General features: G+C 37.4%; 3 protein-coding genes, 2 long non-coding RNA genes and 1 pseudogene across 5 annotated transcripts; 2 read left to right on the plus strand and 4 right to left on the minus strand.

Annotated features, from left to right (window-relative positions):
- The first annotated feature begins 2,283 nt into the window (after nt 1–2,283).
- Nucleotides 2,284–5,437, plus strand: LOC113274974 (nudix hydrolase 14, chloroplastic-like). The gene is made up of 8 exons (XM_026524399.1): nt 2,284–2,547; nt 2,633–2,738; nt 2,916–2,993; nt 3,918–4,010; nt 4,109–4,201; nt 4,320–4,418; nt 4,560–5,037; nt 5,292–5,437. Exons 1-7 carry the CDS (start codon nt 2,429–2,431, stop codon nt 4,788–4,790), a joined length of 819 nt encoding a protein of 272 aa, XP_026380184.1. The 5' UTR covers nt 2,284–2,428; the 3' UTR covers nt 4,791–5,037; nt 5,292–5,437.
- On the minus strand, nt 5,031–6,198 carry LOC113274976. Its single transcript, XM_026524400.1, has 2 exons — nt 5,851–6,198; nt 5,031–5,594 (listed from the first exon to the last, which is right to left on the minus strand). Exons 1-2 carry the CDS (start codon nt 5,960–5,962, stop codon nt 5,296–5,298), a joined length of 411 nt encoding a protein of 136 aa, XP_026380185.1. The 5' UTR covers nt 5,963–6,198; the 3' UTR covers nt 5,031–5,295.
- Nucleotides 6,199–6,246: 48 nt separating this feature from the next.
- On the minus strand, nt 6,247–8,303 carry LOC113274973 (alpha-L-fucosidase 1-like). The gene is made up of 3 exons (XM_026524398.1): nt 7,527–8,303; nt 7,166–7,405; nt 6,247–7,045 (listed from the first exon to the last, which is right to left on the minus strand). The coding sequence occupies exons 1-3, from the start codon at nt 8,087–8,089 to the stop codon at nt 6,355–6,357; spliced, it is 1,494 nt and encodes a 497-aa protein (XP_026380183.1). The 5' UTR covers nt 8,090–8,303; the 3' UTR covers nt 6,247–6,354.
- Nucleotides 8,304–8,827: 524 nt separating this feature from the next.
- Nucleotides 8,828–9,470, plus strand: LOC113273625. The gene is made up of 2 exons (XR_003322521.1): nt 8,828–8,939; nt 9,212–9,470. It is a non-coding gene; the product is annotated as an uncharacterized LOC113273625 (long non-coding RNA).
- An 8,555-nt stretch (nt 9,471–18,025) lies between these two features.
- On the minus strand, nt 18,026–34,642 carry LOC113272198 (annotated as a pseudogene).
- Nucleotides 34,643–63,436: 28,794 nt separating this feature from the next.
- LOC113274977 lies at nt 63,437–64,932 on the minus strand. Its single transcript, XR_003323349.1, has 2 exons — nt 64,030–64,932; nt 63,437–63,938 (listed from the first exon to the last, which is right to left on the minus strand). It is a non-coding gene; the product is annotated as an uncharacterized LOC113274977 (long non-coding RNA).
- Between the last annotated feature and the right edge of the window lie 7,157 nt (nt 64,933–72,089).

The following is a 72,089-nucleotide window of genomic DNA, read 5'->3' on the forward strand; positions in this document are numbered from 1 at the left end:
TTCCATTCTTCCTCTTCTTTCTTCTTCTCTTCCCCTCTCTCCTCTTTAGTTAGTTTACTAAGACGTTCATCTTCCTCCTTTTCACGTTTAGTGCCTTTCTTTGCCTTTGGCTTTTGGATATGATTCCTACAATTCTTTCTAAGATTGCATTGTATATGCCAAGTGAAAAGAAAATTTTGTGCATTGGGAGAAACTATCCTCACGACGTTCATTATTGCTTGCTCATTTTCGGTCACTACAATCCCAGGAGTCTCGTCTTCGTGGTAGAGAAGCTTCAAAGTTTCCAATGCCCAAATATAGTTATCATCCTTCTCACGATACATAAAACACCATGCCACCGTGAACGATTGCTTATCCGAGGTTTGTCCAACAATGTTCAACAAAGGCATGTTGTACCTATTCGTCTTATAAGTACAATCCATGAACAAAACTTGGTAAAAGAAACGCGCCAAGTGAATCATATCGGGATGCGCAATAAAAATACGATCCACCTTCCCCTCCGATGACTCATGGTGTCTCACAGTGTAGTTGTATTTGTGCTCCAACCATTGTGATTCTTCCATTACCTTTCTTCCATCCCATTCAATTATTTTGATAGTTGCCTTGGCCGCATAAATTGTAGACAATGAAGAGAGGTTATTCTTGTCATCCCTCTTGAAGTTACTAAGGAGCTTGCTTGGTTTAATTCCCCAACTTGGTCTTACTTGTTCGAACTCGTGCGGTTTCAACTTGGAAACTTGGGAGTGCCCAAAAAGACTTTCCGGATCTTCATGGTTATGCCAACCAACATCAACTCTATTCATTCTCCACATGTTATCTGTTTCTTTGTTCCTCCAAAAAATAATCTTGAATGGGCATTCACACTTATTTGACTTCGTCTTGTACACCCTAGTTGTCTTCTTATCATACACATAACCCTTTCTATTGTGACTTGCTTCAGGCGACCCACTACACTCGCATACCATTTCAAACCGCGTAGATTTTTGTTGGGTGTTTTTCACTAGAACGCACATCTTCTCTTTTGCTTTCTCAACAATCCAATTTACCGTGTCGTCTTTTTTCTTCCATTCCAAATCATTAGCATAATGTGCGGAAGTATCAGGACCCCTAACATTGTGAGCTTGAGGCTGATCCGTCATCGGTACCAATGCAATCTACAAAACTACACAAGTTAGTTGATATGTACTACAAAAGTCGACAGAGTCGATATATAAAACAACGCCGGCTAAAGAACAACCGGCATGGTCGAAAAATAAAACAGTGTCGACCAAACTATAGTCGGCAGGGTCCGTATCCTCTACAATGCCGGCTTAAGCATGTTTCAAATTCGTTTCCTGTGCTACAAAAAATCTTGTAGTCGGCAGGGTCGATATATAAAACAACACCGGATAAATAACAGCCAGCTTGGTCGAAAAATAAAACAGTGCCGACCAAACTATAGTCGGCAGGGTCAACGTACCACTACAATGCCGTCTTAAGCATGTTTCAATCACGTCTTCTGTGTTGCAAAAAAAAACTTGTAGTCGGCAGGGTTCATATTTTCGACCTTGCCGACTAAAATACTGCTCATGAAAAGTCGGAGCATTGGGTAATATATACCACGCCGACGTTTACAGTCGACATGATCGACAATCGTTGATCTTGCCGACACTCGGCAGCAAAAGTGAAAAAAAATAGCAAAACCGATCATTTGCATGGAAAAATCACAATCTTCACCACGTAAGTTGTCTATCTGATTACTTGCAGCTCCATTCTCTTCTTCTTGGTCATTGGATTCTACGTTTGGCTCAAGACATTCATCACTTCCATACCCATCTTGAGTTTGAGGAAAATAAAAGTGAGGATCATGCATATAATCCATTTGATCATGATTTGGTAGATCATCATACAAGTACTCATCTTTTTTTTTCTTCGAAACATAAGTACTCATCTGTAGGAGGAAAGTTAGAAGACTCCCCCACTTCAAAATCAGGATTTAAATCACTCATCTCACTCATATCACAAATTTCTCAAAAACCCTTACTTCCCCCCCCCCCCCCCCCCCCCCCCCCTACTACTTCATTCTCTTTCTTACTCTCAATTATTTCCAAATCCACTCATATAAATCAACTAACTAATCTAATCATTTCAATTAAATTAATGTTAATCATTGCAGGAGCAATTTTGCCATTTAGAAAATACAAGGTTAAGGGGTGGCTTATTTTACTTCAAAATGACCTAATTTTTGTCTTATTAGCTATATCCCAATTAATTTGGGTAATACCCCAATCAAGCTAGGATTAAGTACGACGAAACTAACGATGCTTCTTAACGCCCCTTCATTACTAAGAATTCCTCTCCCTCACCACCAAAATCCTCTCCTCAGATTTTCGAAAAGAATTTTCCTTTATCATCTTCCAAACTCCTTCACAGCAGATTCTGCTCTAAAATGACTACACCAACAGCAACATCTCTCATACAAACTATTCATTTAAATGTCAAAGGAGGAGAAAAAGGAACTCCTGTTGAGATTATAGCAGCTCCTGGTTTATCTCATCATGACTTCAGGTAACTCATTTCCTTCAGTTTTTATTATTAGGGTTTTTTTTTTTGTAAAGAAATAATTTGATTTGAATTGAAATTTATGTTATAGGATGGCAATTGAATCGTCTTTGTTTAAGAAATGGTTGGAGAATATGCAATGTGAAACTGGGATTTTGACTTATGGAGATATGTCTTTGAAAAGAGTTCTGGTTCAGGTAACATTACTTGTAGTTTGATATCCATTAGCTGATTTAGGGTTTGGGTTTTTTGTAGTTTGATATAAATTGTCAAAGATTGAGGGGGGGTTAGAGTAAATTGTACTCCCAAGTTTTATTTACTTCTGTATTGGTAAATGTTTGACATTGATCTCTAGGTTTTCTGTTTGGTAACAGGGTGTGGATATGTTTGGGAAACGCACTGGTTTTGTCAAGTTCAAAGCGGATGTTATACACGATGAAACCGGAAATCAGGTATTTTCATAAATCCACCATGTTCTTCTTAATTGATTTTTGTTTTTCGGCCAAAGATGATTGTGTCCAAGTTTTGTGGTGTTGATCAGTTCATGAGTATCCAATAACAATGCTTCAGATCGTTGTTTGTCAGATGTTAAAACCAAAAATTTGTTATATCCTGCATTTGGATACATTGTGTGCTAGTTTAGTTTCAAAACATTAGCGACTCAGCTGGTTGTGCAGTTTATTCTGTTTCTGTTTTTCGAATTAACCTTATCTGAGTTGTGCGACTGACGCAATCGCTTCATTGCCAGTTATGTAAAATGCACAAGTGGATTCGGTAACTTATTTGGTATTATTGCTGGAGTTATCGACATATCCAACTTACATGCCAGCTTAGACCATCCACAATTTTGGCAGAATATGGCATGTATACTATAATTTTGCTCCCAATGGTCCTTGCTAAAGCTAAATTATTACATATATATTATACTAGAATGCCATATTGCTATTTATAACCGGACTCCTTCTCAGAAAAGGTCTGGGCACCGGGCTAGATTGAGATTGAGCCTGGCATGGGGCTCAGATCCAGATTCAGCCTCACCATAATAAAGGGTTTAGGCTTGCTCTCAGACATGGCCTATTGGTTAGGCTTTCTCTCATATATGGCCTATTGATGAGACTCATTCTCAGAACTAGCCTAAACTCCATCTGATACTGAGTCCGTAAAGTAAAAAAATAAAAAAATCCCACTGTGGGTGTTGGCTTGCTAAAGCTAAAATCTATAGCCAAATTTGGCTTTTAACTTTAACTTTTACCTTGCGCCATTGTGTATGGTCTTACACATCAATGGACCTTTATTTTTTTATTACATTTTAAAAGTATCTACTATATTTTTTTAATTCGTTGATGCTTCATGTGTATGAATTAATCGAAGTTTAAGTTCCAGGTATTGTATTCTCAAGGGGTGCAGCTGTTGCCGTGCTGATCCTCTTAGACTCTGGAAATGAGACTTATGTCGTACTTACAGAGCAGGTATGTATGTGGATTTTAAAATCATTCCACTTGACGTGCTTGATGAGCTGTACATCTCATGTGGTTTGAAATCAAGTAAACGTTTCTGCGCCTTTTAGGTTAGAGTTCCTGTTGGGAGGCTTATATTAGAGCTACCAGCTGGAATGTTGGACGATGACAATGGTGATGTGATAGGCACAGCAGTTCGTGAGGTTATGTTTCTCCCTCTTTGATGCATAGACAGATATACTCATCCACACCTAACATTGCCTATCTTGTGTCACACATTTGACCCAAGTTCTAGCAACTTCTTTGCGTGATATATCACAGGTTGAAGAGGAGACTGGTATAAAACTTAAAATGTCAGACATGGTTAATCTCACAGCCTTCCTCGAACCAGCAACAGGTGGCAAAGTATTTCCATCACCAGTAAGTGTACACTATACATATCTTTCCCAGACAGTGTACATACATACTCATCTGTTTGTAGTCAATGATGTAGATTTACAGAAACGGTTTCTTATGCTGATTTTTACCTGTAGATTCTCATTTTGGTCTGTGAATGTGTAGGGTGGATGTGACGAGGAACTGAGTCTATTCATGTACAAAGGTGAAGTGGATAAGGAAGTTATTGACGCACTACAGGGTAAAGAAACAGGTCTTCGAGATCACGGGGAACTGATTAAGGTACGCGTTGTTCCCTATGATAAATTGTGGCGCGTCACCGCCGATATGAAGGTTCTGTCAGCAGTCGCCCTTTATGAAATGTCCAAGAGAGATGGGCTTCTGCCTTCGAAATAGAGCTTGGTTATAGGGTTTTTCTTTGCTAAAAAACACTTCTGAGTAGGAAAAGTGGTTTCATCAGCCACTGAAAAAGCAGAATATGTGATTTTGTTTCAGACCCTCAATTGTTTAACAACTATCTCTTGAAGAATGACTTTTCTTTCTCTGTTTTGCCTTTGATTTCACATTTGCATTTTCATATCAAGTGGTCCATCAGAAAAATTAGAGACACCGGTCTAAGAAGATGAATCTAGTAAAAGTACAGGTATGCAGTTGTCAGACTCCCTTTGTGTTAGTTGATTTTTTCAGAATCAGATTTCAATTATTGAAGGATATGTTGTTTCTTTTGTAAGAAAAAAGTAGTCTGAAACATAGTCTGCTCAAAATTCCACTAGGGATACGGAGGTAGGTAGGACATAAAGATTATTGGATGATCTAGTCTTGGTGTGAGATAGATAAGTAATGATAGCATGCAGGCTTTCCCCAACTCAACTGTTGTTTAAAACGACTTTGTTGCAGAGCACTAGTATGTTAGAAGCAAGTAAGTTGTCGAATCTGCTAAGAAGATTAAAGGAAATTGCTTTGAAATTAAGGAGTACTGGTGACTGGTCACCAAACATGGTGCTATTAGTGAATCTTCTTCTTTTTTCCCTGCGTACATTCCAATTAGGAGCTGAAGAATCTGTTCCAAATCACTTTTGAATTCCACATTGTAGCCACTCAGCTCAATAGCGCATTGTAAAGCCATTTCGGCACCATTTAGTTCAAGTTGCTCTTTAGAGGACCATCCAGAAGATTCTCCCCTTGCTTCTTGACAGTATCCTGCACCATCAATAAGAGTAAGACCTACTACGGAGTCGCATATATTAGGAAGCATTGAAAGAGCAATGTTAATTCTGAGATTCATATTTTTAGGCAGGTTCCAGTTGTCAATGTCTTCATCCTGCAATGGATCAAATTAAAGGCTTTGAGCCAGACTGCAATTAGTATTTTGAACGTTGACGAGACTCATGAGAGTCACAATTGTTGCAGTTGGCGTCCAATTATTGAAGGAATCAAGGAAATGTAAACTTCATACCCTTTGAAGTTTGAAGGATATAGGCCCAATTGTGCAGGAGTCCAGTAACATGGGTGAAAAACATACTTTTCTGAATGTTTTTTGTGTTTTGTTTTGTTTGAAAATTTGTCATTTCGCTGGCGTATGCTAGTTTGCAAGTTCTTAACCCGGATTACAGCTGGTGAACACGCTATTGGCAAGAGATGGTTTCTAAATTTGCACATTTTGGCCTATGTGCTTGAGTGCATCAAATCCTCCAGTAACCAAATTGGAGGATGTGACCATCCTTTCATTGTTTCCCCCACACTAGTAAAGCAACTGATACCGAACCCTATATGATGAAAACATGAAAGGTATTGAATGTGGTCACATGGGGGACCTTTGTTGCATACCAAAAGGTTAAGAATAATCCAAAAGTAACGCAAATAATGGAACCAGCTTTTATCTTTGAATGAAATTTGGAAGATAAAAGTGTACATGTACTGAGATGAGAGTCTGAGATAGTAACAACAATTGAAGCTATCTTTATAAGGCTGTGGTTTTGTTTGAACTAATTGGGTTCCAAAATGGATCAAAATGAAGACCAATGGATGATATCACCGGCAATCCTCTTGATTCCTTGATTAAGATTTTGACTCTCTTGGCATGAACAACTCCCACTTCAAGCCTATGAAGCCTCTTGTAACCAATTGTTGTTCCATTAGCAACCAGTTTTCCATCTACGTGAATCTCATGCTTTTTAACTCTCTGCCCTAGGCCGATTGCCTCTTGAATTCTCACAACATTGAATTTTATTCCTCCCTTGTTATCCCCTAATATTTCAATCCAGTGATTGCCTTTTGAGTTATCTTTCGGCGTCCAATATGACCATAAATGATCGCCATCAAGTACGTTTTCCGGGCGGAAACTTTCTCCTTTCTGGCTGCTGGCTTTTATGACATTTCCTTCAGCCAAATTGACAGTAAAAACTGTATCGATTGCTTTTCGAAATTCTCCGAGATGTTGAATATCGGTTTCTGATACAAGGCCTGTTGTATTAGGAGGTACATTTAATAAGAGCACACAATTTCTTCCCACTGAGTTGTAGTATATATCGAGCAGTAGACTTAACGGCTTGGGCTCCTCCGATTTGTGCCAAAACCAACCTGGTCTTATCGATACGTCACACTCAGCAGGCAACCAGTCTGTTCCTTTTGGATCACCAATATTAAGATAGCTGCAAACGATCAAACATACTGATATTTTCAGTGCAGTTCGGTCTGAAAATGATGCCCTCTCCAATTTTACCTGGCAATGGGATAGGAAAATCTTATCCCAAGGGAAGAACGAATATTACCTGACATCGACGCCCTCTCCAATTTTCAGTGCAGTTCGATTGATTGGCGACCAACATGTACTCCCAGCATATCCTTTTTCATCTCCAACCCATCTAACATCAGGACCAGCATCAGAGAATATGTTGATAGAATCTTGCAGTTCTTTAACAATGGAAAACCAATCTTGGAAGTAGTATGACATATTTGGCGCATTTGCTCCTTTCGCTCCATCAAACCAGATCTCTTGAACCTTTCCATATCTATCGAATAATCAGATAAGAAAGCAACAGAAATGGATAGAAGTTAGTAATGGCAATAAAAATTTATTCATAAAAATATTCTGATCTGTTAACAACTTGACACTTTTCATTTCAGGTTCACCTTGTAAGCAATTCCTGCAATTGAGCCAAGTAGTACTCGTTATACTCTCGTTCATGTCCATATCTTTTATCATGCATATCCCATGGAGACAGATACAATCCGATATCGATTCCTCGAATCTTTGCAGCGGTGACAAATTCTTGAACCACATCTCCCTTACCATCTTTCCAGGGACTACTTATAACAGAATGATCAGTGTACTGTGAAGGCCACAAACAAAACCCATCATGGTGTTTTGCAGTAAGAATTACTAATGAAACTCCAGCATTAGCTGCAACATCCATCCACTGACTCGCATTCAGACCAGTCGGGTTGAAAATGGATGGATTTTCTTTACCAGTTCCCCACTCTGAATTAGTAAAAGTATTAACTCCAAAATGAAAGAACATTATAACTTCTCTCTGTTGCCATTTCAATTGAGTTGCAGAAGGCAACGGAAGGATTGGCAACGGCGGAGTTGGCGAATTCGTCGCGGCTGCGGTTGAAACCCATATTGACATGAAAAATGCTACTAGTTGAAGATACAAAATCATGAATCTTGTGAAGAAATCATGATGACCCATCTGTCTCTCTTATCTCTACCGCGCTGTTCTTCCTATCCTTCTTATGTTGTTTTTTTTATCTCTACCACACTGTTCTTCCTACCCTTCTTCTGTTTTTTATATTTGTGGGTGGAGTGTAGGTTCACATGAATGTTCTGCTAAAAAGTGTAGGAGTAAAGAATCTTTCAAATGAAGCCAAGACAAGAAAAGAGTGGTACACGGGGTCTTTTGTAGCTTTGGGACTATGGCTGAATCTATTAAATATTATTGCAGTCATGAGTATTGTTTGTGGCTGTTATTTTTGATCATGGATGAATGGACGAGTCTCAGGTAGAGCGCCCGACCGCCTAATAATGGCAACTATGTATACAGATTTTACAATTAATTAGTTGTCAAAATTCAATCAAATCATAATTGGAGAGATTTTGTCAAATATGAAACCAAATCTTAATTGCAGAGATTTTATAGCAATTAATAGTCAAATATTCAGTCAAACCTTAAAAAAGGAAGGCCAAAATAACTATTCAATCAAAGAATATCCTTGACATACTGTTCAGAATTAAGAGTTATTTAGCATTTGGGTCGTGAATTTTGGTATAGTTTAGTGTTTGAGTCCTAAATTTGTCCAAATTTAAGTTTGGGTCGTTGACCCGTTAGTCAACTATGGAATCAGGTCAAACCGTTAAGTTGGAGTCAGGTCAAACGGTTAAGATATTATCGATGGAAAGCAAAGGTGTAGAACACATAAAAAGTTGGAAAGAAGAAGAGACAGTAGCAGCAACCGGCGGCAAAAAGAAGATAATTATGTATTGATCGCACTCATTGAATAAGTTGTTATTGTTGGTGAAAAAGAAGATGTTGTCCTCAATCGGTATGTATCCCTTATCCGAATTTCAATCTCTATTATCCAAATCTCGATCACTAATTAACTTTTTTGATTTGATTTTATTTTATTCAGTTCCAAAGTGATTTCATTTTTGATTGGTTATTTTGCATAGTTATTGTACAAAGGTGAAACTGGACAGATTTGATAATCATTTTTGGTTTTTGTTTCTCCCTTTTTTTGAGTTGATTTTGGATGTTTGTTTTTGAAGCATGGACTGTGAGATTTGATTCAGGGTTTTTGTTATTTTGAATATGTAGTGCTACTAACAATTTCGATTCAAGATCGAAGAATATGCATGAATGAGAATCATTTGTGGATTGAAAGAAGAGTTGTTATGTATTTGTTTGCATCCATTGAAGAGTAAATAATTGCTTGAGATTTTTTCATTCGATGAAGTCCGTTGATATTGTAATTTGTTGTGCATCTCAGTGGAGTTGTAGTTGAAAATCATTTAATTAGCTCATTGTGAGATTCAACTGTAATTGAAATGGGTTTATGTTATTCGGATTATTCAGATCACCGAACTATTTTGGGATACATTTTGGAGTTAAAATTTGCTAACCAACGTTAAATTCCTTTAACGATTTGACCTGATTACATAGTTGACTAACGGGTCAACGACCCAAACTCAAAATTGGAAAAACTTAAGAGTCAAACACTAAACTATACCAAAACTCACGACCCAAACGCTAAATAACTCCAGAATTAATGAAAATTAATATTTGCTGGAATTCTCGTGTTAATAATTATTAAAGGAAAGTCAGTGAAGGAAATAAAGTTGACAATACAAGTCAATACTGTCCTAATTCGTCGATCTAAAAATTAAACCCATGTTCATCCTCTTCCGCATCCTCTTGGTCTTGGTCTTTCTTTTTCTCCTCAATGAATGTCTTTGAAGTTGTTCCTGCAGATGTGTTGTGTGATTTGCAACCTCTGCCAGCTTTTGTTTATGATGATTTCTCAAAACTTAATCTGGACTTCGTAATAGGCGGGTGCGTCTAAGAGAGAAAGGGAGCTTATCGCCTTACTCCTAATACAACAACATAGCTATGGGTACTATTTTTTTTTAATCAGATTATCTTCCTCTCCTCCATTGCTCTGCAAATCGGAAGAAACTGGGTCAACTCAGTTTGCAAAACTCGTTTGAATCTTTCACCATGATTTCTCTTATACAGTCTTAAAATCAATTTCTCGATTTAAATCAGTTCATACGCAGTTTAATCGGTTTGAATGTCATAACTCTTAACTCTTTTGATTACTGTTTTTTAATTTCTTCTAATCATTTTAATTTCCTAGCAATCTTATTCATGTATAACTAATATCCTGTGTGTTCCAAGATTTGTTTGCAGTTTGTGTCTATCATAATGCTACTTTTATCGTTGTGTTCATGGCGTTTGCTGAGCTTGTTATACTCAATTGTTTGATTTCCTTGTTCATATGTTATGGTGTCAATGGTTATTGGTGGAAGAAGTTTCTAACCCGTTTCAACTCAGTAATCTCACCTAGGTGCAAAGCCCGCCTTTCGTGTGTTTCAAAAAAATTCAAAATTCACAGTTACTGTGTCGATCGGAAAATATGGAATTTCCTTATTCTTAGCCTCCTCATTTACAACTGCTCTTTCCTTAGTTATACCAAGTCTAAATATAATACCATCATTACGTATAATCAGGAAAAAGGAAACAATCTTTTGATACCAGTTGGTCAAAACCCTAGAGACTGTCTATCCATTAAACATAAGTTTCATCTTGATAGAGATAGTTTTGGAAAACCTAATTCAATCAGGATTTTCGTAGTGGAGGGGGAAAACTCAACTCAAGTTGGTGATTTGGTTAACAAGTTCAAACAAGCTACTATAGATTTTGGAGACACTAATGATGTTGTCATCTTTCAGCAAGACAACACTAATGATAAGGAAGCAGAATGTAGCGCCCCCAAGCTAGCAGCTGACTAACCAAAGATATTAACTAAATAAAGAGGCACTAAGAATCTAAATCATATACTTAAACATTCAATTAAGAAGTCTGCTATAAAAACTTAACCCAAAACTAGCCGCACTCAGAAATATATATACAAGAACTCCTCTCAAATGATACATATACAATAGTCATTTGGTTTACAAATAGAATATACAACATAATAAACATAATAAACATATCGGAATATAACCAACTATAGAAGTCAACTTCTCGGAGCTTTCGCTGCGCAACTCTGGTCTGTCTCTGAAACTGAAAGTGGGAATGAGTAAGCACATCATCCCTAAAAGGGGTGCCCAGTAGGAATAACATTTAAATTTCAAGTAATTATTAAAATGATATGGAAAACAATTCATGTTTTCCCAACACTAAAGCATAACGAATTCACAGAGTTAAACAATCATGTATATGGAACTAACTCCTTCGTCAAACAATATACTATATTGAGTGTCGACCAATTCCTTACACACCCTATCAGTTTATACTAGTGTCGACCAATTCCTTGCACACCTAATACGCATAAAAGCTCGAATTCATGTAGATATAAATGAAGGAGCAGTATCCTATATACCACGCATGGAAACTCTTATTTTCCAATCATTCAAATGGAAATTCTTATTTCCCAAACAATTCATAAAGACAAACAAAGCATTACAATTCCTTTCCAAGCAATGGAAAGATTAAAAGAAATAAAAGAATTTTCGGAACTTAAAATAATCTATGCATGGAATACACAATCAGATAAAGCATGAGCTTGTTAAACATAAACTTTGGTAAAAGAAAACAACAATAACCATAAAAGAGTTAAAAGTATTCTCACCTCTTTTGATGACAAGCCACGCCTACCTCGAGATCCACGATCCACCTTTTCATCCTTTGAATCGATCGTTGTTAATACAGACTAACTGTTAATCACACAAGAACTCTAAGAATCTAGCCAAAATGGCTCACACAAGAATCATACAAATCTATTTATTGGTGCTAAGTCCATTTATCACTTTACACCTTTTTATTTTCTATCTTTAGCATAGCTAGGGTTTACTAATTGAATTGGATTAGTTCTATAGTCCATTAGATAAGACTTATGAGTATCTACAACTCAGTAGAAGGGACCAAAAGCTAATTCGGACCACAAGTGGTCCAATTCAACAAATAGGAACTCTATCCCTAAGCCCAAGTCCACTAAACTGGCCCCTTAATCTAAGGCTCAGTCCATCTGAGTCAACTAACAGTCACTAACGGTAAAAGTGACGATCAACGTCTAAAGTCAGGCCAATAGTCAAAGTCTAATTGTTAAGATCAGGTCAACTGGTCAACTTAGTCAAAGGATTCAACTCAGTCAAGATTCACTGAGTCAGGTTTGGTCAGGTCTGGTCGCTGAGCTAACTCGGTCAGATACACTAAGTCAGCTGAGCTGACTGGGATGACTAGCAGGCCATTGCATAGGCCAAAAACTCAAATACAGCTTCATAATCTTAACCATCCTGATTTTATTCATTTGAATTAAACACAAACTTTCATTCTATAGAATTCTGTAATTTCAATATACAATTATAATTTAAGCTTTACCTGCAATTGCAGTACTAAGCCATATCTCCACAACAACAACTATCATCAATCTTCTTACTAAACTATTACCAGATTAACAACAACTCAATTTAACTCTTTCCAACTCCATTATCACAACAATAAACTCATATCTAATACAATCCTCATCTGTACCCACTACAGTTCACCTCCATAGAAACTCTTAACTCAATTTGCACTAATACAGCTCACTAAGAACTCAACTCCGAACACCTGTAGCCACAGATACACTAATAACATCACCATAACTGCAACTGCAGCTCCATGAACTTCAACTGCAGCTCCATGAACTTCAACTTCATTACATAATCATCAACATCCATAGCACTACTTCAATTTCTCCACTAACAGTTCTCTGCCATTCTTATTAACTCCACCAACACAAGCTGAATCTGCAGTTCCACCAGAATCACAACTTACACCACCAAATTTACAATTATAGCTCCCCTGACACTTCCACCAGATCTGAACTACAACCACCATAATTCAGTACATTTATTACCAACATCATTCACATACACATCTTCACCACCAGACCTCAGTCAACACCAAATACCCAACCAGTGCACCGACAACACTTCTACAATTCAATTTCACAACAAACCCTGTAACTCATCACAGTTCTTAGTAACCCAATACAAACTGCATTATAACTTCAACTTCATTTTATTCCGTTAGTACCAGCAAATAAAACTAATATCCTCAACTCAAACAACTCATCTATATCAGTTCACTAACACCAAGTTCAACTCATATAACATTTTTCAGCTTCAACCACCACCAGCACATCTTCAAAACATCTAAAATCAGTTCACCTGTACCACCACTACCACTGAATACTTTCGTTACCATACCACTGATTCTACAGTAATATCACTAAACTCTTCTTTAACAACACCATTAACACCACAAGATGATTATAACTTTCATTCAATTCCACACAGAACACAAAATTCTACATCTCAAGCATATAATCCCCATATGTAATTCAATACATAAACTTAATCTACAATGTGCAATTCCATTACATATTCACATAACCATTTCAATCCTTAGCTTCATCAACAATCATAAAAACCAGTAAAAGAGAACGAACTCTACAAGTTCAATTTAAGAAGAACAATTACCTTAAGTCTGAGCTACTCAGGCAATTGGATTCACTTGACTCAGTCCAGCAACTTGTCTCAATATTAACAACAACCCCTCAATCCCATCATCATCCTTGATTTACAGAGGAAACCCAATTCTGCAATTTCTTAATCAATCTTCAGAACAACCCCACACTTCTATCAAACACCAATTAAGAATAAATCCATCTCCTAACTTCATCTTGTTCATCCTTAATCGAATTCTCAGAACCAAATTCTGAAACCCTAATTACTAGATTCATCTCCAAAGCAACTTCAGAACTGCTATTAAACCACAACCCTCGTTTCTTCATCTATTAACAACTCTATTCTTCGTCTTCCAGGTCTTCAATCCATATTAATCCAAACTTCAAAAACTTATTTCCTCTCTGAATTGACTACTCCCATGAAACATAATTAACTACTTGAATCAACACCAGCACCATCACTGATCCCTTTCCCATACCCTTCTTCGCATGATCTCAAAACTTCCATTTGATCTCTCAAATATGCCGGAGAAGAAAAACAGGAGAAGAAATAAAATAGAAGAAGAAGAAGAAGAACGAGAAAGAAGGAGAAAGAAGGAGGATGAATGAGCTAATCTGCTCGACTAGATATGATAAAGCCAAATACAAATGATAAACGCACCCAAAAACATGATATGGGCAGCCCAGGTCGGCTAAGCTATTTGCTCTTCGACTATTCCGATCTTCTTCTTCTGATATCCGAATGACACGTTCGAGTAATCGCATAGCTCTTCGAGTCATATCCAGTGGTACTAGTTTCGTATCTATATCGTTGTTAGATTAATTTCTACTAATTAACATTCGTGTTAAACTAATCGAGTTATTATCGGCTAATTCATCACTTGACTATCGCTAGACAAACTCTTTACCGGTCTAATAATGTTGACGAGCTTGAGGGTCCTTACACAGAAGAACCTAAATGGGAGTCAAGTGCAGTTGGAAAGGTTATCACTGAGGGCAGAATGAACTGCGATCTTGTTCAGAAATACATTCAATTCACCTGGCCTTTTATGACTGAAGAAGATCTAAGAATTGTTGCAATTGATCCAAATATTTTCATATTCAAGTTTAACAACTGGAGCCTGCTCAACAAAGTTATTGATGAACGTCCTTGGAGTATCAACAAAAATCTTTTGGTGGTTCATGACTATATTCCAGAGCTGATTTACATGGAGAAACAATGGGGTTTTCAACAATTTTGGATTCAACTGAAATTTCTCTTACCATAACACATGAATGCTGCATATGTTACAAATATTGAAGAAATCATGGGAGAGGTAGTGGCTATTGAACCTAAAGATGTTATACCAGTTGGAAGTGTTCATGTTAAAGTTTGTGTCAACATCGACCTAACTAATCCACTGAGAAGAGGTGTCAAAGCCATCACTAATGCTGGTTTGTCTCGCTGGATCAAAATTTTCTATCAGCACCAACCAAGTGGTATATGTACTAAGTGCTATATTATTAAACATTGCAAAGCTGCCTGCAATGATGCTGCCATTTTTTCTGCCAAAGCTTATGAAAAACTTTATTTTTCAGGTAAGGTTAGCAACTTAAGGAAAACAATTTCTTCAAACACCAGTACTGCTGTCCCAGTTTCTAGGAAGAGCTAAAAGAATTTTACCAAAAACACTGTGTTTGTACCTCCCAAGGATGGTGTTCCTATCAACATGGATTTCCTTCTCAAACATAATGATGCTAGCAATAAAGAAGATATTATGCTAGAAAACGTCTTATGACTTCCAGTGATCCCACTCTTAATATCCCTGAGGCTGAAACTTCTGCTTCCAATGTCTTCTCTAACAACAACATAGATGCACAAATAGCTCAAAGGTGCACAACGAATGGGACACAAACTGATAACACATCTTTGGAAAGTTAGGTACTTCTTACACCTTTAATTCTTTCTGGTCTTAACAACACATTTATTATTTTCAATCATTCTCTTTGCAATAAGTGTTTCATTAATTTTCAGCTGGTACTTTCATATTCAACGCAAATAGCTTTTTTTTTTTTGTATACAGTTTTTACGTCCGTTACTATAACAAGAAACCTAAAAGTTAGTTTTATCATTTTACTTTTGCTAAGTCGTGATATTCACAGTCCTCCAACTATGAAAATTATTTTCTGGAATGTCCAAGGTCTTAATACCTCTTCCACTAGAAACCACCTTAGTGATTTGATTAGGTCTCAAAACCCATACATTATCTTTATTTGTGAGACCAAAATACCTCAAGACAAAAATAGGCCTCTTTTGAGCCATCTTCACTATCCAAATCAAGCTTACATAGATCCAACATGCCTATCAGGAGGCTAAGTTTTGATATGGAAAAATGGATTCTCTTGTGACCTTCTAGATGCCAGTCATAATATGCTCAACCTAGGTGTCCAGTCTGATCCCAGCAAGCCAGAATTTCTCCTTACTTGCATGTATGGTTTTACTGATTATTCTAGGGGAAAAAAACAATGGGAATTCATGGAAAAAACTAGTGAGACTCTAAGAGGTCCTTGGATACTTTTAGGTGATCTAAACTTTCATCTTATTGGAGATTCTCAAAGTGCCTCTTCTTCTTCAGATGGTCTTGTACTGTTAACACCTGTGGACTTGAGGATCTAGGTTTCATAGGCAAGGACTGTACTTTGACTAGTAACAACCTAAGAACTGGTACTAGAAGTTCCAGAATTTACATGGCACTAGGGAATTGTGAATGGAACTATTATTTTCCTCATTCCCAGTTAAAGCATCTCACTCAGGTTGGTAGTGACCGCAGTCTCATTATGCTTGTTTCTGACTCATCAATACCTACAAGTTGGAAACCTTTCAATTCTTTTCTAACCTGGTTAAATGATGAAAGTTGTGTTTTAGTGATTGAGAATGCTTGGAAGATTGATGTTGCTGGTTCACCTGGCAATCAGCTAGTAAAGAGATTTTAGTACACTAGACGAGAGCTATCTTTATGGAATAAAACTCATTTTGGGAATGTCAATCAAAAAGTTGATGAGATGCAAAAGGAACTTGATGTGTTACAAGCTCAACCTCCTTCTGATGATAACCACAACAAGATTTTAAGTATCAACAAAGACTTTTCCAAATGGCACAAAAAAAAACTGAACTTTATCAGCAAAAATACATAGATTATTTCATCAAGGACATGAACAACAATAGTAAGTATTTTCACAACAGGACCAACAGAAGAAGAACCAGAAACAATATTGATTCTCTACAAGACCACAATAATAACTGGCTACACTCCACGGAGGAAATTTTTCAGCATTTTACTTCTCACATTAAAGATATAAGTACTTCTATTGAGACCAATTTGGATGACAGTTTATTCATGCTTCTTCCTTCTATTATTACTGAGTCAGGAAATCTAATGCTTACAAGAGTTCCTTCTCATCAAGAAATACATGACACTGTAAAGAGTGTGAAAAATTGGAGTGCACCAGGTCCTGAAGGTTTCCAAGCTGGTTTTTACAAGAGTCAATGGAGGATCATTGGTGAGGATATTTTCCAGATGGTCACTAGATTCTTTGAGACAAACCACATTTTGAAACAGCCTAATAAAACTTACATCTCTCTTACCCAAAAAGCAGAAATCTGTAAGTGCAGCTGATTTTAGACCAATTGGCTTATGTAATACATCTTACAAGATAATATCCAAAATTATTGTAAACAGATTAAAGCCTTTAATGGAGAAAATTATATCTCCATATCAAGCTGCATATGTTTCAGGGAGACTCATTAGTGACAATACTGTCATAGCTCAAGAAATACTTTATTCTATGAAGAAGAAAATGGACCAAATAGGTTGGATGACTTTAAAACTAGACATGTCAAAGGCTTTTGACAGACTAGAGTGGAAGTTCTTAATCAAAGTTCTTAAGCACTTTGGGTTTAATGAGGATTTTTGTGATCTAATACATCTATGCATAAGTATTACTTCTCTTTCTGTCATGCTCAATGGCTCTCTTTGTGAAGAATTTCATCCCACAAGAGGCATAAGACAAGGTGATCCACTATCACCTTATCTCTTTATGCTGGCCATGGAATTTCTTTCAAGACATTTAGTTTCTGCTCGACATGATAACACCATTAAGGACATTAAAGTGGCTGCTAACACTCCATCCATTAATCATTTTCTCTTTGCAGATGACTGCTTGATTTTCTGTTGTTGATAACAAATTACGCTTTTGTAACTGTGTATTATATGATCGAGAATTTTTTTAACCATATATAAAGGCCCTATGAGTAATTTCGCACATGGCCCTTCAAGATTCAGGATCGGCTCTGTGTACATGTACAGGGAGTCTGAGATGGTAACAATAATTCAAGCTAAAGCATTTAGCTATCTATATTAAGCCGTGGGTTTGTTTGAACTAACTGCTCTACTTAGGTGCCAAAATGGATCAAAATGAAGACCAATTGATGAGATCAATGAAAATCCTCTTGATTCTTTGATTAAGATTTTTACTCTTTTGGCATGAACAACTCCCACTTCAAGCCTATGAAGCTTCTTATAACCAATTGTTGTTCCATTGGCAACATGTTTCCCGTCTACGTAAATCTCGTGCTTTTTAACTCCCTGCCCTATGCCGACAGCCTCTTGAATTCTCACAACATTGAATTTTATTCCTCCCTTGTTATCCCCTAATATTTCAATCAAGTGATTGCCTTTTGAGTTATCTTTCGGCGTCCAATATGACCATAAGTGATCGCCATTAAGTACGTTTTCTGGTCGGAAAATTTCGCCTTTCTGGCTGCTGGCTTTTATGACATTTCCTTCAACCAAATTTACACTAAAAAGTGTATCAATTCCTTTTCGGAATTCTCCTAGACGTTGAATATCTGTTTCTGATACAAATCCAGTTTTATTAGGAGGAACATTTAACAAGAGCATACAATTTCTTCCAACTGAATTGTACTATATATCGAGCAGTAGACTTAACGGCTTGGGCTTCTCCGATCTGTGCCAAAACCAACCTGATCTGATCGATACGTCATACTCACCAGACAACCAGTCTGTTCCTTTTGGATCACCAGTATTAAGATAACTACAAAAGATCAAACATACAGATATTTTGAGTGCATTTCGGTTTGAAAATGGTGCCCTCTCCAATTTTTCCTGACAATGGGATAGCAAATCTTATCCAAAGGGAAGAACGGATATTACCTGACAATGCTGTCCTCTGATGAGTGTCTAAAATACATATTTTGAATGTCAGATTCTTATATTTTTCTTTACTATTTTTCTTTTATTTTTGTATATTACATTTTTTTTTGCATTTTATAGATATTTTGGAGTCATGGGGTGCAAAAATAGATAAAACGCAGCTTAATTTTGGCGATATTGGAATTGACGGATTCAAAATCGGGGAAGAATACAAGGCTATATTACAAGAAGCTGGAATTTCTGAAGTCAATAGAAAACTGTGCTAAATACAGACATGTCTCAGATATGGGCCACTTCCCCCCTTATAAAGCTAGCTGATGAACCTTGGGTTTAGTAAAGCCATTCTTACAGTTCACGTTCCAGCTTATGCACGCTCGACCAGAGCCACTGCCAAAGAGTCCCAACACTGGCAAGACTAGGCTCGATGGATGAGTACCAAGGTAGAGAAGATTTCGAACTCAGGACAAGAGAAGGGCGGTTGGTACGAGTATGGTTTTGGGTTTTAGTTCAACTGAGAATACACAGAAGGAACCCGATATGCTTCCATTGATCTCTGGAGCGATTGAAGAAGATTAAAAGCATTCATTGAGTTCTATAAGAATTCGAAGATGGGTTTGAAAAGGAATCCGATTATAAGACTGATACATAAGAGATTTTGGCCAGAAAACAACATGAAGAAACTCAAGTTGTTGCCATTGATAGTGGGCAGTAAATGGTGAAGATTAATGTTGTTTTAGAGTTTTTGAATGAATGGGTTGTATTGTGCAGGGACGGAGATAAATGGGTTTAAGAATCAACAAACAAGCTCAAATCTGTATCATCAGTAGAATGCAAAGAAGATGTTTGAGGAAATGCTTGAATGACAAGTCCTTCCCAAATTCAAGTTCAGTTGCCATGAGTTTCGATACCAGCTGTTGCCAAGGAGTGCCATGGGTCTTGTGATTGTTTCCAGGGAAGAGGTCATGAGTTGAAACAGACCAGTAGTGGTTGAGTTTATGGAGAGTAGGCCGTTAGGCTTTGAGTTGTATTTCAGCCGGAAGGTCAGTAAACGAAGGAGCTAGGTAGCTGGTTTGCCATGAGCTTGTTGGCTGTTTATAAGAGTTGTTGGCAACGACTATGACTCATATTTAGAAGCCAGCAGGAAAAGAAGATTTGGTACCAATCTATTTCAATTTTTGGATAGATTTTGAGCCGAGAGAACAGCTAACATGTGCTGTCTTTACCGTCAGTTTTGGAGTAGTGTATGGCGGAGATTTGAAGCTTATAGAACAAGGATTGTTGGGTCGGTTTTAGGTTACGAAATTGCAGGGGTTTGGAAGAACGAATTGAGAGTTATAAAAGGACCTAAACCTACAGAAAAGAGGATCATCTCATACCCCCCTTACCACTGCCGTTCACAGCAAAAAGAGAGGAGCTTTTGTTCTTCTCCAAACCCTTCCAGCATCACCAGCATGCCACCAAGTTCTCAACCATCACCACCTGCATATCCCATCCATCTTCATATCACCTGCATCGCATTCCACCGCCTGCATCTCCATTAGTTCGCATCTACACCACCTGCATATCATCTACAGCATCAACAACAGCAGCTGCAGTCCATCTATCCACCAGTCCACCTACACCAGCACCAACATAATCCATCGCCAGCTCATTCACGCCGAAACAGACTACCGGGCATCCATATCAACAACAAGTGAACCCTACCAGTCGCAACTCCATCCACAATTCTCACATTCAGGCCATCACCACTACATCACTTCACGAGATGGACACTGTGTGTCATTGGTTTGAACTGTCTTTTAGTTTTGTTTGCAGTTTGCTGTTTTGCTTGTTATTCACCATGAACTCCAGTAGCTAAGCATCTTGATTAGGGACAATTTTAACGTCCGAACATGATTCATAATTGATATTTAAAAAACCTGTTTTCTTGCAATTGTCTTGTTATTGTTCATTCTCTACGGTACCAATAATGTTTATGAGTTGTTTCTCAATTGTTTAAGTTGCAAATTGAATGGTTGTTTGATGATTCTATTGCTAATTCGAGACTTCTTCGACCCGCAATTGTCTAGATGTTCCGAGTACAAGTAGCGATATATAGGTATTGACGATGGGATTTTGTTAAGTACCCGTATGTATCGTATGACATTAGTAGGTAATTCAAGCTTTTGATTTTATCACTAGGAATAACCTTATCTCATAAAACTTAAGGCATTTGTTTAAGTCACACCTAGAGAGCGTACTTCTAGGAAACTTGACAAGTAGAATCCGGTAATCGAGCGCTTCCGTATCCGGTGAACTTAGGAGATAATTGCAGAGTATTTGAGCGTACCAAATATTCAAGGGTTATTAGTAATGAGTGATTGCAGAAACATAGCTATATTGATAAGATACATGTTTTGTGACCGAGAAAGAGTCCTTGATTATTTTCATCCTCACATTTGCATTATTCTTATTCAGAAATTGAATTGACAACTTAGACTCAACTCCCCCTTAGGAACGAACCTGCTTGTCCGTATACTACTAGTTAGTTTAAAGAGAATTAAAGAATTTATTTGCGAGTTCGACACCTCGTCACCCTCTCCAATTTTCAGTGTTGTTTGATTGATTGTAGACCAACATGTACTCCCAGCATATCCATTTTCATCTCCAACCCATTTAAAATTAGGACCAACATCAGAGAATATATTGATAGTGTTAGGAAATAAGTTGATTTCCTGTTTTGGACCTCTTCCATATTGAGATGGTTTTCCTATTAGGAAAGAGTTTAGTTTTCTAATATGTGATTAATACTTGGTGGCCAAGTTTTTGTTCTCTATATATAAGACTAGAATTGTAGGTTTTTAGATTATCCAACCTAGAAGAGTGGTAAATCCTTGTGCTTAGGATTTTGGTCTCTTTGTTAGGGAGGATCGTGTGCTACCATGAAGGTCAATATCGGTGTGACGGAAAAAAATTTATAGAGAGGATTTTGGTGTTCTAGTGTTTAGGGTTTGGGTATTTGTCCTAATCCTAGTTTTTAGTGTTTCCATGTTTCTCCTCTATTACTAGCATCTGTGAAGAAGGTGTAAAAGAGAAAACATGAGGATGGTTCGAGGAATGGTTAGAGAATTGGTTTCTGTGGTTTCTTCAATGGTGTTCTCTGGTATGTCTTGCTAACTCTTTGGGTCTTGTCTTGGGTTGCGGAAAGAGCATGTAATAGTCTTTGATTTAATGGAAGTTTTTCTGGTGGTGTTGACCGTGGATGTAGCATGTAAAGGTGAACCACGTATATCTTGTGTTGTGGTTGTGATTATGCTTGCTTATTTATCTTATGTCTTTCTTATTATTTCTCTCATGTTTCACACAAATCACCAATTGCCCTTTGTGATCCTGATTTTCACTGCGCTCGGGGTGCCAATTTCCGCAATAATTTGGTATCAGAGCAAGGACGGGATGGCATGATTGAACCCGGAACTGAACGAGGAGAAATATGTTTTTTAAATAATGTTTCAACCGGTGTTTACACAAAGATGGGTTAGTGATGTGATTTACAAATCAAAGGTTCAACTTGGTAGAAGTGTATGTTCTTCGTTTAGTTTTATGATGTAGTATGGGATGCAGAATAATGCCGAATGAGGTGAAATACATATATACTTCTTGAAGAGTGTTAATAACCATACACCATAAATAATAGGTTACAAAGTTTGAAGAAAGGATGGGGTTATGGGGTCTCATGTAGAAGCAGGACCACCAACGCTTCGTAGTTATGCACGAGATTTTATAGATTTATGTTCTTAAGTCTATGTTAAAGAATTCTTGATGGCTTGCATGTAATATCAAGAACAGGCCCAATCTCGAAAGCATGTACCACACTAATATGGGCATTCACACGGTATATATTCTGAGCGAGTATGTTGGGTATGATGGTGGTAAAAAGTATGTCAGATTGGTGATGGCTTGAGAATCGCTCAACGGATTAAGCTGTTAATCACAATTGAGATATCTGATGGTTTGTTTCAGATATAAGGTAATCATGACATGTGCTGGAGTATGATACTGGATTTAACTCTTCCTTTATGGGTTGGAATTCAATATGTTGTTATCTTACTGGTTATGTGAAGCTAGCGATGATTCTTCTGGATGGTTTTCTTGGTGATCAATGGTACATCTGTACAAGGATTCGTTGATAGTGATTAAATATTTTCATGGTGTTTGTGAAACATGATCAATTTCACAAGTGTTCTTCATGAAGAAGATGGTTTGAAGAATTTTATCAACAACATGCTGTTTTGGTCGAAGAGATGGTTCTATGAAGATGGAGGTGATTTCCTGTGAGCTTCAAAGGCAATGGATATACAGAGATGGTGAACAACTCTGGAAGTAGAGGGAGGTGATTTCCTGTGATCGTATCTTGCTTGAAAGCATGATCCGAGGTGGATATTGTTGGTAAAGAAGCTGATTTCCTGTTTTGGACCTCTTCCATGTTGAGATGAGTTTCCTATTAGGAAATATATTAGTAAAGAGTTTAGTTTCCTAATAGGAGATTAATACTTGGTGGCAAAATTTGTGTTCTTTATATATAAGACTAGAATTGTATTTTTGTAGATTATCCAACCTAGATGAGTGGTAAATCCTTGTGCTTAGGATTTTGGTCTCTTTGTTAGAAAGGATCGTGTGCTACCGTGAAGGTCAATATCGGTGTGAGGGAAAAATTTGTAGAGAAAGGATTTTGGTGTTCTAGTGTTTAGGTTTTGGGGCTTTGTCCTAAACATAGTTTCCAGTGTTTCCATGTTTCTCCTCTATTACTAGCAGCTGTGAAGAAGGTATAAAAGAGAAGACATGAGGCTGGTTCGAGGAATGGTAAGAGAATTAGTTTCCATGGTTTCTTCGATGGTGTTCTCGGGTATGTCTTGTTAACTCTTTGGGTCTTGTCTTGGGTTACGGAAAGAGCATGTAATGATCTTTGATTTAATGGAAGTTTTTTAGTGGTGTTGATCGTGGATGTAGCCTGTAAAGGTGAACTACGTATATCTTGTGTTGTGGTTATGGTTGTGAATATATATTCTGCGGAGCACGTGTCACGATCTCAGTGGTTACATGCAAGATAACTGTGTATCCCTCGCTATATAGAGGAATCCAAGTGATAGAGGATACCTTCGTATATCTACTTTATGTCGTCCCAATAAAGGATGCCTCGATGGCTAAGATGAAAAAAGTAAAAGCCTAGTCTATGGGGAGGAAGATGGCGAAGGGACAAAGGTAGATGACATATCTAATCAGCATTAAATGCACAAATCTCTTATCTACACGCATAATCAAAGAACGCGGAGAGAGATGATGTGGCGGAACCAGATTAGCAGAGGCTGGCAGTGAACGAAGGTACAATCTGTACTGAGGTTGGGAAGTTCCCGAATGAACGTTTGTTAGCTGAGGTGGCAGCGTTCGACTGGAGAAAGCACGTGGAGAACGAATGTAAGGAAAAAGCGGGGGTCTAACAACACCACCCAATATTTTGGATTAGCAATCTGTATGGACTAACTCCGAAATACTTTCTAGAGAATCAACTAGACAGTCAGACTCGATCTAGGTAAAAGTATATCAAGGAGTTAATATCTCTCTCTTGTTTTGATTTACTCAAGCTAATAGAAATCAGCGAGTCCTAATCAAATACAAGGAATAACTCGGATGGTACTAAAGACCAATATCCGAGGATCAATCAATGACAATCAACAACCAAAGGTTGGATTACTCTAATTGATGATCTAACATACAACTTGTATTATTTCAATTATAAAGATAAAACAATATAATGCGGAAACTGAAATAAAACATACACCAGAAATTTTGTTAACGAGGAAACCGCAAATGCAGAAAAACCCCGGGACCTAGTCCAGATTGAAAACACACTGTATTAAGCCGCTACAGACATTATCCTACTCCAAGCTAACTTCGGACTGGACTGTAGTTGAACCCCAATCAGTCTCCCACTGATCCAAGGTACAATTTTACACTCTACGCCTCTGATCCCAGCAGGATACTACGCACTTGATTCCCTTAGCTGATCTCACCCACAACTAAAAATTTCTACGACCCAAAGTCGAAGACTTGATGACAAACAAATTTGTCTCACACAGACAAGTCTATCGAAGGATTAATCTGTCTCCCACAGATAAACCCTAAAAGGTTTTGTTCCGTCTTTTGATAGTAATCAAGGTGAATAGGAACCAATTGATAATCCGGTCTTATATTCCCGAAAAACATCCTAGAGTTATCAATCACCTCACAACAATCTTAATTATATGGTAGCGAAACAAGATGTTGCGGAATCACAAAAGATGAGACTAAGATGTTTGTGATTACTTTTTATATCTTGCCTATCAGAGATATCAATCTCAAGCCAATTAATATGATTGTACTCGTACGATAGAAGATGCAAGATCAAATCACACAACTACGATAAAGTAGTATCGGTCTGGCTTCACAATCCCAATGAAGTCTTTAAGTTGTTAACCTGGTTTTAGAAAAAGAAAACCAAAGGTTAAAGGAGAACCGACTCTAGCACCCAAATAGTATCACACGTAAGGTGTGGGGATTAGTTTTTCATTGATGTTAGATGTCCCCTTATATAGTCTTTCAAATCAGGGTTTGCCATTAAGTTACCTTGGTAACAAAGCAATCAATATCCACCCTTAGATGAAAACCTGATTTAGATTCAAGCTAATATTTCTCAACCGTTAGATCGAAAACTTATCTTGTTACACACAATTGAAATGCACGCTTCTATGTTTGTTAACCGTAACCAAACGTGTGCACTTGTTGGTTCAATAATAGTTAACCAAAAGGTTAGCCATATGAGCATTTCATATCAACAATGTTCTTCTTCACCATAACTAGTTCACATGACTCAAATGAACTAGTTAGAGAGTTGTTCAATTGTAACAAATTCTTTTGTAACTATACAAGACACAATTGAAGCAAAGATGATTTGATTCACTCGAATCGGTTCATGAACTTTTATATCCAGAGTTTGCAAACTGCATTCCTTAGTCTTTTTAAGTTTAAGTTCAGAAATCATCTTCAGATATATAACCTTCTTAAGTTCGCAGACTTGGTTCTGGGACTTAAGTTACCGTGCAGAGTTTACAAACTCCAGCAGAAATTCTCGGGATGAGAACTTCACCGGTTTGCGGACTGGGTTCGCGTACTTAGCTTCACGCACTAGTTTGTCAACTCCAGCAGAAATTCTCGGGTTTGAGAACTTCGAAAGTTCGCTGACTGAGTTTGCGGACTTGGCTCACACCATTCTTCCGGTTCTCTTGATCAACAAAGTTCGCAAACTTTGGTTCAAGGAATAGGACTTATACATAAATGTGTTTCTACAACAATGCTTATGTCCACCATTGGTTATGTAATCTAAACTCTCATTCCAATCATTGAAACATTCTTCGTCAAAGCAATTTTCAACGTGATTGAAACATATCATGACTTTCGTCACTAGATAAAGATAAACTTGGTCGAAGCGAAAAGCTTACCAACACATATTTCGAGATATAGATAGGTGAGGTATACTCGTCTCGAAATACCAGTTGTGTATAATCAAAGTCTATATGTAGCATACGACTTTTTGTCTCAAGAAGTAGGAGATAGAATATATATGCTTTTGAGTGATAGATAAGTTCAAGTCTTCACATACCTTTTCGTCGAGAAGTTCCACCGGTTCCTTGAGTAGTTCTTCTTCTTGTATGATGAATCTCCATGAAGTCCTTGAGCTCAACTCCACTTTCTATCCTAGTCTAAGACTTAGCTATAGTAGACTAGAAATCAAGACTTATAGTTTTGATCACTAACATTGAAAAACATGCTTGAGATAGAAACGCATGCGAGTTCGACCGAGCAATGCTCTAACAATCTCCCCCTTTGTCAATTTTAGTGAAAAAACTATCAATACATATGGAATACAAAAAGATAATGAAAACTTTAGTAGCTCCTATTCCACATGTCTAATCTTCAACGTTCCTCGAAATCTTAGTCATTTCCAAGTACTCCAATGATCCCAAAGATTGTAAGTTTAGCATCACCGTTGTTGAAGATCCGTAGCTATAACAATGAGAAAACATAATTCTCGATCATTGTTATGCAGTGTCATAGTATTATTACACAGTGTCAAAGTTCAATTCTATCATAACTTCAACAATAATACTTTGGTGATATGTATTACTCCCCCTTATTTAATACTCCATCTCACATGGAAACCACTCCCCCTTACACAATGATCCGAAACCCATATGTATTTGTAGTGTTAACTACATGTTAATTCTCCCCCTTTTTGTCAATAAAATTGGCAAAGGTACAAGAACGGGATCATAATGAAATTTCTGTAAGAGACATTTCATGACTAAAAGAAAAAAAATACATACCAACTAATTTAGATGCAATCATAAAGCCGAAGCTAAATGCATTCATCAAGGAGTTTAAAGATACAAGATAACCCCTCTAAAATTCCACAGCCGCACACCCCTCAAGATTTGACCATTAAGCACAAGTTCAAAAGAACTCTCCCCCATTTGATGTCATTCCCGAGAGACCAACAACGAGCGACCTTAATTTCAAAAGAAAAGATGGATTTTTATTGGACACTAAAACCATAAGAATGATTTTTATATCCAAAAACTCAATCAAATTAATCACAAGTAAACCCATGATTAATTTAATCGGAATACGCAACCAAATTAGACACAAAAACTGATCAATTTAATTGATTATGCTCAACATAAGTAAACTTACGGAGCTACGACTAAGTTTAACCATAAGGAATGATTAGCTTAACCGTTCATATACTCAACACAATAAAAATTATGGAGTAATAACTAAATAACCAAACAAGATGATTAATTTAGTTCATAATGCTCGACATATAGTACCTTACGGAGCAACAACAAAGCCAATCAAAAATAATCAACTTGGTTGTTTAGTGCTCAACATAAGACACATTACGGAGACTCACAGTATTACATAAAATATGGATCAGTAAAGATCAACACTGTGGAATACACAAGGATTTATTCTATCTTCCATCACTATTCGCATAACGACATTCAATAGACATAATCCTTGCAAACAAAAGATTTTAACCTATCTTCCATCAAAGATTGACAATATAGGCTTAAGTTTTGTAATTGTCAAAATTTCATTCATTCTTTAACCAATACATGAATATCGATCATAAACGACTTTACTTTTGACAAAGTATGGGACAAACATATTTCACGGACGTAAACACCAATATCCCATAACAAGTTGCAATATAACAAATCATAAAGATTAAATACTGTAAAAATATCATCCTCCAAATATTTTTAGAATTTTTTAAACCAAATAAAAACTAAAAAAGAACAAGAAGATGAAAAATAATAGCTATGTGTAGTCACAATCATTGCTATTCAAAGCACTAGTTATTCTTCCAACTAAACCAAAAAGAAGACATACTAGGCATTGTAGATCTTTCTCAGAGCATCTACAGAAAACTCCTTCTCATTATTAAAAAACCCATTGATTATGGGATCGTTCAATTCCTCTAGATCTTCAGAAATATCAGTTAACTCACTGAGTTCTCTTTTTAGATTATGCAGGGTATTCATGGTTAGAGACAATATTTGTTCATAGTGAGTTATCTCTTTCAAAGAGGAAATGATTTGAGATTTTAAACCATTTCGCTTGTTGATGAAAACTTTCACCATGTCTCTAAAATGATTATCATCACGAAAAACAGAAGGAGACAATTAGAGGAAGAACCTTCTCAATATTTTTCGTTTGTAGTGAAGATTCAACATTCCTCAAGGAGGCTTTAAGACGAAGGTTATCTTGAAGAATCTCTTTATTCAGGAGATCAACTAACTCAGTGTCAAATTCAAGTTCCGAATCGAAGTTTGAAGTTGAACGAGAATCTGAAGTAAGGGAAGTAAATCCATTGCACCAGTTAGACTCGTCTGAGTTACTTTGAGAAGTATTGTCTTCTATTGAATTACTTACAACACACATAGAAGATGAAAAGCCTGCAAATATATTCTTCCTTTTTATTAGGTTCTTGATCTCTTCGATTATTAGTGAATGATCATATTCATCAGCCCAGGATAGCTGAGAAGAAGACATCTAAATTTTGTTCACAGCGTTGAGTGCGAGCATTCTTCCCGTCTCTTGATCAAGAACTATTAACTTCCCAATTAGAGATGTCTTGGAAAGTGTATCAAGGTTATTTCCTTCAATGATGGCATGCTTCTTAGAATCGTATATTGACGGCAGCGATCTGAGGGTTTTCATCACAATTTCCTTTTCAGGAATGGTCTTACCCAATGCAAATGATGCATTAACAATTTCAGACACTTTGTGGTAAAAATCATCAATCGATTCATTATCTGCCATCCGAATATTTTCCCATTTGGAATTTAGATTTTGAAGTTTGGCTTCCTATTCACTGGTATTTCCTTCGAATACGGTTTCTAAGATATCTCAAGCATCTTTAGACCTAGTGTAATTAGACACATGGTGCTGAAGATTTGGGGTAATGGCATGTATGATCGCATTCAAACCATCGGAATTTTTCTTTGCAGCAACTATCTCGGCAGGACTGTATTCACCAATATTCTTGGGAACGTTTACATATCCAACTGCCATAATAGGAGCATCATAGCCATTAACAACATATACCCATGATTGAAAATCACGTGCTTGAAGAAAAGCTCGCATAGCAATTTTCCACCAGAAGTAATTAGAGCCATCGAAGACTTGTGGTATGTTAATAGAGATACCACCTCTGTCCATAGATTCAGATGATCGCTACAAACACAGACTTGTAAGGTCATAAACGTGTTCGCCTTCTCTGATACCATTTGAAAAAGCGGGGGTCTAACAACACCACCCAATATTTCGCTTAGCAATATGTATGGACTAACTCCGAAATACTTTCTAGAGAATCAACTAGACAGTCAAACTCAGTCTAGGTAAAAGTATCTCAAGGAGTTAATATCTCTCTCTTGTTTTGATTTACTGAAGCTAATAGAAATCAGGGAGTCCTAATCAAATGCAAGGAATAACTCATATGGTACCAAAGACCAATATCCGAGGATCAATCAATGACAATCAAAAACCAAAGGTTGGATTACTCTAATTGATGATCTAACGCACAACCTGTATTATTTCAATTATAAAGATAAAACAATATAATGCGGAAACTGAAATAACACAAACACCAGAAATTTTGTTAACGAGGAAACTGCAAATGCAGAAAAACCCCAGGACCTAGTCCAGATTGAACACACACTGTATTAAGTCGCTACAGACACTAGCCTACTCCAATCTAACTTCGGACTGGACTTTAGTTGAACCCCAATCAGTCTCCCGCTGATCCAAGGTATAGTTGTACTCCCTACGCCTCTGATCCCAGCAGGATACTGCTTCCTTGATTCCCTTAGCTGATCTCCCCCACAACTAAGAGTTGCTACGACCCAAAGTCGAAGACTTGATGACAAACAAATCTGTCTCACACAGACAAGTCTATCGAAGGATTAATCTGTCTCCCACAGATAAACCCTAAAAGGTTTTCTTCCGTCTTTTGATAGTAATCAAGGTGAACAGGAACCAATTGATAATCCGGTCTTATATTCCCGAAGAACAGCCTAGAGCTATCAATCACCTCACAAAAATCTTAATCGTATGGTAGCGAAACAAGATGTTGCGGAATCATAAACGATGAGACGAAGATGTTTGTGATTAATTTTTATATCTTGCCTATCGGAGATATCAATCTCAAGCTAATCAATATGATTGTACTCGTACGATAGAAGATGCAAGATCAGATCACACAACTACGATAAAGTAGTATCGGTCTGGCTTCACAATCCCAATGAAGTCTTTAAGTCGTTAACCTGGTTTTAGAAGAAGAAAACCAAAGGTTAAAGGAGAACCGACTCTAGCACGCAAACTAGTATCACACGAAAGGTGTGGGTATTAGATTTGCATTGATGCTAGATGTCCCCTTATATAGTCTTTCAAATCAGGGTTTGCCATTAAGTTACCTTGGTAACAAAGCAATCAATATCCACCGTTAGATGAAAACCTGATTTAGATTCAAGCTAATATTTCTCAACCGTTAGATCGAAAACTTAGCTTGTTACACACAATTGAAATGCACGCTTCTAGGTTTGTTAACCGTACCCAAACGTATGCACTTGTTGGTTCAATAATAGTTAACCAAAAGGTTAGCCATATGAGCATTTCATATCAACCATGTTCTTCTTCACCATAACTAGTTCACATGACTCAAATGAACTAGTTAGAGAGTTGTTCAATTGTAAGGAATTCTTATGTAACTACACAAGACACAATTGAAGCAAAGATGATTTGATTCACTCGAATCGGTTCATGAAATTTTAGAGCCACGGTTTGAAAACTGCATTCCTTAGTCTTTTTAAGTTTAAGTTCATAAATCATCTTCAGATATATAACCTTCTTAAGTTCGCAGACTTGGTTCGCTGACTTAATTTACCGGGCAAAGTTTACAAACTCCAGCAGAAATTCTCGGGATAAGAACTTCGCCGGTTCGCGGACTGAGTTCGCGGACTTAGCTTCACGCACTAGTTTGTCAACTCCAGCAGAAATTCTCGGGTTTGAGAACTTCGGCAGTTCGCGGACTTGGGTCACGCCATTCTTCCGGTTCTCTTGATCAACAAAGTTCGCAAACTTTGGTTCAAGGAATAGGACTTACACATAAATGTGTTTCCACAACAATGCTTATGTCCACCATTGGTTATGTAATCTAAACTCGCATTCCAATCATTGAAACATTCTTCGTCAAAGCAATTCTCAACGTGATTGAAACATATCATGACTTTCGTCACTAGGTAAAGATAAACTTGGTCGAAGCGAAAAGCTTAACAACACATATTTCAAGATATAGATAGGAGAGGTATACTCGGCTCGAAATACCAACTGTGTATAATCAAAGTCTATATATAGCATATGACTTTTTGTCTCAAGAAGTAGGAGATAGAATATATATATACTTTTGAGTGATAGATAAGTTCAAGTCTTCACATACCTTTTTTTCGAGAAGTTCCACCGGTTCCTTGAGTAGTTCTTCTTCTTGTATGATGAATCGCCATGAAGTCCTTGAGCTCAACTACACTTTCTATCCTAGTCCGAGACTTAGCTATAGTAGACTAGAAATCAAGACTTATAGTTTTGATCATTAACATTGACAAACATGCTTGAGATAACAACACATGCGAGTTCGACCCAGCAATGCTCTAACAATCTCCCCCTTTTTCAAGTTTAGTGACAAAACTATCAATACATATGGAATACAAAAAGATAATGAAAACTTTAGTGCTCATATTCAACATGTCTAATCTTCAACGTTCCTCGAAATCTTAGTCATTTCCAAGTTATCCAATTATCCCAAAGGTTGTAAGTTTAGCATCACCGATGTTGAAGATCCGTAGCTATAACAATGAGAAAACATAATTCTCGATCATTGTTATACAGTGTCATAGTATTATTACACAGTGTCAAAGTTCAATTGTATGACAACTTCAACAATAATACTTTGGTGATATGTATTACTCCCCCTTAGTCAATACTCCATCTCACATGGAAACCACTCCCCCTTACACATTGATCCGAAAACCATATGTATTTGTAGTGTTAACTACATATTAATTCTCCTCCTTTTTGTCAATAAAATTGGCAAAGGTACAAGAACGGGATCATAATGAAATTTCCGTAAGAGACATTTCATGACTAAAAGAAAAAAATACATACCAACTAATTTAGATGCAATCATAAAGTCGAAGCTAAATGCATTCATCAATGAGTTTAAAGATACAAGATAACCCCTCTAAAATTCCACAGCCGCACACCCCTCAAGATATGACCATTAAGCACAAGTTCAAAAGAACTCTCCCCTATTTGATGTCATTCCCGAGAGATCAACAACGAGCGACCTTAATTTCAAAAGAAAAGAAGGATTTTTATTGGACACTAAAACCATAAGAATGATTTTTATATCCAAAAACTCAATCAAATTAATCACAAGTAAACCCATGATTAATTTAATCGGAATACGCGACCAAATTAAACACAAAAAGTTATCAATTTAATTGATTATGCTCAACATAAGTAAACTTACGGAGCTACGACTAAGTTTAACCATAAGGAATGATTAGCTTAACCGTTCATATACTCAACACAAGAAAAACTTATGGATTAATAACTAAATAACCAAACAAGATGATTATTTTAGTTCATAATGCTCGACATATAGTTCCTTACGGAGCAACAACAAAGCCAATAAAAAATAATCAACTTGGTTGTTTAGTGCTCAACATAAGACACATTACGGAGCCTCACAGTATTACATAAAATATGGATCAGTAAAGATCAACACTGTGGAATACACAAGAACTCATTCTATCTTCCATCACTATTCGCATAACGACATTCAATAGACATAATCCTTGCAAACAAAAGATTTTAACCTATCTTCCATCAAAGATTGGCAATATAGGCTTAACTTTTGTAATTGTCAAAATTCCATTCATTCTTTAACCAATACATGAATATCGATCATAAACGACTTTACTTTTGACAAAGTATGGGACAAACATAGTTCACGGACGTAAACACCAATATCCCATAACAGGTTGCAATATAACAAATCATAAAGATTAAATACTGCAAAAACATCATCCTCCAAATATTTTTAGAATTTTTTAAACCAAAAAAAAAACTAAAAAAGAACAAGAAGATAAAAAATAATAGCTATGTGTAGTCACAATCATTGCTATTCAAAGAACTAGTTATTCTTCCAACTAAACCAAAAAGAAGACATACTAGGCATTGTAGATCTTTCTCAGAGCATCTACAGAAAACTCCTTCTCATTATTGAAAAACCCATTGTTTATGGGATCATTCAATTCCTCTAGATCTTCAGAAATATCAGTTAACTCAATGAGTTCTCTTTTTAGATTACGCAGGGTATTCTTGGTTAGAGACAACCTTTGTTCATAGTGAGTTATCTCTTTCAAAGAGGAAATGATTTGAGATTTTAATCATTTAGCTTGTTGATGAAAACTTTCACCATGTCTCTAAAATGATTATCAGCACGACAAACAAAAAGGAGACAGTTAGAGGAAGAACCTTCTCCATTGGTTGTTGAATTCTTCTTTATCATTCTTGAGGAAGTGGATTTCTTTGTACAGATATATATTGAAATCATCTACTGCAACTCTTTTGGAAGTACCTCTAGTTACAGGATCCATGAGAACGTAAAAGAAATAAGGAGAAAACAACCAATACAAGGAGATTTATAAGTGTCAAACCCTAGACGATTTTGACATGGTCTTTCATGAGAAAAGAATTACCTACAAAAATATATGGAAAATCACGACCATTGACTAGAGTCACTTCTCAGACACTTCTTATCTTTCCCAAGTTAAAGATGAGAAGGCAAACGTCACCATTTAGTTGGTGATCGGACGGACAAATGCCCACTTCCCTTGTTTTTTCATGGCTTGTCACTGCTGGTTTGGATAACAGATTTCTTACTTCTTCTGGAATATTTACCTTGCTTATCTTTATCCAGACTCATTCTTTCAATGTTCTTCTGAAGTTTGGTGAATCTTTTGCTTTTCTTGAATCTCCAACAGGTATCTTTAACATGCCTTGAATGTCCACAGAAAGAGCAGACCAATGTGGATTTTCGTCTCCATGTAATTTTTTCTGTTTAACACAACATCCAACCATTGTTTCCTGATTTGCAGAATCCATTACTTTTGTTGTTTTGCTTTTGAATCCTAAACCATGATAGTTTCCAAAGGATCTCTGACCAAACAAAATTGCTGCAATTTTGTCACAGCTTCTAGACAGCCTTTGAAGTTCATCTCTGAGAGAGTTAATCTCTTTTTCCTTCAGAGACATGGTTTTGACGAATTTAATATTAAGATGCTCCATATCAATATTTTTCATTTGGAGTGAAGATTCAACATTCCTCAAGGATGCTTTAAGACGAAGGTTCTCCTGAAGAATCTCTTTATTCAGGAGATCAACTAACTCAGTGTCAAATTCAAGTTCTGAATCAGAGTTTGAAGTTGAACGAGAATCTGAAGTAAGGGCAGTAAATCCATTGCACCAGTTAGACTCGTCTGAGTTACTTTGAGAAGTATTGTCTTCTGTTGAATTACTTACAACACACAGAGAAGATGAAAATCCTGCAAATATATTCTTCCTTTTTATTAGGTTCTTGATCTCTTCGAATATTAGTGATTGATCACATTGATCAGCCCAAGATAGGTGATAAGAAGACATCTCAATTTTGTTCACAGCGTTGAGTGTGAGCATTCTTCCTGTCTCTTGATCAAGAATTCTTAACTTTCCAATTAGAGATGTCTTGGAAAGTGTATCAAGGTTATTTCCCTCAATGATGGCATGCTTCTTAGAATCGTATCTTGACGACAACGATCTGAGGATTTTCATCACAATGTCCTTTTCAGGAATGGTCTTACCCAATGCTAATGATGCATTAACAATTTCAGACACTTTGTGGTAAAAATCATCAATCGATTCATTATCTGCCAACCGAAGATTTTCCCATTTGGAATTTAGATTTTGAAGTCTGGCTTCCTTTTCACTGGTATTTCCTTCGAATACGGTTTCTAAGATATCTCAAGCATCTTTAGACCTAGTGCAATTAGACACATGGTGCTGAAGATTTGGGGTAATGGCATGTATGATCGCATTCAAACCGTCGGAATTTTGCTTTGCAGCAACTATCTCGGCAGGACTGTATTCACCAATATTCTTGGGAACGTTTACATCTACAACTGCCATAATGGGAGCATCATAGCCATTAACAACATATACCCATGATTGAAAATCACGTGCTTGAAGAAAAGCTCGCATAACAATTTTCCACCATAAGTAATTAGAGCCATCGAAGACTGGTGGTACGTTAATAGAGATACCACCTCTGTCCATAGAGTCAGATCGCTACAAACACAGACTTGTAAGGTCATAAACGTGTTCGCCTGCTCTGATACCATTTGAAAAAGCGGGGGTCTAACAACACCACCCAATAATTCGCTTAGCAATGTGAATGGACTAAATCCGAAATACTTTCTATAGAATCAACCAAACAGTCAGACTCAATCTAGGTAAAAGTATTTCAAGGAGTTAATATCTCTCTCTTGTTTTGATTTACTCAAGCTAATAGAAATCAGCGAGTCCTAATCAAATACAAGGAATAACTCGGATGGTACCAAAGACCAATATCCGAGGATCAATCAATGACAATCAACAACCAAAGGTTGGATTACTCTAATTCATGATCTAACGCACAACCTGTATTATTTCAATTATAAAGATAAAACAATATAATGCGGAAACTGAAATAACATAGACACCAGAAATTTTGTTAACGAGGAAACCGAAAATGCAGAATAACCCCGGGACCTAGTCCAGATTGAACACACACTGTATTAAGCTAGTACAAACACTAGCCTACTCCAAGCTAACTTCAGACTGGACTGTAGTTGAACCCCAATCACTCTCCCACTGATCCAAGGTACAATTGTACTCCCCACGCCTCTGATCCCAGCAGGATACTGCGCATTTGATTCCCTTAGATGATCTCACCAACAACTAAGAGTTGCTACGACCCAAAGTCGAAGACTTGATGACAAACAAATCTGTCTCACACAGAAAAGTCTATCGAAGGACTAATCTGTCTCCCACAGTTAAACCCTAAAAGGTTTTGTTTCGTCTTTTGATAGTAATCAAGGTGAACAGGAACCAATTGATAATCCGGTCTTATATTCCCGAAGAACATCCTAGAGTTATCAATCACCTCACAACAATATTAATAGTATGGTAGCGAAACAAGATGTTGCGGAATCACAAATGATGAGACGAAGATGTTTGTGATTACTTTTTATATCTTGCCTATCGGAGATATCAATCTCAAGCCAATCAATATGATTGTACTCGTACGATAGAAGATCCAAGATCAGAACAGACAACTACGATAAAGTAGTATCGGTCTGGCTTCACAATCCCAATGAAGTCTTTAAGTCGTTAACCTGGTTTTAGAAGAAGAAAACCAAAGGTTAAAGGAGAACCGACTCCAGCACGCAAACTAGTATCACACGTAAGGTGTGGGGATTAGTTTTGCATTGATGCTAGATGTCCCCTTATATAGTCTTTCAAATCAGGGTTTTCCATTAAGTAACCTTGGTAACAAAGCAATCAATATCCACCGTTAGATGAAAACCTTATTTAGATTCAAGCTAATATTTCTCAACCGTTAGATCGAAAACTTAACTTGTTACACACAATTGAAATGCACGCTTCTAGGTTTGTTAACCGTACCCAAACATATGCACTTGTTGGTTCAATAATAGTTAACCAAAAGGTTACCCATATGAGCATTTCATATCAACCATGTTCTTCTTCACCATAACTAGTTCACATGACTCAAATGAACTAGTTAGAGAGTTTTTCAATTGTAACGAATTCTTATGTAACTACACAAGATACAATTGAAGCAAATATGATTTGATTCACTCGAATCGGTTCATGAACTTTTATAGCCACGGTTTGCAAACTGCATTCCTTAGTCTTTTTAAGTTTAAGTTCATAAATAATCTTCAGATATATAACCTTCTTAAGTTCGCAGACTTGGTTCGCGAATTTAAGTTACCGGGCAGAGTTTACAAACTCCAGCAAAAATTCTTGGGATGAGAACTTCGCCGGTTCACGGACTGGGTTCGCGGACTGAGATTCACGTACTAGTTTGTCAACTTCAGCAGAAATTCTCGGGGTTTGAGAACTTCGGCAGTTCATGGACTGAGTTCGCGGACTTGGCTCACTCCATTCTTCCGGTTCTCTTGATCAACAAAGTTCACAAACTTTGGTTCAAGGAATAGGACTTATACATAAATGTGTTTCCACAACAATGCTTATGTCCACCATTGGTTATGTAATCTAAACTCGCATTCCAATCATTGAAACATTCTTCGTCAAAGCAATTTTCAACGTGATTGAAACATATCATGACTTTCGTCACTAGGTAAAGATAAACTTGGTCGAAGCGAAAGGCTTACCAATACATATTTCGAGATATAGATAGGCGAGGTATACTCGGCTCGAAATACCAACTGTGTATAATCAAAGTCTATATATAGCATACGACTTTTTGTCTCAAGAAGTAGGAGATAGAATATATATACTTTTGAGTGATAGATAAGTTCAAGTCTTCACATACCTTTTTGTCGAGAAGTTCCACCGGTTCCTTGAGTAGTTCTTCTTCTTGTATGATGAATCGCCATGAAGTCCTTGAGCTCAACTACACTTTCTATCCTAGTCCGAGAAGTTTGATAGAAAGAATGGACTTGGCACTTTCACCAGGAATGGTAGAAAGTGTGAAACCTTTCTCGGCAAGATATTTTTGGACGTCTCTTAAATTTTCTCATGTCTATGGCCACTTGGAGGCATATTTGAATATAGAGTATGGGAATGAATAAAAAGTAAGAAGATTGCAGAGGGAAGAATTACAGTCGCAGAACTTGCAGAAGAACAACAGAGTTGCAGAGATGAGAGAATAAAAAGAGAAGAGAAAGTAGAAAGAAGAGTAAGAAAAGTATATAAAGGAGATTTTTTACTCGAAGAAATAAACACCATTAAGATGAAAAGACGTGAGCGGTTGAAAAGCAGCGGTTACATAAGACGTGTCAAGAAACAGATGGAAGAAAGAATACGTGTGATAAATGCGGAATATGAAGAGATGAACAATTGCGGCATTTCTCACATCATTCTCTACTTTGCAGAGAAGATATGAGAAGAAGCAAGATGTAGGATCAGAATCTCGCAGCAATAATGCCTCAGCGAAATTATCAACAACACAACACAACAGCGTCGCAGAACAATTCCACAAATGACATAATAAATGACGTCAGCTAAAATCATGAGAAAAATGTGATGATTCTGCGAAAATAAGGGAGTTTGCGAGATTAACATTCGTAAGGTTGCGAGAATGTCGCAAGCCATATCCGAAAATAAAGGACAGATTAGTTGTCATCCACTATGTATTTCCCTATAAATAGTCGTTCAGTTGTAAAGGAAAGGGGGGATCTTTTTCTGAGTGAGAAGTAAGTAAGCAGGAGAGAGAAAATCTAGAGCAGTGGTTATTCTTGATTCCTTTATCTTTTCTTGTAAGATTTTTCAAAGATTCATCAATAAAATTAAGATTGTTGATCTAAAATGAGTTGAATGTTAATAAAATCTTGTGAGGGGTGTAGTGTAGGATTTCCTGCAACTACATAATGGCGCTAGAAACAGGGACGGATTGAAGATTGTTCTAGAAAAAATTGAATATTAATATTGAGATTTGTGAAGATTTGGAGTGATTGATTAAGAATTTTACATAATCTCTTGCAATTCATTAATATTGAAGAAATGGCTAGAAGAAGAAATACATCAGAACAACTAACTACTGTTAGAAGAAGCAAGAGAATTGCTGGAAGGGAAAGAAGTGAAATGGGAGAATCAACTAGAATGAGAAATAATGGAGAAAATCGAATTCAACCACCAGTTAAACAAACACTAATACAAGGAAGGAATACAGATTATGATAGGGTGAGTATACACACTTGGCAATCAAATTCAGCAGAAGAATTAGAAGAAGAGCAGCAAACCAGAAACCATAGACAGGTAGAGATAAATCAAGAAGCAGATGAAGTAATAATTCATGGAGATGAAGAAATTGGAGCGTTAGAAACATTGAGACGAAGAATACACGAAGAAAAAAGAGATGAGGCAGAAGAACGTGCGAATTTAACAAGATAAAATCACGAATTGAGGATGGAAAATATGAGACTACAGAGTAGAAGATCGAGAAGTGTTTCAAAATCATATTCAAGATCGACTAGAGGAGGAATGAGGCGAAATTCACCCACAATTAATGCTGGAAACAATATTCAAGAAGAAATATCAAATCCTAATGAAGAATATCGCGAAAATGGAGAAAGAACTGATGATCGTTACGTTCCACAAAATGAAACTTTTGATGATAGGCAAAATGGTAGGAAATGACCAAGATGGAGAAGGAAATCGAGAGGAAGGAAAGAAAATTTTACATGAAAGAGAAACTCAAATAAATCAACAGATGATTGAAGAACAAATTGAAAGACATTATGCTGAACAAGCACGTTTAATTTGCGAACGTGAAAGATTGAGAGAGGAAATGAAAGAACAAGAGCTTCAGGAGACAATCGAGAAAGAAGGCGTACACAAAACCGGAATAACGGTAATATCAATGAAGAGTATGATAGAATACAGAGAATGGTTGATAGACAACGAATGGAATTAATAAGAAATGAACAAAATCATGAAGGGGAAAATGAGAGACATAATCATATGCGAATTCAAGATAGAGATGAAGAAGAGACTCGCAGAAGAAGACGAGATGAGGATAATGAAGAAGAAATGCAAAATTTCGCGAGAGAAGAAAGACATGAACGCAGAAGAAGGGAGGCGAAATTAAAAATACCAGTGGATCAAAATTCAGGTGTAAATAAACAAATCTTGAAAGAGTTAGAAGAAATGAGAGGAATGCTAAATAATAGAGGAGAAGTAGGCAGAAGACAATTGGATGAAGCTACAGAAGAAGCTGCGAAAACTCCCTTTACAAGAGAAGTACAACTAGGAGGAATACCTCCGAAATGCAATTTGCCCGCATTAACCAACATTTTTGATGGAACAACTTGTGAAATTCAACACATTAAAGCCTATGTGAGGTGTATTCTGCAATGGAAAAATCATGATGCCGTATTATGCAAGTATTTCGCATCCAGCTTAACAGGGGAGGCGTTAAAATGGTTCGAAGGTCTACCAAAGAATACAATAACATCCTTTAATCATTTTCAGACTACATTTCTGGGGGCATATATAAGTAATAATTCTTCGCGACCTAGTATTGAAGACGCGTTTGGATTAAAAAAAGGATTGGCGAAAGTTTGAAGCACCTAACTAAAAGATGGAGGACTATGTGTAGAGAAATGGCTGTCCGTGTAGATGAGAGATATCTTATCTTATCATTCATCAATGCTATGTTTGCAACCAACCTATTGTATATCCAAATTTCCAGAATCAAGAATACGATCACAATGACTGAATTGCGAGAACTTCAAGAAGAATATATTGCTCTAGAGGAAAGGCAAAATGAAATGGAATCATACCCAGTTGCGAACACCAGTTCACAAACAGCGAATGCAAGCTTATTACCCAAGCTAATAAACACAGTGGCGAATACTTCGCAAGTACAACAAGAGAAGGTGACGGGTAACAATCAACAGAAACTGGTGGCTATGGGAAGCCGAGATCAAGAGGAGTATGAAGAGAAAGAAATTTCTACAATCGTGGTGGAAATAACAAGATTCAAAGACTCGATCACCACAAGAAACTTATGGAGGTCAAAGACAAAACTATAATAGAGGACAAGGAGGTCACAAGGTAGTATGGGAAGAAATCAAGATGCCACCTCTAAATGCAAGTGTGGAGAAAATATGGGAAGCTATAATTTTGATGGAGAATATACCAACACCATGGAACATGGGAACGGAACCACCTCCAAACCACAGAAGTCATGAGTTTTGTTCTTATCATCATTTTCATGGACATACTACAAATGATTGCAGAAATGTAAAAAGAATTATTCTGAGAATGATAGATCAAGGAAAACTAAACCACTTTTTGGTAGGGCACCCACAATCTCAACCATTGCCACCACCACCAGAGCATCACAAAGTAAACACGATGAAAAAGAAGGAAACATTCTTCATAGAAGTTGGTGCAAAAGCAAAGAATCTATTCTGTCACTCTATCGTACATTCATACAAGACAATTGAAGATTTTCATGACAATGTTTTGAGTAGAGTGTTCGCAAGAGATAACGATGGAAGAAAATTATGAATATTGCGAAAATCTCGCCACTAGAGGAATGGCAGAAACATATTTTTCTTTTACCGCAGAAGAAATCCCGAAGGTGAAGAGGTACATGATAATCCATTGGTAGTAAAATTAGAAATTAATCCAAAACCGAAAGAGGATGATGAAGCTGAAGATTCATGGGCAATTAATAGGATTCTGATCGATACGGAAGCTCTGTGAACATCTTATTTTATCATACTTATAAAACTATGGGAGGAAGAGATGATGATCTTATACCATCAACATATAAGATATATGGTTTTAATGGTACTGCCAACAAGCCTAAAGGGGGGGTTACTATGCGAATTCCATTAAAGGGAATAACTTCTGAAATCCTATTATGTGTCGTTGATGTAGAATCACCCTACAATGCATTAATTGATCGACTTTGGCTACATGGGATTCTAGGTGTAGCTTCAACTTTCCACCACTGCATCAAATTCCCTCACCCCAGCGGTGTAGGAATCATAAAGGGAGATTGGGTTGAAGGAAAGAGGTGTTACGAAACTGAGATAAAATCTTATGAAGGAAGAGCAAACAAGAAGGAAAATTGGCGACACAAAATCAAAGAGATACAAAGAAGTGAGAGGTTGATGGTGGATGCAATCAAAGAAAAGAAGAAGAGATGTTTCGAAACTAATGCTAGCTCAGAATAAAAAATGGTAAACATACCACTACCAAGTAAACATTAGCAGAAAATAACAAAGAAGCAGAGGATAGCAAAGGTAATGTATGAATGATTGATTTGTTGCGACACTCTCGCAATAAATAAAATTCTCAAAAATACATTTTATTGAATGACAAAATTGAGATTGCGAAATGCAAATACAATATGATGATGTGCAAGAATCTCGCAGAGATAATGAATTCTACAAAAGACAATCAGAGAACAATGACAAAAGAGAAAGGGGCGAACCTTTATGGCGTACACCCTAGTTCACGAATACAATTTCGCAAGAGGCAAATGTAAGACCTAAAGTATGTCATATAAGGGGGTACCTGTTGCATGGCTCAGGGAAAGGCTACACCGCCACCGCCACCTGAGTCATGGAGATTTGGGGTCAATAAATCCCATCCGGGAGAGGCACCTTGGATTCTCAACTTAAACATATGATTTAGGTTGGGCGACTAAGGTAATAAGGACTCTCCCAAGGAGTGCAGAATCTGATCAAGGCGCCGAGGTACACGGTTGAGTCAAGAGTGCCAGGGGCGTTTGAAGCGTACCTTGACATTCTTGACAAGTCTTGCCTTATACTGCACTCGGCCCAAAGAAAACCCCACTTAGGGTGCAGTCTCGTAACCATAAGCCCTATAGGTAAAAGGGATAAGAGGCTGCGAAAACAACTGGTTGTTGTTAAGACTGGATGGGAGGAGCTAACCTTGTATGGTAGAAGTACGCCTCCTTGAAGGGGCAACCAGGGGAAGATAAGGGCGTCACCCTCCATTAGGGAGCTGATAAGTGTCTTAAGACGCAAATGTCATGAGGCTTTTTACTCGCAAGGGTATTAAGGCTTGTCATATTTGTGCAACAATCCTGAAGAGGCAATAATACAAAAGAAAAAGATAAGACAAGATCAATGGGTTTTCGCATGAAAGTGCGAAGACGTCCTGCGATTTCGTCGCAAGACGACAATGTCATGGGGCTTTATTTTCGCAAGAATATTTAGGCCTATCATATTGTCGCAACATTCCTGAAGAGGCTATAATACAAAAGAAAAAGTTAAGGCAAGATCAATGGGTTTTTGCATGAAAGTTTAAGAACGTCTTGCGATTTTGTCGCAATGGCAAGAGGTGGCATAATAAAACCTTTAATTAAGAAGGCAAAATAAGACTACACATGAATGGGATTTTGAAAAGAATCGAAATTCACTTCGCATAAGATTGCGAAATTATAAATAAACAACTGCGAAAATGAGGCACAAAACAAGAAAGATCTACAAAGTCTCTCATTTGGATACAAATAACAGAGGCAAGTATGGGAATGAATGAAATTAGAAAATGTTATTTTTCTCCACTTGATAGATTTACGCAAAAATTAAAAAATTAATGATTATATTGATTAACCATATTGCAAGGAAGAATTGTTTTAATGAATGCAGGTCAAAACGAAAGAAACTCATATATTAAAGAATATGGAAAACCAAAAGAATTTGCAAATATACAGAAAGGAGGAATAAATGTACAAGGAGGAATAAATGTACAAGTACAAGTATTATATCATCTTTATCAGACTTGTTCCCTTCTTCGTATGCATCAGAATTTTCATCTCCATCAGAACCTTCATCACCATCAGAACCTTCATCACTATCAGATTCTTCATCATCAACTTCTCTATCAGAAATAATCAGACTGGGAATGTTCTGTGGGATCTCCTCCAAGATACAAGGATAATCAGAATGAGGAATACTATGGTCATCACAAACCATTTGAATAGTTTGATTGCGAAAATGTATAACATCATTCTTAAAGTTCGCAACAGTGATCTTGATTTGATTCTTTAATCTAGAATACTTGTCGTTGAGAGAAGAAAGATTCTTTGCGAGTTCCACTTTTTCAGCTTCAAGTTCCTCAATCCTTTTGCGATATCTACTTTCAAAATCTGCGAGCAAAAGGAAATCAATTAATAACTTGATGAAAATTCATAAAAAACAAAAGATTAGTATTGGAGAACAGTTAATAACCTTCTCTGTCAGAAATCATATCTCTAATCAAGGCTGTATGCTCAACTTGGAGACTAACATTTACACCTAAATCTTTTCTGGCATCATCTAAGATTTTCGCAGCCCAAGCGAATTCATCCTCATTACTTATAAAAAGGCGAGAATGAATTTGGTTTTCTCTGTCACAGAGCTTAGTATTCTTTCGGTTAGCTTCATCTCGTTCAAGTTGAACTTCAAGAAGGGTCTCTTAGAATTTCGCCAAAGCCTTAGCACCTTGATCAGAGATGAGATCCTTATCATCTATGCGACTGCTAATTTTGGTTCTCAACTCATTGATTTTCTCTTTAGAATTAAGAAAGAGACGCTTAAATCGGTTAGCTAAACCTAAACTAGATCTATGGTCAATTTCTAAGAGGCGAAATTTGGATCTTAGTTCATTCAGGGAAAGAGATGAAATTTTATCATTTGAGAAACTATTTAAAGATTTATTAAGACGCTCAAGAAGGGTATCATTATCCAAGGCATTAGGAAATGAACGAAGAATGGTAGCTTCATCAGAAATACCATAAATGTCTGCAAAAAGGATCAGTTAAGTAAGATAAAACAACAGGATGAATGAATGAAAGGAAAGGAGAAAAGTAACATACCATAGAGCTGATTATTAGCTTGCTGAAGACTAGAGATTTTGTTCTTATACGAAGAAGAATCAATTTCTAGTTGTCTGTTTTTCTCGCGAAGACATTTTCCTTCATCCTCCAATTCTTCATTCTTTGTGCGAAATTGAAGATTCTTCTTTCTAAGATTTTCGCATCTCCCCTCTAGATCTGAAGCAACAACGAAAGAATCTTTTCTAGCCCGCGAGAAAATATAAAAAGTATTAAAAAAGAGAGAGATTTTGAATTACAACAATGAAGAAATAAAAAGATGAAAGCATACCAGACTATTAAGAGAATGCAGGAAATTGGGAGTCACTGATCTAGAAACTCCGCGAAGAGAATTATCACCATCAGCAAAGGAACATCGCAAATCGTAGCGAAAGCTTTACAGTTGTTAGAAAATTGACTATCTCCTATTCCTTGCAAAGAATCAGAAAAGAGGCCAGAGAGCTTAGCCATAGAAGATTCAGATGGAGAATCTTCATTTGCAGCAGGGTCATCATTATCTTCATCATCCTCATCATTCTCGGAATTTTCATGAGAAGGAATATTTGAAGGAGAGGAAGAACAGACTTTTCTTTTCTTTGAAGGAGGAGCAGTTGGTCTTTGCCTGCGAAGATCACCTTTGCCACCAATCTTCGCAACATTGGCAGACTCTTCTATTTCAGCAATAATCTTCACACAAAAGATAGAAATAAGATATAGAGGAAACAATATATTTTTCAAAATCATAAGAGAATATTTCTTACCTCATCTGTGTATGAGCGAAGATCTAACAGGGTACTAGCTTTCCCAGTCCTGTTATAACTATCTTTCAGTTTTTGGATCTGTAGAATGTCGCAAGAGTCAGCGAACAAAAGAATAAAGACAAATAAAGAAATATAAAGTGAGCGAAGCTGGAAGAAACATACCTCTTTCTCCTTCTCGAGTCAAGAAAATACCTAAGGTTGATAGGTAGCGAGATTCTCAGGAAGAACATTTGACCCAGCAATGTAAGGTCCTTTTAGCATCAGAGAAAAAACACACCATTTATCATCTTTGGATTGGCGAGGAGTCGTGTTCTTACCAGAATGCCAATCAATATCTTTCATGAGTATTTTAGCTTCATCAATGTTATCTTTCCTTTTCAAACGAATACCCCAGCGAGTATTCTCTTTCTTCATGGAGATCAATTCATAATTCTCAAAGAAACTAGCTACTGTGTATTTCTCAGCAATTATCTCCAGGTCTGCGAATTTAGGATCCCTAAGTTCTTTGGAGTACAGAGATCCTTTACCAACACCATGGTTAGCAAACTCTAGCATCAGACAGATACAATCCCCACTTAGTTGGAAGATAGCTCGCGAAAATCCCGAGTGAGCGAGAATTTCATAAAACAGAGGAATATCTGGGTCATAAAGAGGAATGGGGAGACCTGCGAGAATCTGACCTAGCGAAATTATGATTGATTGATCATCACAATATTGATCAGAGAAAAGTTTGATAGAAAGAATTGACTTGGCACTTTCACCAGGAATGGTAGAAAGTGTGAAACCTTTCTCGGCAAGATCTTTTTGGACGCCTCTTAAATTTTTCTCATGTATATGGACACTTGGAAGAATATTTGAATATAGAGTATGGGAATGAATAAAAAGTAAGAAGATTGAAGAGGTAAGAATTACAGTAGCAGAACTTGCAGAAGAACAACAGAGTTGCAGAGATGAGAGAATAAAAAGAGAAGAGAAAGTAGAAAAAAAGTGGAAAGAAGAGTAAGAAGAATATATACAGGAGATTTTTTACTCGAAGAAATAAACACCATTAAGACGAAAAGACGTGAGCGGTTGAAAAGCAGCGGTTACAGAAGACGTGTCAAGAAACAGATGGAAGAAAGAATACGTGTGATAAATGCGGAATATGAAGAGATGGACAGTTGCGGCATTTCTCACATCATTCTCTACTTTGCAGAGAATTATGAGAAGAGGCAAGATGTAGGATCAGAATCTCGCAGCAATAATGCCTCAGCGAAATTATCAACAACACAACAGCGTCGCAGAACAATTCCAGAAATGACATAATAAATGACGTCAGCTAAAATCATGAGAAAAATTTGATGATTCTGCGAAAATAAGAGAGTTTGTGAGATTAACATTCGTAAGGTTGCGAGAATGTCGCAAACCATATCCGAAAATAAAGGACAGATTAGCTGTCATCCACTATGTATTTTCCTATAAATAGTCGTTCAGTTGTAAAGGAAAGGGGGGGATCTTTTTCTGAGTGAGAAATAAGTAAAGAGGAGAGAGAAAATCTAGAGCAGTGGTTATTCTTGATTTGTTTATCTTTTCTTGTAAGATTTTTTAAAGATTCATCAATAAAATTAAGATTGTTGATCTAAAATGAGTTGAATGTTAATAAAATCTTGTGAGGGGTGTAGTGTAGGATTTCCTGCAACTAAAATCATTTCAACTGAGGCATCAATACTACTTAGTATCTGATTCTTCGAGCTGTATACATTACGTAGACTACGGGAAAACGAGTAGTCAATGTTTAGCGCTAGAAGGTTTTGTTCACCAGCTTGAGTTTTTATATTCCGTCATTTATTTTACTTACGCATCTTCTTTAACGAAGAGATATGAGTTCAACAACGATGGATCTCACTTTCTAGTGATTTGTTCGTCCATTGTTTTCGCAAGTTCTTTGATTTCATAGCCTCTAACGACTAGCAATCTCACATATCTACAAAACTTTTCACAAAAACGCATTCACAAACCGTTAAAACTTTTGTTTTGTACTAAAACACCTTTTCCGACAAAGTATTCTTCCGATCTGAGTATCTCTGAGCACTGAGGAATCTCAGCGAGAATTTAAGGAAGCAAAAATATTTTCAAGCATTTAATACCCCATTTTTCGAAAAGATCTGGTACCCTTTTTAATTATTTTCAATATTTAAGGTTGTTTTCTTCAAGGGTACCATAAAAAAGTCAGTACCTGTCTCTCCAAGACGTCTCTGAAAAAGATGCTTAGTCGTCTTCTGTGTCAGAGCATTAATTGCTACTTTTGACGAAGGCACCCAAGTAGCAGATTTTTGTCGTTTTTCTGTGACCGCAGGATAACAAAAGCCGAAGGCATGCAGAAACCAAGTTATGTACCAACAAGTTCGCGACCAGCAGTCACGAGAGGAAGATCTCAAAATCCATCTCAAGCAAACCAAAGAACCGAAGCAGAGGACAGACAAAGCTAAATAGCAAGAAGAACAGTTGCTACCAAGCCACTTATTCCTTCTGAAGGGATGGGGAAAACATAGGGAGCACAACCACTTTACGACATGCCATTACCGGAGCATCCCAATGTCACGCAGCCACCTGCGGCTAACGTAGGGTTACTCATAACCCTAGTTCCTATGGGACGAGGGTTAGGAAACCTAACTCTGATCCAGACGCACCGGTCATAGAAGAAGGAGTGGATAACTCTGAGGATCCGGACGACAACACTCCTCAAGGTGGTGGAATCCACAACGAAGAACAAATGGTAGCACAAGTAGCAATTTTGCTACTACGAAACAAGGAACACAAGGATGACATGCACATGATGGCCCAGGAGAACCAGAACCTAAAAGATATGCTGGATGTGCGGATCGAAGGTTCCCAAACTCACCCTCCGTTAAAGAGGCGTGAGAACGGAGCCATCTCAGGAAGACGAAGGACGAATCTTAACCCACCAAAGGCTAACCCACCTAAGGGGCCCAGAAGAACGAACCACGATCTAGACAAGACGGACTCAACCTACAAGCCCTCTCAATACTACTATGATGAGGCATTTTCCAGAAATGCTCACAATGTAAACATGGTTATGGAGCAAATGGAGAAGATGCGGAAAAAAATACAAGGGCCGAAAACTGTCCATGCAGGCGCAAGGCTAGAAGAACTGCTTCATAAAACGGCAACATCTTTGTTGTCTTTTCGCATCTTGAGGGAGCCTATCCCTGTGAAATTCCCAGGCGCAATGGTACCTCTGATCCCGCAGCCCACCTACGATACTACACTCGTGTTCTTTCCCATTGGAAAAGAGATGAGGTAGTACTTTGTAGGTATTTTCCTGCAAGCTTGACAAGATCAGCATTGGCGTGGTATGACAATTTACCAGCAAACTCAATTGACTCCTTTGAGCAATTGTCTACGGTATTCTTGGAGACATACATGTACAACAAATCAACAAAGGCAGGGTTAGATAGACTATTTTCTCTAGCTATCAGACTATGGGAAACATTAATGCAGTACACAGACAGGTGGAAGAAGACGTGCCAAGCAATTGGAAAAGTCAATCCAGAAATTAACATTAATTGTTATAAGTACGGATTGATAGAACCTCAGCTATATTCGTGGAGCTTCACAACAGAGCCCTTGATTCCGAAGGAGAGCTCAGGGTTGTCCAAGACCACTACATCAGACTCGAAGAAATCCATAAGGACAACCCCAGGGCACAAGCAAAGACAACAAGTCCGCAACGAACCAACTCTCTGGAACCAATTACGGAGATATCTAAGAGGCAAAACGAGACCGGGGGCAGAACCATCTCTCAAGACAAAAGATAAAAATATGAAGATGGCAAAGGTAGAGGAAAAGGAAGAGACGAGTTCGTAGATAAGATCTACACAAATCTAAATACCACATTATCCCACATCCTAAGCAAGGAAGGAGCGAAGCCGAGATTTCCTTACCCTAACACTAGGGGAAAGAAACCAGAGAAAATGAAGGAGTCTAAGGAGTACTGCGAGTACCATCAGTACTATGGCCATACAACTGATACATGATATCATCTAAGGAACAATATTCAGAGATTCATAGACGAAGGAAAATTCATGGAGTACGTACAGATACATCCAGCGGAAACTGAGGTGGCCACGAAGAAAAGGGTAGAACTACCTCAGGACGAAAAATACATCAACATGATCACCTTCTCCAGCGGAGGTCAAGAAGAGCAGCTCGAAGACATCCTCGAGTTAGATCGAAACAGAAGAAAGCTAGAAACCCACAAGGTGTTCAAGCTAAGGGACCACCTAGTAGCACTTGGGAAGAATGGATGGTCACGCCATTAACATTCTCAACAAAAGACGTCAATCAGGAGGTCGAGATGCACAACGATCCACTTGTGATCACTCTTCTAATACACGGATGGAACGTTACGAAGGTCCTCATTGACGGGGGAAGCTCGTTAAATATATTATTTTACGAACCCTACCTATGCATGGGTTTGATAGCGGAGCAGATGGGTTCTTCCACTTGCACAATATAAGGTTTCAATGGAGCAGTCTCTAGACCAAAAGGATAAATGGTCTTGCAGGTACGTGCAGGACCCTTAGTACGTAACCAATACAAGGTTCTGTGTGGTGGAAGCACCTTCGCCCTATAATGTAATCATAGGCAGACTATGGGTCCATAGATTACGAGGAACAGCTTTGACATATCATCAGTACCTTCGATTCCCTATACCCATGGGTGAAATGGAAATAAAAGGTAACCAGCAAGACGCAAGGCTGTGCAATCAATCATAAGTCAGACTCAACGAAGAAAGAGCCGCTGCCCAGAAACAGGGAAGAAAAAGACAAAAGGAAAACACCAAAGAAGTGAAGGAAGAAGCCTTCTTAGTACCCGAAGCCATCTCAGTTCCGGAGATAAGCACCTCTCCACTCCAGGGGCAAACGTCTCTGACAAATGACAACTACAGAAAAGCACTCCTCAACTTCCTCAGAAACAAACCTTCTCACCGGTGGAACCAACAAAGAAAATCAACATCGGAATGGAGGCGGAACCAAAAATGATCAACATCGGAACTTTGCTTGAAGAGGAAGAGGAGATGCAACTACAAAGGCTACTAAGGGACTACACAGATGTCTTTTCGTAGTCAATGGAATACATGCCTGGAATTGACCCGAATTTGGTCTCCCACCACCTTCGGCCCAAAACAGAAATACCACCATTCAAGCAACCTTAAGGTCGCAGACATCTACCAAGAAGCGGTAGAAAAGGAGTTACAAACTCTATTAACCGTAGAGTTCATACGAGAAGTCAAGTATCCCACGTGGATATCCAACATGGTGATTGTTCCCAAGAAGAACGGAGGCGTACGCATTTGCATCGACTTTAGCAATCTCAACAAGGCGTGCCCCAAAGACAGCTACCCACTGCCAAACATTGGACAACTGGTCAATGCAACCGAAGGTCACCAGAGGCTATCCTTCATGGATGGATACTCAGGTTACAACCAAATCACCCTTGCAGAAGAAGACCAGGAGCATACTGCGTTTTTTACCCCACGAGGCTTGTATTGTTATACAAGGATTCCTTGTGGACTAAAGAACGCGGGGGCAACATACCAGCGATTGGTAGACAAAATATTTAAACCGTGGATAAGAAAGATATTGGAGGTCTACGTGGACGATATGCTTGTCAAGAGCAAAGAGGCGAAACACCACCTATTAGACCTAAGGGAAATATTCGAAGCCATGAGAAGCTTTCACATGAAGGTAAACCCGGAGAAATGCACGTTCGGAGTAACCTCAGGAAAATTCCTAGGATACTTGGTAACTAAGCGAGGAATAGAAGTGGACCCCGAAAGGGTCAGAGCAATAATGGAAATGCCATCTCCACAAACACTAAAAGGAGTACAAAAGCTAAATGGAATCTTAGCTTCCATGGGAAGATTTATAGCAAGATCATCAGATAAATGCAAAGCATTTTTTGATACACTAAGGAAGGGAAGCAGGTTCATGTGGAAAACAGAGTGCGAGCAATCGTTCCAAAAAATCAAGGAATATTGACTTCGGTACCCATCCTACAGAAGCCGGAGCCAGGTGAAATTATCACCTTGTACTAAGAAGCAACAAGCTACGCTGTGAGCGCAATATTGGTACGAGACCAAGGACAAGGAGAAAAGACCATATACTACATCAGAAAAACACTCAGTTCAGCGGAGCCTAATTATACCAAGGTGGGGCAGCTTATCTATGCCTTAGTAGTGGCAACACAAAAACTAAGGATATATTTCGACGCACATACCATCCGAGTCTTCACAAAGGCTCAGATAAGTCAAATCCTCGACAACACATAGAAAATTGGAAGGGTGGAAAAAAGGAATGCCATGATCAAGCAGTTCCACATAATCTTTGAAACAAGGAAGGCTGAGAAATCACAAATCTTAGCAGACTTTCTAGCGGACCTATCTCTCAACGACGAAGCAGAGATAGATGACATCCCAGGAATGGAGGAAGACAAGCAAGAACCAGAAGATCTCTTGGAACCTCAGCATTGACGGAGGTGGGAGATATTCGTAGATGGCTCCTCCAATGGAAAGGGCGCAGGCATAAGGATTCTAGTAACAACCCCTACCGGAGACCAACTCATCTATGTATTCAGGTTAGAATTCGAAAAATACACTAATAACATCACAGAATACGAGGCAGTCGTACATGGTCTACGCTTGGCACGAGAGCTAGGCTTATCAGATGTTCGTTTGACTAGTGACTCACAGTTAGTCATTAGACAAATCGAGCTCAAATATCAAACTTTGGATCCAGTACTATCTTCGTACCTAAAGTTAGCACACGAGCATGCGTCAAAGATCAACAACGTTACATTCAGACATGTCTGTCAAAAAGATAACAGACACGCATATGCCTTAACATTCATATCATTAATGCTAAGGGACAGAAATACCACCTCCGTGCAAATTGGAAGGATATATGAGCCTTCGATAGAAGGACCAATCTCAGGAGCTGAGGAGGCCTTGGCCGTTCAAACTCGAGCCACGAGAGAAGCTGAGAAAGGAAAAGAAGACGAAGAAGAACCATATAACGAAGTCGAAGATCTGACAAAGACCAACCTATGTCAGACAAAGACAACAAAGACGAAGCGGAAGATGATTGGAGGATTTCAATTCACCAATACCTTGACAAAGGTACCTTACCATTAGATGTCAAAGAGGCTCGGAAACTTGAATCAAAACCAGCAATGTACAACCTGCGTGATGGAATACTGTACAGAAGGTAATTTCTTGGACCTATGATGCGGTGCCTCTCACGAACCGAAGGCAGAAGGATACTCCATGATATACACAACGGAGATGCCGACAATCATAACGGAAGAAGGTCCTTGGCAGTCAAAGCCAAAATGCAAGGATACTTCTGGCTAAGCATGAACGAAGATTCAAAGAACGTGGCTAAGCACTGTGAGAGATGCCAACTCTTTTCCAGGAAGATTAAAGCACCAACAACGGAGCTTAAATCAGTCATCATCCCTTGGTAATTTGTCAAGTGGTGGGTTGATATTGTCGGACCCTTGATAGAGGGAACCTCGAAGTGAAAATACCTTATTGTGGCTACGGATTACTTCACCAAGTGGGTGGAAGCAAAGGCTTTGGTAAAAATTAGGGACACAAATGTATTTAAGTTCTTGTTTGAGCAAATCATATGCAGGTTCGGAATACCAACCACCATAGTCTCTGAAAATGGCAAACAGTTGCAAGGAAAGAACATAGATATGTTGTTCGATACTTTCAACATTCAGAAAAACAAGTCCACTCCTATATACCCTAAGATAAATGGACAAGCGGAGGCGACTAGCAAAACAATAACGATGAACTTGAAAAAAAAGCTAGGAGCATACAAGAAAAGATGGTGCGAACAAATGCACAATGTCCTATGGGCCTACCGAACTACAAGAAGGGCGGCCACAGGAGAAACTCCATTCTTGATAACCTACAGAGCTGAAGCGGTCATCCCAACGGAGATAATACTTCCAACAACAAAAACAGAGGCATGGGAGAAGAATCTAACAACGGAACTAATGCTAGAAAATCTCGATGATCTTGAAGAAAGGCGGGAAGTGGCTTTGCAAAAGATGGTAAACTATCAACGAAGGCTATCTCGCGAATACAACAAACGGGTCATCCCTAGAAACTTTGTGGTCGAAGAATACGTGTTACGTCAGATACCACTATACCAAAGAAAGAAGGAGTGAGGCAAGCTAGCTCTGACGTGGGACGGGCCCTACATCATACATCATCTCTGGAAAAGGGTCATACTACCTAAGGACCCTCAAAGGTAAAGTATTGCAACACCCTTGGAATGCAATGTACCTAAAAATGTACTACCCGTAAGAGAATGGTGATTACTCAGGAGAAGAAGGGAACGGGAAATAACCCACCATGTTCTATCCCTGATCAAAGGTATTATTAACCTTGCTAATCAATGGAAAAAATTTCTAAGAGAAAGTCAATTTTTGATTAGGTACAAATTGGGTTAGAATATACACCCTCCGTCAGGATTGACGATGAGACAAGGCAAGACATAACTGCGCATATGTCAATACTCGGATCCTCGGAGTGATATCTCCATTCATGAGGCAATAATAAAAAGTAAGATATCCCCAATAGAGATACCTTGTCGAAGTAAAGCAGCCTTCGCGCTGAACGCGTAGGGTTACATGAAAACTATTGCCCACATAGGAGCCTTTGCCACCACGGTACGTTCTGGCCAAAGGATACTTAGGTAGGACGATGAATGTTCCACCCAAGGTTAGACATACCTTAGCACCTTGTGATGACTTGAATGTGCAATCATCTAGACATAACATGTTTTCAAACAAAATATTCATGCAATAATATAGGTACAGTAATAATGTTACCAAAATATGACTGACATGTCTTAGAAGTTGCAGATAACAAAGGTTCAAACCATCACGAAGCATTGTTTCAAGGAAAGGAGACGATACAAAGGCCCCTCAGCTGGGGGCATAATACAAAAAAGAGTTCAGTTAAGATAGACTTGACACGGCATGATCACGGGTAAGGAAGACGAGGAAAGACTACTCCTTCAGCCTGAAGTTCGGCTTCCGCAAAGGCGTCATTCATATAATCAATGGCCGACTTCTCGAACTGAACCTTCATTTGGGAGGCCTGAGCCGCCAAATCAGAGGCTGATTTCTGATTATGCTCTATCCCCTGAGCACTAAGTTGATCATTAGCTTGCTGGAGAGCCTCATCCTTGAGCTTAGCAGCAACATCAAACTGGAGAGATACCTCCAACAAAGATATTTGACCCTCAAGACGGTTAATATTGGCATTTGCACCCACCAGCTTCTCCTGGAGACCTGCGAGTACAAAGGGTGTAAGCAATAAGGAGAAACAACAAAATACACAAAGGATGCTGCTTGAATATAATGACCCTAAGCTACCTCATACATGGCTAAGGGATTCTTCTCAAATATGCTGAGCCTCAGCAAGATCCACCTCAGCGGCCTCAAGTTCCTCCACGAGGGTTTCACATTCAGTTCGGAGGTCATCAACATCAATCCGGAGCGAAGCATTCTCAGAGGATAAAACTCGGTAAACATTCTCTAACTCTTCCAACTTCTTAGCTAAGGACGCATGCGACATGGAAGATGACGCGGAGCCTGCCTCGCCAAGTCTATTCTTAAGAGAACATACCTCAGAAGATAAAACGTTACGCTCTTCATTAACCTTAGCTAATGAAGCGCAAGCGTCTTCAAAATCCGCATGATATTTCTTGCGGATGATTTCTTGGGCTTAGAGGCGTCTCTCAACTAAGGAAATATCCTCATTTTGCTTTAAAATGAGACTCTGCTTCCAATTAAGGGCTTCGTCACATTCTTTACGAAGCAAAGCCATCTACTTCACTAAATCCGCGTTATGAGCAGATTCAAGGAAACGTTGAGCCTCATTATGAACAGTTACGTTCATCAACCTGTCAGACTTCTTCTGATAATACCAAACATCGGAGGTTAACTTGGCTACTTGATCCCGGAGATATTTAAGCTCACTAGAGCTACCAGCTGGCAGGCGAAGGTTGTCTTAGGACTATGCAACCAAACAAGAACAAAAACAAAGCTAAGGTAAAGAAGAAACGAACCTATGGCTCTCGAGAGAGCTAACAAACAAGCCTCCAAAGATCTTTGAGTCTTCCTCAAATCATCCTCCAACGAAAATACCCTAGCAATAGAAGCAGCATCACTAGACGCAGGTTTTTGTGTGCAAACAAGGGCATATTCTTGACGAATACGTTCCAACAGAGCACTCAAGTGAGTACACTTAGCCCTATAGAACTTGAACAAGGTGCATCCAACATCTATCTGTTTGCAAAGTTGCAAACAAAGGAGTATAAGAATAGAGAGAGAATCAAAACAAATTGTGAAGCGATAAGGTGGGAATCACTTACTGAAAACACTGAGAGACGAGGAAGGAAATCAGCGTAGGTGTCAATGAAAGCCTCCATCTCTTGGATGCTACCCCTGCGGATTTCACCGAAGCTCTGGATGGAACGAAGGAAATCCGGGTCAAAGAATAGATCCTTAGCCGCACGATATTGAGCAGACAACACATTTAACTGCGAAGCTACTTCAATAGAGCTATCCAGATGATGACGATCAACCTCAGCAGAAAAAGGGTCCTTCGAGTCCCGCAGAATAGCTTCAAGAATGGCATCATCAGAACTACCAAGGCTCAAGTTCTCAGGCATCTTACATGTAGCGCCCCCTAAGCTAGCAGTTGACTAATCCAAGATATTAACTAAAATATAGAGGCATTAAGAATCTAAATCTTAATATTAAGCATTCAATTAAGGAATATGCTTCAAAACTTAACCCAAAAACTAGACCCCGCTCTGAAACATACATATACAAGGACTCCATATACAATAGTCATTTGGTTTACAAATAAAATATATAAATTTATAAACACAACCGAAGTCAACCAAACTAATGAAATCAACCCTTGAAGCTTTCGCTGCGCAACTCTGATCTGTCTCTGAAACTGAAAGTGGGAATGGGTGAGCACACCATCCCTAAAAGGGGTGCCCAGTAGGAATAACATTTAACTTTCAAGTAATCATAAGCAAGAGTTGGAAAACAATACATGTTTTCCGAAACATTAAATAGTGACCAAGTCACTGAAATAAACAAACATGTATATGGACAAACTCCTTCTTCAAACAATGTATAATATGATTGTGCAATTCCGAACTCCCAAATCCACACCTAACCGTATATATGGATGTTGACAATTCCGAACTTGCAAACTGCCGACCAATATATCATAAAAGCTCTAGGTATAAATGTGAAGGAGTGTATCCTATATACCACAGGTGAAAATTCTCATTTCCCATAACAATTCATATTGACAACAAAACATTACGGGTCCTTTCCAAACCATGGAAAGATTAACAGAATCAACAGAATTATTGTAACACAAGTTAAACAATGCATAGAATGCAAAAACAGAAATGCATGAGGTTTTTAAACATAAACTTTTGTAAAAGAAACAACAATGGTTACCAAAGAGTCAAATCTATTCCCACTTCTTTTGATGAAAAGTCACGCATACCTCGAGATCCATGATCCACTGGTTCATCCTTTGAATCGATCGTTATTAATATATACTAGCTGTTAATCACACAAGAAGTCTAAGAATCTAGCCAAAAGGCTCACACAAGAATCATACAAGTCTTTCTAATGATTCTAGGCCCATTTAAGGTTCTACATCTCTTATTTATCTATTTTTAGCTTAGCTAAGGTTTACTAATTGAATTTGTTTGGTTCTATAGTCCATTAGATAAGTCTTATGAATATCTACAACTTTGTAGAAGAAGCCAAAGGTTAATTCGGACCATAAGGTCCAAACATCAGTTTAAGATAACTAGTCCTAAGCCCAAGATTCACTAAACAAGCCCACTAGCTAAAGGGCTAGTCCATCTGAGTCGTCACTGACGGTCAACAACTGGTCAGAGGGAGTCAATTCACAGTCACTAACATTCAACGTCGGTCAAAGGTCAAGGTCAGGTCAAAGGGTTAACTCGGTCAAGGTCCACTGAGTCAAGTCTGGTCAGGTCTAGTCAATGAGTTAACTCAGTCAGATATACTAAGTCAGTTAAATAGATTGAGTCAGCTAGACTGACTGGGATGACTAATCAGCCTAATCTTATTACAGTTATAAGAACACAATTAACCTGATTTCATTTGTTACAACATTACACAAATACTTCACTTAAAAAGAATTATAATACAACTGTAATTTAAGATTACCTTGATTTGCATTGCAGTCTCTCACTAAGATCACTGCCATGACATCATTACAATCTACTTCAGCTTGCACATCCTGTCAGCATACACAAAATCTAAGAGTTATAACTAATTCCTATGTTACTTCAGTTGCAACTCAAATTGAGCTCTCACTGCCATTAATCAACACCTTTACTTCATGAAAACATCTTAACTTATTTACAATTGTAACTTCAGCTTACCTGAAACAGTAGTTGCAAGATTTTACAGAAATATCAACTACATCCTTACAACTACTAGAAAATCCACTCCTTAACAACACCGATAGAACTTGAACACGACCACACCAACTCATTCAACGTCATCATCAGTAACTGCATCTCCTAAGCATCCATATAAGACTCAACAATCTAACACCACCTTCCTCATTCCTGAATTCCCTCAACAACACCAGTTCAGTATTTTCCATCCCACCTGAATCATACCATAAATATAATTCTCATCACTTGAGCAACACATACAATTCAAGCAAACCTCATAGTGACACAATCATAACTCAGCTTACTTGCCAATTCATCCATAGTGAAATTTCATCTCAATCATCACATGTAACCTCAATTTTGTTTCCAATTACCACTACCAAGCTTCATATACATCCCCTGTCATTCAACACCACAACTTCATAAACATCACCAATAGCTACAGAAACTCCATTTTGGAACTCAAGTCCATAAGCAACAACATTTCATCTCCAATTCTAAACACATTCCATTTTATACTCATAACAACCTTGTTTCCATTATCAATTACATATACAAATCAATGAACTGGTCAACTTTACCAATTTAACTCAGAGAAATAATTGCCTCAAAGTAGTTCATCTCAGATAAGCTAATTGAAATCGAACTCTTCTTTTTGCTTAACTTGATTCAACAATTCATCTTAAGAAAACAACCATCTACCAATTAAGTTCAACCAAAATCCAATCATCTCCATCAGTTCTCAACTAAACCCTAATTCATCTCAAACCCATCTCCAAGACAAATTCAGAACTTCAATTAAACTTCAACCACCGCTTCTTCATTTACCAGTAGATTTATTCTCATCTTCCAAGTCTTCAAACCATTAATCAAAACCTCAAACCATAACTCTCAAATCTTAACTTCAATTCTTCACATAAAACACCCAATTAACACAACCAACTTCATCTTCATGACCTGTTCCTAAAACCCATCCTTAATTCCATCTTCGAACTCATCTCCGAATCAAACTCAGAAACCCTAATAATTTCACATTTATTTCTTCCAATCTGAATCACAATAGAAACCATCACCATCACTACCGAATACAATATGATCTTCTCCACCTTCTTTCGATCTCAGAACTTCCATTTGATCCCTCTCAAAACTCGCAGAAGGTGAACAGGAGAAGAAGAAGAAGAAGAACGAAGAAGAAGAACGAAGAATAAAGAAGAAGAAAAGAGAAAGAGAGCGAGTTTATCCTCTCGGTTGAAATCGTGGATAAGGCCGACCAAAACTTATTAAGGCACCCACAAAATTGATAGGGGAAGCCACTCGGTCTAGATAGTCATTTTTCCCTTCAAACAAATCTGATGATATCTCCTTCATCTGATATCCGATTGACACGTTCAAGTAGTCCATTCCACGTTACTTTTCGAGATCTATCTAATGATACTAATTTCGTATCTAGATCGTTGTTAGATTAATTTCCATTAATTAATGTTCGTGTTAAACTAATCGATTTATTACCGGCTAATTCGTCACTTGACTAGCATAATAGTGTTGACGAGCTCGAGGGTATTTACATTCTCCCAACCTTATTTATTTTCTTCCTCGAAAATCAAACCATCCTTCTGGTCTTCAAAAACTCCCCACCTTATAAAATAATCTCATCTCTTGTCTAAGCGCAAACAATATAAAACAAACCACAAACCTATATGGCTTTTCTACAACTAAAATCTAAAATTTGTAGCTCTAGGTTCAACTACGCTGATTTAGATTCTATCAAATGGAGAAGTCTAAGTTTCTTAAACTAATTTATATTTTATAAAATCTCTGTCTCTAACTTCAAGGAAGAATCCTACGAATCTTTCTATGTGAAATTATGTCTACCGGTTTCCTAAAGAGTTATACCAAGCTTCTATAATCAGTCATCTCTGAATGCAGTTGCCCTGTCAAGGTTGGCCAAGCCCAACAATGCCTTCCTACGAACAGAGAAAACACAACCTTCACTATTCCCCAGTGCTGGATTAACTAAGTATTAATTTATTAAGATTAATTATTCTCTAAAGTTTTATCGTAACTGGTGTAAGTCTAATAAATTTACTTCGTAAAATATATAAATAGTTCACATCATTTTAAACAATTTAGTCATCTGAACTTATTTATTTATTTATTTATTTATTTTACCAGTATAAGTAATCCCCATTCGATTTTACGCCAATTTATAATATTTGATAATTTTTACTTTACTGTAATAGTACCATACATAAATTTTCCAAATATAATCTACTATAAATTTCCTACTAGCCTAATTATTCGAATACTATTATCAACAGTATTTTTATTCTCATTATTCTTTACAAGATAGTTCGGTTGGTACACTACGCCTTAATCTTTTAAATATAATTCTACATTCACATAAAGATTGGTATAATAGATTTTATTTATTCAGATTGAATATGTATGCTGTATCTTGTTATATATTCGCGTTGATAATTTAATATGATTTAAATTTTGAGTCTGCATAAAATTTTAGCATGTCTTAATAGTCTTTAGATTTTGCTACTAATGTAAAGTGTCATATTAATATACGAATTTATTTTCTTTTAATTCTAATACTACACCAAACATCTGAATACTGTTCTTACCACTTCATATATATTTGTTCCATTTTTAAAGATTTACTGGATCATTCGCTAGACTAAACATAATTTTGGTATAAGATCACTAACAAGTTGAGTCGTTTTATTTTATATATTATGTCCTCATCTTTTTATGTCTAACGCCTAATAAATATTATATTAGCTATCTAATTTAAACGCACAACATATATTTATGATTTGTCATTAGTTTAATTTACAAAATTTAATCGTAGATAAGCGTTATTAATTTTTCCATAACTATTTAATCAATCATAATTATTTTTTAATCGTTATATATCCTTATTGAAATTTTAATTAAGTTTAATATGGTACTAATTGATAAATGCTAACATTACTTTATTAAAATCATTATTACTATTATAATATTATTATTATTATCAACATTGATGGTTGAACTATCACTCTAATTACTCTTACAAAAGTATTAAGTCTCAGCGATATTATTAACATTTATGCGATTATAAATTGTTGACCCTATGTATAAGTTAAGGTACTTAATAAGTTTCTATGTGACTTCTAAGATTTATCAATAATACTAATCTCACTATTTTTAGTATTAAATTGTCTACGTGTTCATACTTTTTAGATTAACTATTCTTTAATTTCTATTAGCTAAAGTTATTGGTGTACCCTACAATTTTTTTTTTTTTTTACTTCACAACAACAAAACAAACAAATCACTCAATAAAATAAATCTTTTAATTATTGATAGCTTTTAGTGATTAAGATTTATCTCACAACCCAACACAGTTCTAAACTAATCTAGTTCACTAACTGGCACTGGCTATTTTTATAGTTTCCCATATAAGATCTAATAGTGATCTCTGATACCAATAATGTAGCGCCCCCTAAACTAGAAGCTGACTAATCCAAGATATTAACTAAAATATAGAGGTACTAAGAATCTAAATCATAATCTTAAGCATTCAATTAAGAAATATGCTTCAAAACTTAACCCAAAAACTAGCCCCCGCTCTGAAACATACATATGCAAGAACTCCTCTCAAATAATACATATACAATAGTCATTTGGTTTACAAATAAAATAAATAAATTTATAAACACAACCGAAGTACCAAACTAATGAAATCAACCCTTGAATCTTTCGTTGCGCAACTCTGATCTGTCTCTGAAACTGAAAGTGGGAATGGGTGTACGTCATCCCTTAAAGGGGTGCCCAGTAGGAATAACATTTAACTTTCAAGTATTCATAAGCAAGAGTTGGAAAACAATACATGTTTTCCGAAACATTAAATAGTAACCAAGTCACTGAAATAAACAAACATGTATATGGACAAACTCCTTCTTCAAACAATGTATAATATGGTTGTGCAATTCCGAACTCGCAAATCCACACCTAATCGTATATATGGATGTCGACAATTTCGAACTCGCGAACTGCCGACCAATATATCATAAAAGCTCTAGGTATAAATGTGAAGGAGTGTATCATATATACCACAGGTGGAAATTCTCATTTCTCATAACAATTCATATTGACAACAAAACATTACGGGTCCTTTCCAAACCATGGAAAGATTAACAGAATCAACAGAATTATTGTAACACAAGTTAAACAATGCATAGAATGCACAAACAAAAATGCATGAGTTTGTTAAACATAAACTTTTGTAAAAGAAACAACAATGGTTACCAAAGAGTCAAATGTATTTCCACCTCTTTTGATGACAAGCCACGCCTACCTCGAGATCCACGATCCACTGGTTCATCCTTTGAATCGATCGTTATTAATATAGACTAGTTGTTAATCACACAAGAAGTCTAAGAATCTAGCCAAAAGGCTCACACAAGAATCATACAAGTCTTTCTAATGATTCTAGGCCCATTTAAGGTTCTACATCTTTTATTTATCTATTTTTAGCTTATCTAAGGTTTACTAATTGAATTGGGTTGGTTATATAATCCATTAGATAAGTCTTATGAATATCTACAACTTTGTAGAATAAGCCAAAGGTTAATTCGGACCATAAGGGTCCAAACATCAGTTTAAGATAACTAGTCCTAAGCCCAAGATTCACTAAACAAGCCCACTAGCTAAAGGCCTAGTCCAACTGAGTTAACTAACGGTCAATGACGGTCAACAACTGGTCAGAGGGAGTCAATTAACAGTCGCTAACATTCAACGTCGGTCAAAGGTCAAGGTCAAGTCCAAGGATTAACTCGGTCAAGGTCCACTTAGTCAAGTCTGGTCAGGTCTAATCAATGAGTTAACTCAGTCAGATATACTAAGTCAGTTAAATAGATTGAGTCAGCTAGACTGACTGGGATGACTAATCAGCCTAATCCTATTACAGTTATAAGAACACAATTAACCTTATTTCATTTATTACAACATTACACAAATACTTCACTTAAACGGAATTCTAATACAACTGTAATTTAAGATTACCTTGATATGCATTGCAGTCTCTCACTAAGATCACTGCCATGACAACGTTACAATCTACTTCAGCTTGCACATCCTATCAGCACATACAAAATCTAAGAGTTATAACTAATTCCTATGTTACTTCAGTTGCAACTCAAATTGAGCTCTCACTTCCATTAATCAACACCTTTACTTCATGAAAACATCTTAACTTATTTACAATTGTGACTTCAGCTTACCTGAAACAGTAGTTGCAAGCTTTTACTGAACTAACAACACCGATAGCACTTGAACACGACCATACCAACTCATTCAACATCATCACCAGTAACTGCATCTCCTAAACATCCATCTAAGACTCAACAATCTAACACCACCTTCCTCATTCCTGAATTCCCTCAACAACACCAGTTCAGTATTTTCCATCCCACCTGAATCATACCATAAATATAATTCTCATCACTTGAGCAACACATACAATTCAAGCAAACCTCATACTGACACAATCATAACTCAACTTACTTGCCAATTCATCCATAGTGAAATTTCATCTCAATCATCACATGTAACCTCAATTTTGTTTCCAATTACCACTACCAAGCTTCATATACATCCCCTGTCATTCAACACCACAACTTCACAAACCTCACCAATAGCTAGAGAAACTCCATTATGGAACTCAAGTCCATAAGCAACAACATTTCATCTCCAATTCTAAACACATTCCATTCTATACTCATAACAACCTTGTTTCCATTATCAATTACATATACAAATCAATGAACTGGTCAACTTTACCAATTTAACTCAGAGAAATAATTACCTCAAAGTAGTTCATCTCAGATAAGCCAATTGAAATCGAACTCTTCTTCTTGATTAACTTGATTCAGCAATTCATCTTAAGACAACAACCATCTACCAATTCACTTCAACCAAAACCCAATCATCTCCATCAGTTCTCAACTAAACTCTAATTCATCTCAAACCCATCTCCAAGACAAATTCAGAACTTCAATTAAACTTCAACCACCGCTTATTCATTTATCAGTATATTTATTCTTCATCTTCCAAGTCTTCAAACCATTAATCAAAACCTCAAACCCTAACTCTCAAATCTTAACTTCAATTCTTCACATCAAACACCCAATTAACACAACCAACTTCATCTTCATGACCTGTTCCTAAAACCCATCCTTAATTTCATCTTCGAACTCATCTCCGAATCAAACTCATAAACCCTAATAATTTCTCATTTATTTCTTCCAATCTGAATCACAATAGACACCATCACCATCACTACCGACTACAGTATGATCTTCTCCACCTTCTTTCGATCTCAGAACTTCCATTTGATCCCTCTTAAAACTCGCAGAAGCAGAGAAGAAGAAAAAGAAGAACGAAGAAGAAGAACGAAGAATAAAGAAGAAGAAAAGAGAAAGAGAGTGAGTTTATCCTCTCGGTTGAACTGGTGGATAAGGCCGACCAAAATTTATTAAGGCACCCACAAAATTGATACGGGAAGCCACTCGGTCTAGATAGTCATTTTTCCCTTCAAACAAATCTGATGATATTTCCTTCATCTGATATCCGATTGACACGTTAGAGTAGTCCATTCCATGTAACTTTTCGAGATCTATCTAACAATACTAATTTCGTATCTAGATCGTTGTTAGATTAATTTCCATTAATTAATATTAGTGTTAAACTAATCGAGTTATTACTGGCTAATTCGTCACTTGACTAGTCTAATAGCATTGACGAGCTCGAGGGTATTTACATTACCCTTGCTAGACTCAGAAACAACTCCATCAATCGCTTGAGAGCGAACACGGGGCACGACTACTGAGCCCTCACCACGACAAAGAGACGACATGGTGGATGAGCTGGGAATCGAAGAAAAAGCTTGAGCACCACCTAAGTCCATATCACCAGCAGAAGGAAGATTTCCCAGTACGGTCTAATCTGGTGACGAAGGAAGAGCTCCAACAGTTTTGCTAATAGGGGCATTAGAAACAGACTGAGTGCTCCCTAACGAGGTTGGGGTAGCATTAAAGGAGAAGGTGGCCAGTGAAATCACAACCTTCTCCTCCGGCTGAGAGTCTGAACTGCTAACCCTCACCACTGGGGTAACAACCTTAGATTGGTTTGGGTGCCAACTAGATTAGTCTATTAATCATTCTAATGTTAGTACAGAGTTGAGTCGATTCGTAATTGTCGCTTGCCTCCTACATAAGTAGAAATAGCAAGACCTTGTGAAGGGATTCTGTGGAGCAATTGCGAGTAAAGACAACACCAGTAACTGGACCGAGCGTACCGAGTTTAACTGCTGGGATCAAACCTAAATTCATAAACCTTAATGCGTTCGGGGAATTACATCTTGTAATCGAACCTCAAGGTGGTTCTTTTGAATAGAATCCGGTAGTCGAGCGCTTCCGTATCCGGTGATACAAAGAGTTTTTGGGATAGCTAAGCGTACCTGCTATTCTACGGTTGGTGACAATTGATTCTAACAAGAGATAAACGGGTACAATGTTGAGTTAACGGTTAGTAACGGCGAAGGATTTCTTCATCATCTTTATCTTATTATCCTTTTTATCCTTTTTTATATTTTCGTTGATTTAGCTGTGGCATGGTGGAATGCCAGTGGTCGTGGCACGGCGACATGCTAGTGGTCGTGGCATAGTAGCTGTGGCATGGCGTCATGCCAGTGGCTGTGGCATGGTGTCATGCCAGTGGCCGTGGCATGGAGGCATGCCAGTGGCCGTGGCATCGCGGCATGCCAATGGCCGTCGCATAGCGGCATGCCAGTGGCCGTGGCATGGCGGCATGCCAGTGGCCGTGGCATAACGACCACAACTACTATGCCACGGTAGTTGGAAAACTTATGGAGACTTAAAAACATACAATTAGATTAATCACAAGAGAACCCATAATTAATCTAATCGAAATACACAACCAAACTAATCACAAAAGTAATCAATTTAATTGGTCATGCTCGACATAAGAAAACTTACGAAGCAACAACTAAATAACCAAACAAGATGATTAATTTAGTTGAATATGCTCTCCCCCTTTTTGTCAATAAAATTGGAAAAGGTACGAAAACGGGATCCTAATGAAATTTCCAAAAGAGACATTTCATGACCAAAAGAAAGCATATATCAACTTATTTAGATGCAATCATAAAGCCGAAGCTAAATGCATTCATCAAGGAGTTTAAAGATACAAGATAACCCCTATATTATTCCACAGCCGCACTCCCCACAAAGATTTGGCAATTAAGCACAAGTTCAAAAGAACTCTCCCCCATAAAATGTCATTCCCGAAAGAACAACAAGAGCGACCTTAATTTCGAAAGAAAAGAAGGATTTTATCGGACATAAAAAATCACATACAAGTATGAATTTGAACCCAAAATATTTAATTAAACTAACCACAAGAGTATCCATGATTAAATTAATCGAAAAATGCTCAAACATAAGTGAACTTATGGAGACTTAAAAACATACAATTAGATTAATCACAAGAGAACCCATAATTAATCTAATCGAAATACACAACCAAACTAATCACAAAAGTAATCAATTTAATTGGTCATGCTCGACATAAGAAAACTTACGAAGCAACAACTAAATAACCAAACAAGATGATTAATTTAGTTGAATATGCTCGACATAAAGTACCTCACGGAACAACAACATAGCTAATCATAAAAATAATAAACTTGGTCGTTCAATGCTCAACATAAAACACTTTATGGAGCCTCACAGTAATACATAAAATATGGATCGGGGAAGATCAATACTGCGGAATACACAAGGATTCATTCTATTTTCCATCACTATTTGCATAACGACATTCAATAGACATAATCCTTGCAAACAAAAGATTTTAACATATCTTCCATCAATAATTGACATAATAGGCTTAACTTTTTGTATTTGTCAAAAGTCTATTCATTCTTTTATCAATACATGCATATCGACATACGAAAGACTTTACTTTTGACAAGGTATGGGACAGTCAAAGTTCACGGACGTAAACACACATATCCCATAACAATATTGCAACATATAAAACCATAAAGATTAATACTGCAAAAATAATCTTCCAAACAAATTTAGAATTTAAACCAATAAATCTAAAAACATGAAGATGAAAACGTTGGACATAGCTATGTGTAATCACAATAATGGATATTCCAAACTCTAGTAATCCTTCTCAAAAAAAAAAAAATTCTCATAATAAGTTTCCTAGGCATCAGGACAAACTCGTAATGCACATATAAAATGATTTCTCCTTAGAGGGTAGAATCAATCTTTTTCTCCCGGATTTACACCAATAATATCTACCAAAGGCGTATAAAAATATTTTCTTAACAAAGAAGAACATACAAAGTCAATAACGACTATGCACCATAGTTCACAAAGGATGATTGTGAACATTAAAAAATTCCATAGTACTGCGTACTACTTTCCATTCTTGAACTTCCTTCTTTGTGATTCACCAACAACATTCTTGTAAAAGCTAAAAATTAGCTTAGAATAGTATTACTCCAAGAATCCAAGAATCCAAGTTCCCAAGTTCAAGAGAAATGGAACAAGTGCAACGAAACGGATCAAATACTCAAAAACAAGAGACAGGACAAATACCAATCTTAACTCATCAAAATTCAAGGTTTCTCATCTCCATTTTGAAGATAATCTAAAGAGGAAGATAGTTCAAAAAGAATGAGGTCATTCCGAGTTCGGACGAAGAAATTACGGCCAAAACAAGTTTACCGAATATCGACGTCTACAGGCAAGTATGCATACGGGTTTGCAAACGAATTTTCATGACTTGGAGCAGTTTGCATACTGGGTATGTGATGTGATTTTCAATTGAGTTGTAGTAAGATGATTCGTTCACTCAGATTTGTTGAGAATTTGTTTTAAGACTTAATAAAGAAAATAAGGAAAAATATATATACAAAATTTGTCACAGGATGAAGAGAGACCGGGACTCAGGATTTCACTACTTTCATATTGTTGTTCAGTCATTACTTCTAGACAATATAGCTCAAACAAAAGAAGTTGTGACTCTAGTTCTTTGCCAAAAATAGATTTCGTAAAATATTATTTGTAAGTTAAAAGAATGACGCATCTGAAGTAATTAAAACTATGCATGCGACATCTAACAAAATAACAAGTAATTAATAGAAATCATAAAGCAATTAAATCTATGCAAAAAGTCAATAAAATAATTAATTCATTTACCACAATCATGAAAAGTTGCTTCCTCCGTTGTCCCGGTGGTGGGGTTTAGATTCTCATGGTGAAAACACACTCAAAGGAATTTTTCATTGCTCAAAAGGTGCTTACAAGGATGAAAAGCGAGGAACAACAATTAAAACCGGGTTTGTAACAATTATATTTGTTAGAAACCAGAACGACCCACAGTATGTGTCACTGATACTGTTGCTCTAAGACTGCTGCCGCTGTGTCGCAATAACTGTAGCAAAATAAGACTGCTGCCGCTGTGTCGCAAAATTTGTAGCAAAATAAGACTGCTCAGTGTGGGTCTTATGTTCTTTGTGTTCATGGTGCAGCAGCAGCAAAGGAGGTTTCTGAAACTCTGATTTTTCGTCTCTGTTGTGTTCTCTCTCTCCCCTCAACTCTCCATCCTCCTATCTAAAACATACCAGCAGGATATATATACCCGACAGCACCAAGAACAACTCGTAATAACAACAAATAATCCTCCATTACTTGATATTATTCTCGCCTGCCCTGTTAAGGAAATAATCTCTTATTCTTCTCTCTCATGCGTCTGTGGCAGCTGAAACTTTCCAAACATGTTACTATCACGCCAAAGATTGAGTGAAACTCTCTCCGATCACACGCCATTATTCAGTTATAAACGGGGAAGGAGAGAGATAGCACGAGATATTATCGTGCTCTGATTCACCCAAATCCACGTAACCAACTCATTTTGTCGAATCAAATCTCAGTACCATCCCTGTTTGGATAAAACAGGCCCAAATAAAACAAAATCCGAGAGAAAGTCCAACACAAACTCTCTCGAAATCATGTCAGAAATCATCGCTGGTGAAAGTTAGTTTCCGTGTCTTCCCTGTTTCACTTAGAACTGATCATCCAGCAAAATATAATTGATTTTAAATCCCATACCGTCTCTGTTATGCTCAAACATAACTTCCCAAAGAATTTCAGCCATTGAATCGCACTGGAACACCTTAAAAATCCGAACCCTAATTCTGGTCGTATGCTGCAAAAGTTCCCGCCAAAAACTAAAATATTAATAAAGAAGATGGTGTCCCTCTATCCTGTTCTGGGGTGCGAATAACAGGTCCCCAACTGAGGTGCTCCTTAGTATTTGAGGTGCCCCTTAACCAAAATGAGAGTCCGCATAGCACGTGTCCGCCGGGTGCCAAAATTAACTTTTCGAGCCGAATTTTTCAAAAATGTTTATTTCCCAAAAAATACCTACAAACACGAAAAATACCATAATAAGTACAAAATCGAGTGCCAACAATATATAATATTGAGATCAAATTAGACACAAAAATGTGTCTATCAAATACCCTCAAACTTATTATTTGCTAGTCCTCGAGCAAATTTATTCTAGAAAAGAAAAAGACCGAGTTGTAAACTCGGGAGGGTTTACCAGAGGTGTACCCACAAAATCATGACTTCTAATTGGTCACAAGTATCCAAAGAGCTATGATGAGATACAAATTCTCAACCTATCTCCAAGTAACTAGAATGCCAGAGAAATTAAAGGTGTCAGCTCAAAAGCTGACTGAAGAAAAGGGGAGACACATCCGCAGCACTGCTAGATAAAGAGATATCCGTTACACAGCTAGATAAACATTGTAAGATGCGTCCGCTGATTTACAGCTGGATAAGATTAGGAGAGAGATAAAGATGAGAGGGACATCTGCTACACAGCTGGACTAATTACGTGTGATGAGTTGAACCAGTGCTAGAAAGATCTTGTGACAGATGGAAAGCGGACTAACAAAGCAACCAAAATGCATCTCTCATCAGATTTCTGAAAATGGTCAATTGCTTCTTCTAAGTCTGGTTCATCCTCACTCATCTCTACGAGTTTATCATCTTCTAAGACTAGTGTTTCTAAATCGCTAGATTCTAAAACAGTATTCTCAGGGTAAACTCTTTCCTCTAAACCATCATCACAATCATATAAAGGATTATCAGAGAAAGTTTCATATAAAGGCTCATCAACTAAGGTTTTAATCATAGTTACCTCCTCCGATTCACTGATAGGCACATCAAATAATGGATTATCCAACATACTGCAGGCTAAAGGATCATGAACTACATCGTCTAAAATGGTGGTATCTCTAGTCAAATCCACATCCTTTTGAATAGGTGAATAATTATTAAAATTATTTGGATTTGTACTAGAAATAACATGATCATTATAAAGCTCAACCAGAGTAACAAATTCCTGATCACTATGCCTACATATTTCATGTTCTTCATCAATACTATCCTCATCATAATCATCACTATAATAACATGAAAATGATCGAACCTTATCAAAACAAGTAGTGTTACCAATTCTAACCTCGTCATCTTGATTATGTGAATAAAAACTATCCTTATTTTCGAGGGTGGTATTAGGAAAACTACACTGGAAATTAAGACTATCCTTAGCAAGTTTTTCCACAATCCTATTTGTATTCTCAGTAAATTTCTTGAGGGTCTCTTCTAGAGATATCTTAGTTGACCGCTCTACGGACTCTACTGGGAGAATGATATTATAAGTATCTTTCATAAATAACTTCCGTGTTGACTCATTGAAACTCTTGAGAGACTCTTCTAGAGAAATAGAAGGATTGTTTTGCTCGTATGACATGTGGGTATGTAGATAGTAATTGGGCTCAAAATGGTATGGACCATAACCTTCAAAGGTTTCGCGTTCCCAATCACTATTCACTCTATGGTCATAAAAAGGATAATGTCTAAGCTACTCAGTCGGATACTCATTGTATTGGCTATTATAATACCAGTTCGACATCCTAACTGTAAGGGAATTCTAAACAAACACAAAGAAGGCTGACTCGACCACAACAAGCCTATTTTATCTAGCAAACAAAAAGCATGATGGCTCCACTTATATTGTTTCTAGACCAGCTTCTAATCCTTCGAAAGGGAATTCGTTACAATTTGAGAAAACCCCTCTGGAATCAATCTGAGTCAAAGTAAGTTGAATAGAGGAGAGGGAATCTGCGTGGAGCTTTGATACCCAAGGCCTCACCGCATTACAAGGCGGCGCAGTCACGCATTCAACTAACAGAAACCATCATGAACTTCGAAATATGCTTAAAAGAGTAACCAATATTTCTCGAATGACTTTCCTATTAAGCTCGTTACCCTATCAGTCTCGTTATAGTCCAAATTTTAAGGCTTAGGTTCGCGTAGGTTACGTGTTCCTAAGGCGGGCAAGAAGGAAACGGTGATGAAATCCGAGTCCTTATCTTGATTTGGCCAGGCCTTGCCCTTTACTAGAAAATTAAATCCGATTTCAGGTCCTCAACATATAAGCATACAAAATCA

The sequence above is a fragment of the Papaver somniferum genome, chromosome 4, assembly GCF_003573695.1.
Source record: "Papaver somniferum cultivar HN1 chromosome 4, ASM357369v1, whole genome shotgun sequence".
Classification (NCBI taxonomy): Eukaryota; Viridiplantae; Streptophyta; class Magnoliopsida; order Ranunculales; family Papaveraceae; genus Papaver; species Papaver somniferum.

Excerpts from the sequence above, each read along its gene's own strand:
- LOC113274976 (XM_026524400.1), bottom strand. The coding sequence starts at position 5,962 with ATGACAAATTTTCAAACAAAACAAAACACAAAAAACATTCAGAAAAGT. Across the intron at positions 5,595-5,850 it reads TATCCTTCAAACTTCAAAGG|GATACTGTCAAGAAGCAAGG; the intron begins GTATGAAGTTTA and ends TTGATGGTGCAG.
- LOC113274973 (XM_026524398.1), bottom strand. The coding sequence starts at position 8,089 with ATGGGTCATCATGATTTCTTCACAAGATTCATGATTTTGTATCTTCAA. Across the intron at positions 7,406-7,526 it reads TTGCAGGAATTGCTTACAAG|ATATGGAAAGGTTCAAGAGA; the intron begins GTGAACCTGAAA and ends ATTATTCGATAG. Across the intron at positions 7,046-7,165 it reads GGAGAGGGCGTCGATGTCAG|CTATCTTAATATTGGTGATC; the intron begins GTAATATTCGTT and ends GATCGTTTGCAG.
- LOC113274974 (XM_026524399.1), top strand. The coding sequence starts at position 2,429 with ATGACTACACCAACAGCAACATCTCTCATACAAACTATTCATTTAAAT. Across the intron at positions 2,548-2,632 it reads TTATCTCATCATGACTTCAG|GATGGCAATTGAATCGTCTT; the intron begins GTAACTCATTTC and ends TTTATGTTATAG. Across the intron at positions 4,419-4,559 it reads GCAAAGTATTTCCATCACCA|GGTGGATGTGACGAGGAACT; the intron begins GTAAGTGTACAC and ends GTGAATGTGTAG.